Consider the following 63,088-nt stretch of genomic DNA (forward strand, 5'->3'; position numbering starts at 1 on the left):
GGAACATTGCATTATATTGCAGCTTTTGTCCTGCTTAGTTGCATTCTCCCTGATTCCTACTCCCACCATTGATTCCAATGGTTCAATTGTTTTCTAGCCAGTCATCACTTGGGGCAATTTCCCCTCAAAGTTAAATTTTCCTTCAGAATTGTAACACTGACTCAGGGAATGTGACATTGGAATTGTGAGACAATGGGTCACTCCTACAGTTATAACTCTGCCAAAATGTTAAAATTAAAAATGTCCTTCTGAGGTGTAAAAGTTTACTCATCAGACAAATGCACACAAAAACAGTGGCAGCTTATTTCTCCCAAAAGAATTAGGTTCCTGCACCCCCAATAGATGACTTCAGTATGTTTCAGCAATTTTTTCATTCAAAACTAACAATATGCACACATGAAAAGAAACAAACCGTTAGGTAAGCCTTGCATAAGTAAAGAAAAACATGTTGAATCTTCTAGAGACCACTTAACAGCTCTTTCTAAAATGCATCAGGGGTGAGTTTTTCTTTCACTAGCTTCCAACTTTCTTAGAATATCACTTTCAGTGGTTAGGCTTACATATCTATGCTGTTTGGAACATGCTGGAGAAGGAGATAGTTGTTGAGGCAGGCTTACTGGTTCTTCTCTATTCTCCCTGTTTTAATGTTCATATGTACCCCGTAAGGGGTTCGGGAAACAGCTCCTGTTTACCTTCCCTGTTGGATTTTGGCATATACTGCTATAGTAGGGCCATCTAGAGTAGATCTTTCCCAGATCAAGCTTTGTTTATTTCATTGTTTACTGTAGGCATGCTGTTCTAACCCAACACTGAAAATATGTGTTTCTCCAGCCCACCATCACTATCCTCCCTTCCAGATTTATAGAGGATGAGGAGGAAAGAGGCCTGGGCAGGCATACAGAGCGTTTGTACAAAGGCTCCACTTGTCAGAGGCATTGTTAACTGAGATGTGCCTATACTTCATAACATTTTTGGATGTGTCACATGATGAGCAGTATGATAGGTATGATGACAAAATCATAGTTTCTTTTCCTTATGTCACAGACACCATTTAATCATTCCTTTAAACAGGTGCACATTCATAGCTTGACTGGCACACAACACAGCTGTGCAAATATTAAAGGGACTTATACTGGGAGTGCTATTCTCCCCCCCCCCCCCCGCCAGCCTGAACCTCAGAACCTTTTTCCTCTGCTTGCATATTCTACATGCAGAAAATCACATTTTTCATCACCACTGTATAGTCTGAGTCCTAGAGAAATGTGATTTTTCTATACTGAGGGTTCAAACATGAGGGGAAGATGTATGGATGCTAAATGTAAAGGAGAGATGCCTGCAAGAACTGGGCAGAGCTGTGTCAATGACAATCAACTGGAAAGGGCCTTGCTTTATTTCCTCAGTTTCCTAGGGAGGATAGATACACAGTTTGCCATTGCCCATCAGACTCAAAACATGGCAAAATACAGAAGGATGGGAAAGGTGCCAAGACTGCATTCAGCCTGCATTTGGTTGGAACAAAGCTGTCCAATGCAGATGTGTATCAGGACATAAAGGGTCTAGTGATGATTCCACAGAATTAATTTTCTCCAAATGAAAACGGCAACCGAGGAGAAAAGACAAGGCAAATTATCAACGCTAATCACAGTCTCTTGCTTTTGCTTTCTTCCCCTTTCTCTTGTATGATAATTATGATAATTAACAAGCTAACAAGCTCCTAGTAAAAACAGTTCCTGGTTCTCAATGTATAATTAATATTTACATTCATAACAAGCTTCCATTTATAGTATACTTTGGAGAGAAATCCCCTCAGAGATTGCAAATGCTGCTCACATTCCTGATACATTTACTATTTTAGAAAGAAAAAAGCTTGTTTGATCTGCCAGTTTCCCACATGTCAAGGAAACACATACGGACTCTTTATACTAATAGTTTTGTGTCTTTTCTGTTAACTAATGCATGAAAGTGTAGTAGACCAACTTTAAAATCAATAATTATTTTCCTTTACCATTATGGATTGACAAAGTTATAGCTCTTGAAATTGTTTGTGTTTGTGGTAACTATTTTTCAAAGATTCTCAGAATCAAAAATGGTTAGTAAAAAAATTCATTGTCTTTCAAAAAATCATGATCACAACAGTTTAATTTTCCAGGATGTGGATGCATAAAAGTACTTGTATTTTGATGCAGTCAATTACTAGAAATCCAGTGCACTGTAGCACTTAAGAGTCTCTGAGCACAATCCTATATTTGTGTTATTCTGTCTGAAGGGCTGCACCCTGCCCTACTGCTACCAACAGTGGTAATTTCCTCAGCGATATGTCTCTCAGCAATCAAATTTGTAAATTAAGCCCTTATTTACTTTCTAATAACTAATCAGAAAATAATACATGTAAAAGGAAAGATGGGGGGATAAAGAAAATCATATGCTATGCCAAATAGATATATTTCAACACATGAGGAAACAATTCTTCTAAAAACATGCTAAACATCACAGGAAAGATAAAACAAAAAAGAAAGAATTAGTCTGACTCTTAGTGAAGTACCTATATAGGTTATGGACTGACTCCATCCAACTAGGTTGACTGCTGATCTTTCTGTGTTTGAGCAACCAATGTATTCCTCACAGTGAGGTAGACTTGACTTGATTGACTCAGGCCTGAAACAGATAGTCCAAAAGGTGCAGTTTCCGGCTGCTTTGGGGGCATGGCGTGCAAATGAAGTATGCCCCCCAATCATCTAGAAGCTGTTTTGAGACTGCCTAAGGCAGCTTGAAGCCACCGGAAAAAGGAGCAGTGAAAGGCCACTCCTTCCTGGTGGCCCATTGGGACTTTGGCAGCAGCCCACTTTAAAAGCAGGCCATATGGTCACTGTGGTCCCAGGCTGCTTGGGGCAGGGTGGGTCCTGGCTGCTCCAAGCCACCAGTTTGCTTTCCCCTTGGACTCGTCAGACTTAGGTTGCTTCACTGACTCAATCTAGTTACTGAAATCTCCCACACACCACTTCCAGCACCTTCATTTTTTCTGTTAAAGCTGACTCCAAGACTTGAGATTCAACTTGAGACTTGACTTGAAAGTATCTTGCAAGGTCTTGAGACTTAACTTGAGACCTGAAGGTAGAGACTTGGACTTGACACTTGGAGTAAAAGACTTGAATACATCACTGATTCCTGAACTCTAGAGTGTTTCAGGATATTTGGTTGTCCTTAAGGCATGATTTCTGGCTTACACCTTGGCTCTGAATCCTAATTTGGGTTTAACTTGCTCTACACGGTGATTACCAGCTTGTCCCATGGCTCTAAATGCTCACTTCTTGCCTCATCAATCAGGTGTCATCAAATATCAAACAGGCCAGCACTAACAGTCTGTGAAGCAGTTCTACTGAGAATATGCTGGTGGAATAGCTAAAACCTGATGGGGTCATGGGTGCCAAAAGTGATGAGCATAACTATGTTATATCTGTCAGCTGATGTTATACACTGGGTAAAATGGGAAATGAAGATTAAGGAAAGAAGCCATGTATGATATACTTAGGAAATAAGCTTCAAGGAAGAGAGAGAGGTAGTCCCAGTATGTAGAAAGAAATCAATTCTGAGGAGACAGCTAAGGAGAATGAATGGGCTTAATGGCTAGATTAGATGAAGTTCAGTCAGTTTTGGACATTGGCAGAGTACAAAAACAAACTATAAGTAGGGCAAGGATATTGTTGAGAGTTTTCAAGGCAAGGAGAAGGCTTTTGTGCTGGATATGGAAGGGAGTGAGAAGCCCGGAAACGTAACTGAAGCAGGTGTGGATGAATGGATGATGAGAAGAGTTGGATGATTTTTGCACCAATTTTCTCAGGATCAATGAGAATAATGATGTGAAAGGGGAAGTCAAAAGAGAAGAAGGAGCAGCCATCAAGACAAAAGATTCTCGAAGTATGAACCAGAGTTGATAGAGAAGAATGGTGGTTTCTGCAACATTGTATAGGAAGTAAAAGGCATGATTTGACTCCAGACTGGATGGTAAAGTCCACTTGCAAAAAGCTAGCTAGTGAAAAGACATAAAATATATTTCTGTATTAAATGATGATATAAATATCAAGTTTAAACCCACTGAAAAGCTAGCAAAGCTAAACACTATATATAAATGGAGTTTCATTGGATTTTCTAGTTGCACCAGCATTAGTGTATGTACATGGTAGCAGAATGCATTGCACTAGAGGGTCATATAGAAATGCTATTCACTGCATCAACTCCAGCTCGAAAAGGAGTCCTAAACTGGACTCAGTTCCCTACTTACACATAATCTGAAACGGGATTTCTGATGCTGCAAAACTACTCATGCTGACAGAAAGTAACTGTTGAATATTGGCCTCACTCATGTCAAGAAGTATCAGCTATTTCTTGTCTCAATCAAAAATATCTTCCGCCAATAATACAAAATATGGATTATATTTTGTATATATATTATAATCCATAAGGAAGAACCCATAACAGTAAGATATATTTATAAACTGAGATTTTTGTCCATTATAGAAAGATGGAATTAATGGTCTTTCTGAAGTAAAAGCATCACATTTACCTAAATGTCAGCATAACTTGCGGGGGGGGGGGGGGGGAGAGATATTAGGCAAACCTGACACCCATTGGACATATCCATATTTTCAGTTATTTGTTTTACTGAACATGTAATGCTTGCTTCAAAGATTGAGTTTCTTAAAAGAAAAGCTAGAACTCCTAAAGTTCAAATCAGTTTTGTGCAACTGATTAAAAGGATGTTTAGCTAAGGGCACCAGGTGAGAGGATGATAATGTCAAGAATTATAGTACTGTGCACACAGTGGCGTACCGTTCAAGACAGCTTGTCCAGCAGGCCTCTATGTACACAGCAGGCTAGAAAGGGAAACATTAACTAATTCACAAGAACTGGGTCATTTATCTTATCGGCAGATGGGGGAATAGGTTATCTTTCAAGCAGGCACACCTGCTCTCCTTTGTAAAACTGCTCATGCCATCACAGACTGTAATGTTGGTCCTTGTTTAAACATTCCAGAGGTGGAATGGGATATATGGTATCCTGTCAGGCACGTTTTGTGCTGGGGAGGGTGGGCGAGATATTCCATTGTTGAGGTTTAAGGTAAAGTAAGTGATACATTTTATGGATATAGTCTTTTGAAATGGACATTGTGCCATAGCCAAATAAAACGATTCTGAATCTCAGTCTGATAAAGGAAGTGGAATGAAGATACCAACCATTGTTGTCTTCTTCTTTGTTTTTTTTTTTTTTAAAAGGTGAATAATATTTTCACGGGACAAGAAAAGAGAAGGCAAATGGATTAAGCAAGTGAGCATTTGTGGGCCTAGTGGCAAGTGTGGGGCTTTGTGTTTAGCAAGAATGTATGAAGGCCACATTTTGCTGGAATGGAAAAGGACACGACTTTTATTGAATAACATCCAAACAATGATACATTTATGGAGCCAACCAAAATGCACAATTACATGTTGCAAGCTTTCAAAGGACCTTATCACACACAAGTCTTGGGGACGGAAGGAGGACGCTCGTGTGCGCGCACGTGCTGCAGAAAATGGAGTTTATCGCACATGAATACGTCCTCCAAGAGGCCCTGTTCTGTCCCCCAGCACGCACCTGTTCGCATCCAGTCCTGACGGGCGCCATTTTTTGTGGACGGAAGGTAATTGATCAGGCAAAAATCACGCCCGTCAGGCTTGGACGCGAATGGGTGCGTGCCGGGGGGGATGGAACAGAGCCTCTTGGAGGACATCTTCGTGTGCGATAAACTCCATTTTCTACCAGACACGTGCGCACATGAGCATCCTTCTTCATTCCCCAAAACGTTGAAAATTGTATGTGCGATAAGGTCCAAAGTCACACTGGCTTCTTCATCAGGCAAACAGGAGAAAAAAATTGAAGATGTTAGTCATAGGCCTGCATTTTTTGTATCTGGTCTTAGTTCAGATGGTAGAGATGGCTATCTGCAGGCTGGCACCTCCCCCTTTGGCCATACAGTCAGTGGGAGATTTTTAAAATCAAAGAAATTTAATTCAATTTGCAACTCAAAGAAGCTGTTTCCTTGGAATCCAGCATGTTGCCTTCCTTTGTGAAGCTACAGGCTCCAGTGTAGGTAGAGGACACTGAGTTTCTGAAGAAATCTTCATGTTTTGCATCAGGAAAACTTGAGGTGGTGCAGAGGTAAAGCATGCCAATCAGTCTCAATATTAGAAAAAAATGCTTTACCTTTGATGGAGCCTCAGGTAGCCAGGTCTCAGTGCATTAGCTCTTTCTTTAGGATTCCCCTGTGACAGCTAACATGTAGTATCTTGAAATCCAAAAAACATCTAGGGATGGCCATGTTGGCCATATAGCAACAACTTTTAGTGGTTAGTGCTTTATTAGCCCACAGTCTGGGTTCAAATGTAGGCATATGTTGTCCTGATGGTGTGATGGACAAAGCAGCTTATGTGGGCTAAGAGACAACCTGAGGCTAGAAGGCTCACTTGTTCCTAAGCCCCAACTCTCCCAACCAATTAGGTTGCATCAGATTAGCTGGCCTCCCCACTGTATACCAGATTCCATGAAAAATAGGTTTTTCTGCAGTGCAGAAATAATGCAGTTTACAGTACTTTAACTTTGTTTGTTGTTCTGTGCCGTCAATAAATAAATAAATAAATAAATAAATAAATAAATAAGGCATTTCCAATTTACAGTGACACTAACGCTAACCTATTATGGGGTTTTCTTTGCAAGATTTTGTTCAGAGGAGGTTTGCCATTGACTTCACCTCAGGCTGAGAGTATATGACTTGTCCAAGGTCATCCAGCGGTTTCATAGCTGAGCTGGGAATCCTGGTCCTTCAGAGTCATAGTTCAGCACTGAAACCACTATGCCACACTGGCTCTCCACTTTAACTGCCATGGTTCAATACAAAATTCTGGGATTTGTAGTTTTGTCAAAGAGCTCTGGTGCCACAATAAACTGCAAATCCCCGTATTCCATACGACAGTTAAAGCAGTGTCAAACTGTGTTATTTCTGCAGTGCAGATTAGTTCTGTGTGGCCTTCAGGGAAACAAAAACAGACCTGGGACATGTACCCATCCTCACTTTCCCTGTAGACACAATCCACAAATTGGTGCTTCCAGTGAGCTGGGAATGCATTTAACAGTGTTATTGGGGAGTGTAAGCCCCACTCAGGCTGTGCTCATATTACTGTTTTTGCCCTGGAGGGATTTTTTTTTGGTATGCATCAGTTTTAATTATTTAATAAACTTAGCTGCTGTCCTTCTGAGAAAATTATCAGAGTAATTTGCCACTGCAGTATGTGCTTATTCCTATATATTTTTTAAAAAATTAATTAAAAGACAATAAAAAGAACAAAAAAAGCATCATACAGACAGAACACCTTAAATGGTACTATTGCGTATCAACAACCAGAAAAAGCATGGGAGACTCACTGAAAGATAATATAAGCAAAGAACCTCGTAGAGTTCCAGAAGCAGGAAACCACCACAAAGAAGACTTTCCCCTTTTGTCATCTGTCTTATTCCATTAGAACATCCAGAGAAGAACCTTCAAATTAACTTGCAAAGTTTTTATGGCCACATTAGTACCTATGGGGAGGGGGGTCAAGCTGTCTAAAGGTAAGCACCAACATGTGAAATGTGATTGGAAATAGATTGGGAGAGAAGCCCGTTATTCTTTGTCTGACTTAGGAGTTTATCACACGGAGGCAGAAACTAGAATTAAAGTGAAAACTGCATGCTTTTGCAGGTTGTTTTCCACATGACATTTGGGGTTAACCTGAACAGAAAGTAGAAAAAACCCACAAATGCTGGTTGTTTTTCAGATGACATTTGGGTAAAAGAGAAATAACGTGACATTAACCCTAATGGAAAGTTGCCAAAACCCACTCCTTTTTACTTTTGGGAACTTTGGTGGAAAGATAAAGGTAGTCCCTTGACATGAATGTATAGTTGTAACCAACTGTAGGGGGCAGTGCTCATCTCTGTTTCTAAACTGAAGAGCCATCATTGTCCGAAGACAACTCTGGTGGTCATGTGGCCGGCATGACTGCATCAAAAGCTGTTATCTTCCCACCAAAGTGGTACCTGTTTATCTACTTGCATTTGGATGCTTTTGAACTGCTAGATTGGCAGACGCTGGGACTAGACGCTGTGATCAAATTTGGAATTTGGAATAGCGGTATATAAATAAATTTTATTATTATTATTATTAGTGAAAGGCACTCCTTCCATCACTCGGCCCTTGAAAGCCAAATAATAGATTATGAAAAATATTTTAAAAATGAATATGAGCTATGCCAAAAGTAACAATTTTACATGTGTGCCAGAAATATAATAAATTAATAGTGCAAAAGATTGCATTTCTGTGAAAAACAAATTATATTATACACACAAATGTTTGGGGACTCCAATATGCATTCCCTCTCTCCTTTGTTCTTGTCCAAAGTAGCATGGCTCCCTAGCATGCTAAGGGAAACTTTCTTAAGAAGCATGTAATCTACCTTTCTCCCTCATCTTCTTTACAACATGAAGCTAGACTTGTGTATTTCTTCGTACACATGATTTTGTAAGTAAACTTATTTTCACTCAGACTAAGAGACTTTGTCTTATTTTGGGGACATGTGGGCTGGGAGATAAAGTGTACATAATTTTCCTGCTCACCTATATTCTGCTGTGTTTGCTCTGCTACTGAGATTAAACACTCTCTCCTACTTCCTGAGTTTTCTAACGAATCTCAAGAAAGAAAAAATCCAACACAACATAATGAGTCAGTCTTTAGTCTCCTCCCTAGGTTTCTCTTTATCAAGGAGACCCTCATTAGTCTGAGTACAAATTAACCTCAGATGGCAAGAGGGTCTGCTGGGTAAACCTCTTCAGTGTCCCACCAGTGAGGTCAATACATTGTGTTAGGATGTAGGAGGTCTTCCTAGCTGTGGCACCTCAATTATGGAATGCCCTCCCTTTGGAGGCCCAATTGGCACCAACCCATATCCATATATGTAGATGCCAAATAAAGATACGGTGGTCTACCCAGTCTTTCCTAGGCCTAAATCATTTACCTCAAAATGTTTATACACATGGTTTTAAACTGTTTTAACCTGCTTTTAACATGTCAGCGTGCTTAATAGACTTTTAATCTATTAAAATTATTTTTGCTGTTTTAAATTGTTTATATCAATGCTATTTGTACTCTGCCCAGAGATGTCATGCTATACAGTGGGATATAAATATTTTAATAACAGAAATTAAAATGAAGAAAATAAAGAATTCTGTGCAAGCACCTCACTAAATCCTGGATTTGGAAAGGCAGGTGCTGCTGAGCCACATCTGCACATAGTAACCATTACTTATTCCCCTACACACGCCATTATACATCACTCGAAAAATACCCTATCCATTTTTACAGCATGTGACTCCAGAGACCCCAGACATGCCATCAATTTAATGGCTATCACTTCTGTAATTGTCCCTCAGCTGCTTCCCCTGGGACAGGTTTATCATTGGATTCATTTTTTAAAGACAAATAAATTGTCTAGTCTCCAACATTTGTTCACCCTTTGTGACATGCCAAAGCGGCATTACAGTAGCATGACACAATACACCCCATGTGGTACCATGGATTGGCAATTCCAAGGATATTTATTGTTCCCCTTCATTTGCTTGCAACCCTCTGAGGGGCACATATACATTTAAAGTGCATTGATGGCATGTTTTTACTACTACTCTAAAACCAATAGGAAGAGGGTGAGGATGGACAGAATGGAAGCAGATCAGGGAACAGATAAAGTCACTGGTAAACACTGAACATTCAGAGTGTAACAGCTTGGTGTCATACAATCCAGAGCAGGGGTAGGCAACCCTTTTGAGCTGGGGGCCGGGTTGCTGTCCCTCAGACAACTGGGGGGCCGAAGCCAAAAAATAAATAATTAAATAATTTTTAAAAATTAAATAAATAAATAAAGCGGGACAAATGTAAGACAAACTTTTCAAATGGAGGGCACTTTTTAAATAAAAAATGGAGGACACGCGAAAAAATTTGCTGATTTTTAAAAAAATGTTAAGATAAATGCATGTTTCTGAGGCTTCTATAGACAATTGCCCCACCGTGCCCCTCACGCGAGATGCCAAAGGCCCCGGCGGCAATCGGCAGCAGGACCAGGCTGGGGCCGGTCCCAAGGCCTCGCTGGGCCGCATCCGGCCCGCGGGCCGCAGGTTGCCTACCCCTGATCCAGAGGAATTTAAATCCCACCAAATGCCTTAATAACATGTAGGGTGCTTCTGGATGCGGTAGTGGCCAGGGGGACAGTGAATTCACTTTAGGTTTCAATTCATGTTTTTAAGGAGGTCTCCATGGTGCTGAACACTATTCCTAGGTAGTATGTAAAGGGTATGAGACTAACTGAAAGAAAGAAGCTGGTAGCATGAGATCATGCAGACTTAAGCCTACTTCCTCAGATGCATGGGGGGGGCAGTTTAGAAAGTAGAGAAAACTCATACTACCAGCTTCTTTCAGTTATTCTCAAAGGGGCTACTATAGATGGTTATGTCTTTGAATTTGATTCCTAGGTATGTTCACCACCTTCAATAGCACCTTTAAATCTAGCCACATCATGGGAATGGATTAACTGCCTCACTGACATTTCAGCCAGCAGTTGGCACCGTCCTCATTAAGACCTTATCATGCCTCAACTGTGGAAGATGACTAGGAGTTTGGAAACAGAAATGCTTTTAGCTGTGGCTGGTGGCTCCCATATCACTAGAGCAGTTGCTCTCATCTATATTTTAAAGGAAGTATTCAAAGTGCTGCACCCATTTCACAGCCAAGAGTGCAGCACCTAGGATAACCTCTTTAACCCTCTAATTGATTCACTGTCCCAATATGGAAGCCACCAGCCACCACCAAATACTTCTCACCTCAAAGGACCTGTTGCCCGATTCAATGGCTGCTGCTGCTTTAGGTACTTTCAGATGGAGGGCTCCTAGCACTTCCGACAAAAAGACACCATGGCACTATTTAGTCTTTCCCTCATTAACATCGTTTCTTTGGTCAGGGATGAAGAGGGAAGGGATTATGATAAAACACAGGATGGGTGCAACTAAAAGATGCCATCATCTGATGGTGGTGTTTTTTGCTGTCGACTCCATGTTGACCATATGAATGAGAAACCTCCAAGAGGTCTCTTGTCATCAGCGTATGGAAGGGCCACCGCCGTTTAGTGAGTGACCAGCACGCACTAGGGTTAGGGCGGTGCGGAAGCACCACCCTTTTGTAACCCTAGTGCGTGCTCGTCACGCACTAAAGTGCCGGTGTGTAACCGGCCAATAAATTCTTTCCAAATCCCCTCAAAGTCATTTCTTTTCCATAGTCCTTTTTTTTACTTTCAGTTTACATGTCAACTTATCATTAATCGCTAATTTCCATACCTCTTTGTACCAATCCTCCACTTCTACATCTATTTTTGTTTTCCAACACCTTGCTATTATTAATCTTGCTGCTGTAAGCTAATTTGTTACCAAATCTTTTTTTTCCCATTTCTCTAAGTTATATAACAATAGCAAAACAATACTTGGTTTTCTATCTATTTTTATATTCATATCTTCTATTTCTAATAGCACTTTTCCCAAAAAAATTTGTACATATTTACATTGCCACCATATATGCATATATGACCCTACTTCTTGACAGCCTCTCCAACAATTTTTGAGTTATTTTTATTAATATGATGTAATCTCACTGGAGTCAGGTACCATTTCCAAATCAACTTTCTCTTTTCTTACTGCCTTTTGTTGGTGTGTGCTTTCAAGTAATTTTCAACATATGATAACCCTAAAGCAAACATATTACAGGGTTTTTGGAGGGATGCTTTGCCTTCCTCTCAGGCTGTGTTTGACTTGTCCAAGGCCACCCAGTGGGTTTCCAGGACTGAGTGGGGGTTCAAATCCTGATCTCGAGTCATGGTCCAATAACCAAACCACTATACTATGCTGCCTTTTACTTTTTAATTATTCTTTTCCGGTGAACCATATCACCTCATGATATTTGTAAATTATGATAGCTTCAGCTTAGTTATTTTGGCTAAAATGATTAATTGCTCTAGTATTTGCTCTAGGACCTATTTGGATCTTTTCCTAAAATTCAGTCAAGGAGGCAGGCTGAGTGAATGAGAAAAGCCTCATCTGGAAGGATCTGTCATTTTTTCCATTTTAATAGCCTTCAAACATTTGATTCAAATGCAGGAGCATGCACATCACACACTTACTGTGTAAAACAAGTCTCATTAAGACACACAACCTGCATGTACTCATCCACTTTTTAAATGTTCAGTTAGTTGCTAGTTTGCATTTCAGTTGATCTTATGTGTGGCCTTGCATTGCATTGGTATCATAAGTCCCTGAAGAGCAGTATAATAAAAGCTGAATGTGTGGTTTCAAAATGTATGTCCTGTACACAGTAATAAATAATCACTGCATATTTGGAGGGCTGCAAAGAGGATGGAGTTAATGTTTTACTGATCTTTGGAGGGGAAAATGTGAGGGTCAAACACTACTTTCTCATGTAAAAACATTTCCCCATCAAAAAACAGTTGTTAACTGGTTCTTCTGTCACCATTTTACTATAGCAAAATAGAATAAAAATAACAAAATGGTAATATTAGTAGTACTGATATGCCACCACCTCTGTTGAAAAAGCAGATGCTTTGCCATACAGCAGTAGTCATTCTCTCATTCTGCAAAGCTGAGGGAGAATTTCACCACCTCAGTTGGAAGGCCAGTTGCCTTTCATCCACTTTCACCCAGCACATAATGGCACTCATTCCACAAACTCCAATTTTAAGATGCCTGCGCATTTTTTCCCCTGCTCCTTCTCCTCCATCTTTTTCCTTGAACATCATGGGGGTGTTCCCACTTGGCAGATAAAATGGATTATATTGGCGCGATTCTGATTTGGATTATGTTCTGGGAATAATTCGAATTTTTTCCATCGTTTCCATTACGAAAAGGGGCAAATTACATCGATTCATTTAGACCCTGTTTTTGTTCCCATTTATTTTAAAATGCTTTATTTTAAAGCGGATTAACTTGCTCCCTGTTCCCATTTGTGTCCGCAAGCTGTCAATCAAGCACCTAGGCTTCAGACATCACAAGTCTTGGGGGTTTTCTTTTCTTGGGCAGCCAATGAAAATCGGCTCCATCTGAGGCTCTTCTGTTGTGTCTCCCCAGACTAGAAGGAGCCTTATTCGTCCTCTTCTGTGTCTCCCCATATTAATTGCCATAACTCAGTGCTAGGGAATCCTGGGAATTATTTTGGCACCAGCACTCTCTGGCAGAGGAGGATAAATGTCTCACAAACACAACAGTTCCCATAATTCCTTAGTACTGAGCCGGGGAAGGTTAAGGGGTCTCAAACTGTATTATTTCTACAGAGGGTTTTTTTCGTAAATAAAAAAGTTACTTTATAATTTAGTTTAGAAATATATATATATATATATCTATACACACACACACACAAATATACATTCATATGTGTATATATGTGCGTTCACACACACAAATATGTATGTGTATATACCTATATGTTTGTGTTTTATGCATGTGTGTGTGAGTATTCATATATAAACATGTGTGTATAAAGAATATATATATATATATATATATATATATATATATATATCTTTTTATCTATCTATCTATCTATCTATCTATCTATCTATCTATCTATCTATCTAGTGTGTGCACGTGTGTGTTTGCCAAATCGGATCAAGGAGGAGAAGGCAGCAGGCTTCAGTGGGGAGAGACTCTTTGGAGAAGAGAGAAGAGAAAGCTTGATCCCCCCCTCAGATCCCTGGGCGTCCAGGCATCCAGGCTCTCCTGTGTCTTCCCATAGTTCCTCTGGAAGGAGCCTCCATTTCCCCAAATCGCTTTGCCTCCCCCATTGCTCACTGGGCTGTCTGTGGGGCGATCAAGCAGGCATGTCCTGCAAAGCCCATCTGCTGTTCAGGCACTCAGGCAGAGGCAAAAAAAGAAAAAATAATAGTTAAAAATGGTGTTCAATGGCTCTCCTCACACATCGGTCTATGAATGAGGAGCAGAGGGGAGGTTGCAATCCACTGGGGGAAAGTCTATGCGAATTGAAGAAAATGGTGCTGGCGATGCAGAAAGAGAACAAAGAGGGTGACACCCCAAGGCCAGCCCCTTGAGCACTGCTCCTCCCATCTCCAGGTTCCCGAATCAGACACCCTTTCGTTCCCATTCGGATACCGCGAATCGGACCCCAGGAGCAAAAATAATTCACTTTAAAACCTACTATTTTTTAAAACTGGTTTATAGGCATATAATTTGAATTATTCAAGATAATCCGATTCATATTCGAATCTCTGTGGGAACGATTCAGGGGCAATGCAGGTCGAATTGGGGCTTGAGTGGAAACAATACCCCCTAAATTCGCATCATGATCCGCTTTATAAGCGAATGGGAACACCCCCCATGTCTCTTAGACTGTAGCAGTGTGCAGACTGTGCTTTACTACCGATATTGCAAGCTACCCTGGGAACCTTTAGAACTAAAGAATAGGGTAAAAATACTTCTAATTATCTTAACTGTGCAAGCTGGGAGTGGCAATGGAGATACTAGTGTGTGGGAACAGGAGCTCTTAAGATAGCCAGGATTTCTCTTCCTGCATCCAAAGTGCCTTTAACTGTGCTCTTGGATAATAGGTTTGTGCATTAGTAGAACTGAAACAGCAATCCTGTATGCTTACCTGCGAGTAATGGCCCACTAAAGAACTGAGGAAATGTGCAAAGATTAACAATAGAAAGGCCTTTTGAACTGCATTCCCCTGCCCTTCTACATTCCTTGTGCATCCTTGACGTGCAACTAGTATTTAATATTTATTCTTCACTTTTAAGAAAAGCCAGTATAGCTATCATAGATCACAGTACTGTGTTGTTGCTGTGTGCCTTCCAGTCATTTCCAACTTGTGGTGACCCTAAGGCAAACCTATCACAGGAATTTCTTGGAAAGATTTGTTCAGAGAGGGTTTGCCTTTGCTTTCCTCTCAGACTGAGAGTGTGACTTGCCCAGGGGCATCCAGCAAGGATAAAACTTGTCTTCAGTTCTATAGTGCAGTGCTCAAAATATTACACTAGACTAGCTCCTAAACAGTAGTGTGATCTTATTAAATAATAACTCCAAAGACTACTGCTAAAAAAATTCAGGACACAGGAAAGTCAGCCAATCTTCAATTCATTTATTATGGGAAATAGTCAGGATAGTAAAATCAATGCTTTGTATGAAAATATTATTTGGACAAATGGGGGGGGGGGAATCAAAATGAAAGGGGCAGGAATGTAGAGAAAAGGGGCTGCTTCATATTATTCTGTTATGGGAATAATATATGCAACTCTAAGCCTTACAGATCTTCCATCCAAAGCAGGAAGCCAATGACCATACTGGGAGAGATGACAGGAGTTGCAGTTCAGCACATTTGGAGTTCATCATGTAGGGAAGGTTTAATAAAATGCAGGTACAAATGCCAATAGGCTCTCAAGCTTATATTAATTATTTTAAAAAACAAACAAACAAAGTTGACAACTTTACTTATTAACCTTTCATAAGGCCTTTTCAGTAAAACAATGCTTAAGGTAGTTAAACCAAAATACAAATTTATTAATAAAGCATTAATATAATAATTTAAAAATATATCGATTTTAGCATCAAACAGCTAAAATCTACTTCAAAACGAAGTCAGCTGAAAAGCCCACAGCCTATCCAAATAAAAAAAGTATTTCCCTGCTGGCAAGAAGAGAAGAAGCTTGCCTGGGCCTGGAAGCAGCCATCAAGAAGGCCCTCTCTCATATTCCCAACTAACGTGTCATTAATGGTAGCAGAAGAGAAAGTAATGCACCTCTGACATCTCTAAGTAAAATTCAGTACAACAGTCATCCTTGATTTGTTATTTACCATCATGGAATTTGCTTGGAAAAGATTCTTCACTGTAGTTTCAACATCAAACAGGTGAATTTATTTGCTTTCTTTCTGCAATAGCACATAATTTCTCAAATTGGAGGGGGAAGGATAAACTGCTGAGAATACAGGCCAAAAATAAGGAAGAATAATTTCATATACTTTCAGTACTGCTACATTCCATTTTAAAATTAAAACTAAACAAGAGCCTCCAGCCTGAAAGGATATCAAATTGCAAGAATGTAATGGTAAAGGGTATACAGTCACCACTGTACTAGTAAAGAACCAAGTATAAAGTAGTTATATGTTATGGAACATTGCCCCCTTCTGTTTATTTTTTGAACTGCAGCTTATAAATTTGGATAGCTCAATTTAAAAAACAAACAAACCAAAAACAGAATTTGTTGTGCTAGTTGTCAATTAATGTCCTGGAAGAGTTCAGCTTTCCTTTGGCTGATTATGAATTAACCTGCCAATTAATTCTAAACTTTTAACACAAAATTTGTTGGTTGTTTTTATTCATTTATTAAATTAAGCAAAGAGAGAAGGAGAGACAATCATTTAGGAGGGAAAAAACTAAACCTACCATTGGGCAACATGTTTATCAGTTCCATATTCACTTACTATCAGAGCTTAAAAAGTTACTTTTGGGACTAGAACGCCCAGAAACATCCAGCCCACATAGCCAGTAGGGATTCTGGAAAGATTCTGGTAGAGCAGAGGAGTAATTTTTCCAGCTCTATTGATTAGGAATTAAATCCATCTGGAATCAGAGGAATGTATTTCCATATAAAGAATTTTAATACAGTTGACCTTTATTATACGCTGGGGTTTGGTTCCATGATTCCCCATGTATAACAAAATCTGTGGATGCTCAAGTCCTATTAAATATAATGACATAGCAAAATGGCATCCCTTATTTAAAAAAAAAAAAGGAAAATCAAGGTTTGATATGTGAAATTTATACTTTTTTTGAACATTTTCAAACCATGGATGCTTGAATCTGTGTAAAAAAATACGTGTATAAGAAGGTTCGACTGTACCAGGTTGTGAAAATCTATACTGGACCATGAGAAGAATTTACTGCCTGGAGATTTTAAGTAGTGTCTCTACCCCAGTTGTCAAATGTCCTCTCCCATTGGTAAATCTTGACTAAGAATAAATAAAAAAATACAAAAAAATATCAGAAAGTTGAGAAATAAAATGTATATCAAATGAAAAACAGCATCCACTGTCTTTGCTACACATTCTATTCTTTATTTACCTGGGAAAGGTTATTTATTCATCCTCACAGAGAAAATATAGAGTACAGTACATTTTGCCATTACTTACTTACACACTTACACACACACTCTTATGTTCTGGCCAGTAAACACTTGAATGCAGCTATGACAATTCCACTTAAACCTATTAAGTCTTGGTGAGGACTATATTTTTATTTTGCTAACTGCACAAGCGCTAGCTGCTTCCCTAAGAAAGTTCTGATTTTCAGCATAGCTTTTTCAGTCAAGGTTACAGTTTCCTCCCATTTATTCTTTTCCGGCTTTGTGTAGGTCACCAAATTCTCAGTGTACTGCAAAATAAACTTTAGAAACCTACAAGGAGGAGGAAGAGAAAAACAGTGATAAGACCAACTTCTGACTTTAAACAAGCATTTCCAAAACCAAATGGTAACAGTTTGCTAAGAGATAGCTTTCTCTGTTTTTTCATATCCCTGATGGGCAATTATACAGCTGATGAAAAAGCACTTAGAACAATGCAATCCTAGGCATGTCTGCTCAGAAGTGAATCCCACTATGTTCAGTGGGGCTTACTCACTAGCCAGTGCATTAGGAGTGCAAATTTAGACAATGATGGTCAAACATAAAAGATAAGTTGGCTGATTAAATTTAGCTTTTCTGGTTTTATTTCTTTAGATACGCCAGCCACCAAATCAACAGACATCTGGATCAGGACTGTAGATTGCAGAGAGGGGTCTGAGCCATCCTCATTGTTGCCCCAATCACCCCATGTCCCCATTGCTGCTTTCTCCAGCAATGAGAAAGAACAAGACGAACAACAACTTGGATAGGTGTGGTTTTCATTAGAACTAGAAAACAGAGATAAAGGCATTCAGTGGTCCCACTCCCAAACCACTGCAAAGAGTTGATATTTTTAAAAGAAAACACAATCTAATAAATGTCATAAGTAATTATGTTATAATGAACATTTTCAACAAGTCCAAGAACCTTTTTGGGAGTTTCAAATTACATCTAAGGGGATGATTAGGAGGATGCTAAAGACTGTCTTCAGCTCATGCATGATCATGTGGCAGATAAGGGAATGAATAAGAAATCACCCAGGAAGATCAACTGATTGGGAAAAGGTTGATTTTCCATATGTTACTTATAGATAGATTGCACTCACTTTAGATATTGCTGATAATCTGAAGCATTCTTTTCACAAACAGTATGGATGCTCATTAGCTCCAGAGTAATCAAGATTAAAATGAGTTGCAAGACAGGAGACAGAAATATAATACTAGTAGAGGAAAGAAAAACAACAGCCATGTTAGAGACAATTATCGTCATAATTAAGAAAAATTAACAAAACAGCTCTAAATTAAGTTAGTCTTTTCAGAAGAGTCAGAAGGGAATAAGAAACAATCTTGGCATGGTTGGGAGAGACATTTAAAGAGTTTCATCTCTGCACTGAGATATATGGGGAGGGGTTTGAGTGTGTGTGTGTGTGTGTGTGTGTGTGTATGAGCAAGCATAAGAATGCATGAGTACATAGAGAAGAAAAATAAGCTCATGATGTATCTCAGTACATTAATGTGTTCAGATGTGCTATGCATCTGCACTCATTCTCCAATGTGGATGTTGAGAGGGATTGCCTTTTCTTGAACTAACAAACCATGTTACTCTGTAAATACCATGTTTTCAGTCCTGATACAGCTAACTCTACAATACAGGGTTTGTGGTTTGCATGTGATGCAAAGAGGGTGACCTGCAAGTCTCTGAAATGTGTCCGTAGTTGTTGAAAGACAGTTATGTCCAGGCTCTATTTCTTAAGATGCAGAGTATGGTGACTTAAAAGTCCACTTCCTGATCAGAGAGTCCTGAATGTGTTATGCTGATGGAGAGGACATTCTCTTCTGCCCAGGAGAATCATAGAGTTGGAAGAGATCTCCAAGGCCATCCAGTCCAACCCCCTGCCATGCAGGAACTCACAATCAAAGCATCCTCGACAGATGGCCATCCAGACTCTGTTTAAAGACCTCCAAAGAAGGAGACTCCACTACTCTCCAAGGGAGTGTGTTCCACTGTCGAACAGCTCATACTGTCAGGAAATTCCTCCTAATGTTTAAGTGGAATCTCTTTTCCTGTAGCTTGCATTCCGTGTCTTGTTCTCTGGAGCAGCAGAAAACAAGCTTGCTCCATCCTCAAAATAGTTGATGGGCTTCCTTATGTAGGAAGAGTGAGAACCTTCTTGCCTAGTCAGATATAATTCTGCAATTTCGTTGTCTGTTCAAACTAGAACATGTCATCTTCTCAGGTCTTTTTGAAAGTGAAGGAGTCACAACCTTGATTTGGCATGAAGTTCCAGCCACTGATATTGTGAGCCTGTTCTGCTGGAATCTAGGTCCCCTGAATTGAGGCTGGCATTTCTGATGAGAACTACTCTTGGAGAGTCTTATAAGGGAACTCTTAGGCGTGTTTGTTCATCACAAATGAGAAAATCTAACTTTCTGGGTTAAACGAATCCTAATTTTGGATATAGGTGTTGGAAAAGGTCAGAAGAGCCATTGTAGGGAAGACCTCTGACTAAATGAGGATCTCATGATGCATAATAAATGAGTCAGTGACATTAGGTCTGTTGTTTTTGCTCCTGTGAAGAGAGGGCATCTTTTTCTTAATTTTTGTTATTCTCTCCAGAGCGGGGGCAATGCAACCCTTTCTGGTGTCTACTAAGGCACCTAGATGAACTAGCCCCCAAATTAGGGAGAAGTGATTTTTGTTTGTTGGCCATGAAGCCGTGGTTCTGAAGAACAGACAGGGTGGTCACTAGAACTTGATGGACTCCTAGGATTGATTGAGATTTCAAAAGGATATAATCTAGATACAGGAAGACATAGATACCTAAAGGAGGTTCCCTGTGTAAAGGGATTATGGCTAGGTTGGATCTGGACTGCATGTCTGCCTTCCATTGTTTTAGCCAAATGGATTTTCTGGCTAGTGGAAGCAGCAATGGAGCAGGCTGAATAAGTCATTGAATCTCTGATGGCATCAGCCACAAATGCTAAAGATTTACAGATTTTAAGAAAGGCTTTGCATAGGGACTTTGCATCTAGGCCCTGGTTATCAAAAGTTATCTTGGATGCAGAGCATGGCTACCCTATAAATAAGGGATGCTATGGAACAAACAGTTAGAGCAGAGGCCTCATGGAAGTGTTTAAAGTATAAGCCTGATCTTATTTTGTTAGAGTCTTTAAAGGCGGAATTGTCTTCTTTGGATACTAAGGCATTCATTAAAAGTGCTGAAATTAGATCATTTACAAGAGTTTGAGAAGATTTCATAACATTTGGAGGATGTGTATACTGCTTTTGTCCATCAACTAGAGAAGACAGTGAATCAACAGCTGAATGACAAGTGAAAATGTATATAAATCATATTAATTCCATGGGTCTTCTTTAGTTGGCATGAGCAAATAGATTTAGACTCAAGTGTCCATGTGTATGTGCCTAACAGATCACCTGTTTACTTATGGCAAGCCCATGAATTTCACAGGATTTTCCTAGAGAAGAAGTATTTTGAGCTGGTTTGCCATTGCCTTCCTCTGAAATACACACTACAGCACCTGGTATTCCCTGTCAATCCCCATCCCAAGTACTAACCAGGTCTGACTTTGCTTAGCTTCTAAGATCAGACAGGATCTGGTGCCTTCTGGATATTTAGACCCATGTTAGACTAAAGACACTGTTTAATATAAAATCAAAACTAAGTGGAACAAACTTAGTCTGGCCCTAATCCATCATACCAACATAGTGTTGTAGAACACTTGAGATGTATTTACACCAGGGGATGGTTCCTTTTTTGATAAGAAAGTACAATACTTACACTGACCCATAGATAAGTCAACCCAGGTTTTTTGGGTACATTTTTTGACTAAAATTTCTAGACTTATACATGAGTATATACAGTAATAAGTTGTTAATTAAAAACATTTTCAATGAAAATTAATATTTGCTTTATTAAAAATAAAACAGTACCTACCTCCTTCTCATACGCAGATAGTTGTTCCTCTGGCGTGATCGCAGTGACTTATTTACCCACTGCTTATATCTGGTTTCACATGTAGAAATGACTTGACTTGATACCTGGTGGGACTGAGTAGTTATTTGACGAAGGACTACAATGATTTCCAGAACTGTCCGTGGGCAGAAGAGAACACAGACATGCTTGCTGCAGAGTTCAGTCAGTAACCTAAAGGAAACAAACATCTCTTTTTAAATCAGCATTCTTTAAACTGCAGTAAAATGTAACTACGCAATCTGGTCATCTGAGAATTAGCTTGTCTTTAAGTGGCTATTATCGAAAACTAGAAATATGCAATGTTAGGTTCAAATAAGGATATGGAAATACAGACAATAGACAGTTTTAGCCAAGAATACTATCTGGCACAAAATACCCCTAAAAGCAGTGTTTTAAGAGTAATGAGCAAATGTTCTCTAGTAAATAAATATGCATATACATAAAGGATTTTTTAAAAAAAAAAATTGCTATAGACTTCACTGGATGGTTTATTACGTGTATCTGTTTTGATGTATTTTAAGTGATGTTTTAATGCTATTATTTTGTTTTACTTAGATTTTATGTCATAGGCAGGTTTTTATTCATTATATTTTGTTTATTTAGCATGTACAGCACTGTGTAAACTTATAGCACTTTATAAATAAACTTTAATAATAATAGTAACATATTACTTCCAAGCTTACATCAGAATCCAGACAAAACTGTTGAATCTCAACTATGATTAGTGAAAATGAGACAACTTCAAACCCACAACTGATGAACTGGGCTTGTATTCATTAGCTCTTTAGGATTAGACACAGGCCGCATCCACACTGCAGAAACACTCCAGTTTGACACCACTTTAACTGTCATGACTTCATGCTATGGATCTGAGAATTGTAGTTTTGTGAGACTAAGAGCTCTGCTGTCACAACAAACTGCAATTCCCAGAATTCCACAGCACTGAGTCTTGGCAGCTAAAGTGATGTCAAACTGGATTATTTCTGCAGTGCAGATTCAGTCACAATTTAGATCATCAACAATACATCAAATTGTGATTATTCTGAACCAGAAGTGGAAACTTCTCATGACCTTGTGGCCACAATGAAAGGCATAGGACTGCATAAACTTGGAGGGAACTAAGGCTCATTTTCAAGATGTTAAACCATACAGCCTCTAACTAAATTCAGGTATCATATACATAATTTTCTGAAATCATCACTTACCCTTCTGATTTGAAAGGACTGATCAATCTGTTTGCTAGTTCAGATGTCATGGCAAGCTCTTGTGTGACAATACAAGATGTAAAAGTGAGCATGTATGGAGAAGGGGGGGGCTAAGGAAATGTGTGTGTGGATGGTGGATTCAGCATTTCCTACATCACCTTTTGGAAGACTGCAGAACATTATATTTGAATACAATAGATACAACTATGGATACAACACTCATATTTTCACTTATATATTCATGAATCATTTCCAAGTTCTTAACAGAAATAGCTCTGCAGCACATCGCAAAAGATGACAGAACATGTACTGTACTTTCAGATTTGACAAATGTTAGAGGAAATGTTATAAAACTTACTTCTCTGTTAGCAAGCTGTTCACAGGATCACCTGAAATTCTGATAGCCTGTGGTAAGTAGGGTTGTAGTTGAGAGAAAATATCAGCAGTCACAAAAATACAAGGAAAATCAACATCCTTTCCCAACCTTCCAAAATAAACAAAAAACAAAACAAAACCAAGATAAAGTGATTTCAGAATTTCATTCCAGATTTGTAAAATTATGTTTTATCTATACATCAAAATAATAGAGACATTATACAAAATAATTTTACAATATAAATTTATAGCACTTAATTCTTCTAAATCTTAGATACAGCCCACAGATCCTTGGCTGTGACATATTTAACAGCCATCTCTCCAGGTTTCCTATGTTGAAATCCTAGAACATGATGTTTTGTTTTTTAAAGAATACACAGGCATGCTTTCACTCCCTCAAAATTTGTCTGCCATGGTCAGTGACTGATATTTCTTACAAAATGGCATGATTTCTTGAATAGATTGGCTAGTTTACTACAGTATCAGTCAAAATGGATCATTATACATAATAAACTCTTTGCTATGACATTACCCTTTTTGTGGTCCATCATAATGCTAGAAGTCCAATATGGTCTAGTAGTGTTCTATCAGATAACTTCAAGAAAAGTTTTAGAATCATAGAATCATAGAGTTGGAAGAGGGCCATCCAATCTTCCATCCAATCGAACCCCCCACCATGCAGGAAATCTAAATCAAAGCATCCCCAACAGATGGCCATCCAACCTCTGTTTAAAGACCTCTAAGGAAGGAGACTCCACTACACTCAAGGGAGTTTGTTCCACTGTCGAACAGCCCTTGCTGTCAGGAAGTTCCTCCTAATGTTGAGGTGGAATCTCTTTTCCTGGAGCTTGCATCCATTGCTCCAGGTCCTAGTCTCTGGAGCAGCTGAAAACAAGTTAGCTCCCTCCTCCATACGACATCCCTTCAAGTATTTAAACAGGGCTATCATATCACCCCTTAACCCTCTCTTCTCCAGGCTAAACATCCCCAGCTCCCTAAGTCATTTAAAAACATACTATTGTAATGTTGTCAATCCTTTGTTTAAAATTTTGATAAAACATGAATTAAATTTCTTTAAAGTTGCCTCAGTGTTCTTTCCTCCATGAAAGGCTTAAGAATTTTAAACAAGTATTTGGTTTTTGGTTTTTTTGGACTGGCATCTTTACTACTTTACAACTCAAAGGTTCTAAAAGTTGGGATAAACTATTTGCTTTTAAGATTACAAGATTATGCTTCCACTATGACCTCTTTTGACTCTTCAGGAAAGGATGAGACAGATAGGCAATCTAAACACAAACATACATGCACAAAGCAGAGACAGGCAAGTCAGTCTTCATGGTGGCCTAAAACCTCATCAGTATAGTCTGCTTGTCCCCTGCTTTTCTGCATTTTTGGCACATACAGCTGGTGGGAGTTATCCACATACAGTACAAGGCATTCTGCATAAAAATATCTCCTTCTAATCTGACTCCGAGTAGAAGCAGCTAATGCTTCTGAAAAACAAGGCACATAGCAATGATTCCCCCTCATTCACTACACTTTCTAGCACAACTAGGCTTCTTTACAGTCTGATTGTGCTGGAAAGTGTACCTGTGAGAATAATGTCTGGATAATTTTGCTTCCCACAAAAGTCAGAAGAAAAGTCATGGTCTTAGCGAGGAGGGAAAAGCATTTAAACTTCCATCCCTGCAAAATGGATCAGGATGGTGTGTGTATGCATGCATGTGTGTGTACAAGGAAAAGAGTATGCGTGTTGTGGGGGAGATTTAGTATCCTACATCCCCCATGTGCCCCATGGAGGGCAAAAGGTTGAAACCTGCCCCCTTGATTTAATAGTCTTGCTCCCCAAACACAGAACATCTGTCAAATCTCTCACAGATAACTGTATAATATGATCATGGGTTAAATTCTAGATACCCCTTTCCACTGGTGGGTAATGTTGTGTGATACAGTCCAACACATCTAGAGACTGGAAATTGCAAATAGGTTTATCAAAATCTGCATCCACTTCTCCAACCCCAAACTGGAAGACGGAAAAACAAAGTTACCTTGCAATTTCCTGAACTTGCTCTTCAGGCAATATAGGAAGATCAGACCATACAGTGATACTTCTTATGCATTTCAGTACCTAGAAGTTGAAAAATAAGCTTACATCAAATTTTGAACAAACACTTTACTAGAACAACCTTGAAGACATTTCAGCTCATTCTAAAAAGGGGTACAATACCTACTGACATCCAACCCTTATCCAAATTGGGATTGGATCTCCAAGTGATGCTGGGAGCTGCAGTAAGTAGTAATGGGGAAGACTAATCTGTGAGCTTTGTTCCACTTGATTTCTGGGATCTAAATCAGTATTTTATATTGCTAATGACTTGCTGGCAACTTCTACTAGGGCTAAGGTCATAATTCACATAGATCCATTCTTGATTATTTTTCTCAGTCTATAAAATTTTATGGAACTTTTCAGATGTTATCAGACATTCATTTATTATTTAAAAGTTCTGTAAATTACTTTTATGAAAATATTTTAAAAACAGACAGAAACAACAACACAAACAATAAGCTGCATATATAAAACTGACTCTCCTATTGAAGGACAATTTCAACAGGATTTTAAACTGTATAACTGTGGTTGTTTCAAAGCCCAAGAATTTAAAAGTTCTGTAAAATAAACTCGTTACTGAACAACAATGAAAAAAAGTTGCATACCTGTTTTTTGAGTATGGCTGCTGGATGAAACTTGGAACAATAGTAATTTCCACAGCTCATGAGTGGTTCTAGCAATGTGTGGCTCTGGTTTAAAGAAGAGATACAGTAGATGATAAAATATCAATATTTAAATCACTCTTTTGCAAAGGCTTATACACAGAACCATAGTGAAATTAATAGTACTGCATGGTTTTGTGGAACCTGAACTTTACATAAAAATATGTTAAAAATAAATGTTTAAGGTATAACATCCCATCTTGGACTCTGATGCAACTTAATCTTTCAGATAAAGAATCTGAAAAATGGGAATCCTCCATACTATGGATTTATGTTCAAATACCCTGAAGGCACTAGATTATGTCTGAGCAGGATCAGACCTGGCTAATACTTGAAGGGAGACCAGAAGGGAACCCGAAACACTGTACACTGTATTGAAAGGAAGCCAAAGGCAAACATCTCAATAAATCTTGCCAAGAAAAACCTATGATAGGACCAATGTAAGTTGGAGTTATCTTGAAGGCATATAACAACTATATTGTATAGAGCCAGCATGATATAGTGAAGTAAGTGTTGGATTGGAACTCTGGGAGTTCCCCTCACACAAAACCAGGAACCCCAATGGGTGACCTTGGGGAAGTCATACTCTCTAACCGCTTTATCACATTAGGGGGCAAACAGGATTTAAATGAGATGCTAAACAAGAGAAACTCAGGAAATGGCATGTGATAAACATCAGGCATTTCCTGGTTTATTCTAGTTTAACTCTCATTTAAATCCTGTTTGCCCCCTAGTGTGATAAAGCTTATAGGAAGGTGATATGACAGATCGATGACTGATTTTCCAGGTTATTATTGTTGTTGCAATTTCGAATATGTGTTGGAAGTAGGCATGTGCAAATCAATCATGCTAGGGAAGAAAAGTGTTTAACCCTTTCCTTATGCTTTTTTTTCTAATCTAAAATCATCCTGTATTTTTTTCCTAGGGAAATTAACAGCAGTTTCAAGGTGGGACTGGCACTGAAAGCAGAAATTTGAAAGACAACAGTTAAGCAATTCTTCTGTAACTATGGATCATGGGTGTGTTTTTGTGCTGGGAGAACCAGTAAACTCTAACCAACATATGAAGAGCTAACTCAGAAAACCACAAAGTAATTAGAATAAGTCAACAAGAAAATTAAGAAACTAGCATAAAATGGTGTCTTTCTCGCAAAACATTAAGTATACAACATCATGTAAGTCATTTAGAGACTGGACCAATACTCTCATTGGCCATGAGCTAAGCAAAGTACACAAAATGCATGTACCAAATATAGGACCTTATCACACAGGAGGCAAAGTGCCCAAATCCTGTAGATAAAGTGGATTTAAATCTTGGAAAAATCCCTCAAAAGTAGAATTGTTTTCAGACACATTGAGCTAATGGAGCATTAATGCAAGATGAAGCCATGCAGAAAGTGGGCAAAATCGGTTGCTTTTTAATTTCAGGATTTTTCAAAAAGTAAAAAGCAGCTGATTTTGCCCATTTTCTGCATGGGTTAATGACAGGTTAATGCTCAATGTGCGCTTTTGCAGGATTTCCCCAGATTTAAACCCCATTTCTGCACAGGATTTGGCTGCTTCCTCCCATGTGATAAAACTTCTTCTTACCAAAAAAGCAGCTGTCATATTTACCTCCTCGCTGTACAAATGCTATGCAGAGCAGGGAGATGACAACTCCAGAAACTCTGTCACATAGTTAAACAGAGGTAGCCTTACCAATCCCCTGACCTCCAGAAGTGATTTTTAGGGAGTTGTAATAGAGATATTAGGGAGATGTGGTGGCAATGGTGATCTGAACATGAAAAAGTATCTATGGTCTAAAACACACTGCAGAAATAATCCAGTTTGAGACCACTTTAATTGCTCTGGCTCAATGCCAGGGAATTCTGGGAACTGCAGTTTGTGAGACATTTAGTCATCACTGTCAGAGAGCTCTGGTGCCACAATAAAGTACAGGTCTCAGGACTCCCTAGCACTGAACTAGGGTAGTCTCAAACTGGAATGTTTCTGTGGTGTGTTTTGGACTTACAACATATTGGATTAGTGTTGTTATTGTTGTTATTATTATTATGCTTTATTTATATAGTGCTGTAAATTTGCACAGCGCTGTACATACAAACAATAAACTAGGTAAGAGTAAACCTGCCCATGGCGTACAATCTAAGAAATAATAGCATAATACATATAAATAATACATAACATACATAGTGTTATAAAAGTATGTCCATTAAATATATTGATACATGATAGAAAGAGAATAACAGATGTCCACAATACAGAAAGATCTAGATTTAAGAGCTGAAGAGGGATACTTTTAAAATAGTGTCGCTAAAAACAGGAACATACCTTACCTTGATGGCACCAACATCATCCGTAGAAAATCTGTACAAAAGTGTAATAGAAAATGCAAGAATAGAATTTGCTACTTCTCTTGGAAAGTTCTTTAAATTGCTCTCTCCATGGCTCAGATGATCTCTAACACGTGGGCCTTCTTGATGGTTCAAGAAATCCCATAGAAATTCCTGCAAAAATGTGCACACAATACAAGGGAGAAAGGTTGGATATAAATCCAATAAATAAATACGTTCCCATATCAATTATGAAAATTTTTGATAGTCAAGCTTCTTAGATGTATGTTGGGAGAGAAATCTACTTTGGAGTTTGGCTTGCTATTTTTTACTGCAGCAGAAGAGATTGGAATTTCTTCCAGATGAGGCATTTATCATGCAACCACCCTGCCTCTTTGAAGAAATTTTATGGGGGTTAGGGGTTGAGATGAAGTTGCCTTGTATTTATAATCCTCCAATTATCCAAATATTTTTTCACCTTTTTTTCTTACTGCACTAAATCTGTTAAGGAGAGAAATACAGGATGTTCCATAAAGTCTTTTGATTGCTAGCACCAGGAAGTTTACAGTTTGAACAACCTAAATTATACCTAAACCTAAACATCCCTTTGTTTCTTTGCCCCCCCCCCCCAAAAAAATAAAAATAAAATAAAAAAGGCTGTGGTAAGATCAGCAAGCAATACTCTGATGGTGAGTGGCATCTGTTTTCAGGAATCTGTCCTTGATGTTAGACAACCCCTACCAACATACTTATGGGATACTCCATTGCCCTGTTATTTCCATGTTTGAGTGGTCACTGCTATCTTTATTTTCTTAGCAGTGGTCAGTATTTATAAGACAATAATGATCTAAAATTTTATAAATCAGAAGTAGAAGGGAAAACATCAGCACTGATCTACAAATATTTGTGCAAAAACCCATGCTGTAGTATAACATCATGCTTCTGTTTGCACACACTTATCTATGGAATAATCTCATAGTTCTCTATTCACTGTGCACTAAAATAGCTCACTTGTGAGTAGAACATGCCTTCTGAATTCAGAAGGAGCACCTCTAGATCCAATCCAAACTAAAAAAAATCCTAAAAACTAAATCCCATTGTTAGTCCAAAACAGAGTAGACCCAATGAATGAATAAAACTTATACAGTTATTAATTTAAGTTCCCACTGAGTCAATGGGTTTACTCTAATTGAGAAAATGTGTATTTGCTGCATCTCTGTAAGATTAAATTTCATAAACTTTTTCGGTAAGAACAGACCCCGCCCCCAAACTCAAACCTGGTGGCGCAGGGGTTAAATACCTGTATTGCAGCCACTCACTGACAAACCATAAGGTTGCAAGTTAGGGGCTCAGGCGTGACTCAAGCTTGCATCCTTCGGAGGTTGCTAAAATGAGTACCCAGCTTGTAAACCACTCAGAAACTGCTTAGGCAGTATGAAGCGGTATAATAAATGAAGCTGCTATTGCTATCTAATCTTTTTGTCATTAGATGATCCTACAAACTTTGCTCCACAACTGGCAATTTGAGAATGCATTACTTCTGAATGTTCAAGAGCTGCCATCTCTTGCAGAGTGATTCTCATCTGCTTATGACAACATGTGTACCCAAAAATGATCTGTTCAAAAGATTTTTAAAAAATGGAATTATGTAATCACTTGAATGGTTTTAAAACAATTAAAGGTGGCATCTTTATCAGAACTGTTATCAATATGAGCAGAAAACAACTGCTTACTTCAAAGAGGATACAAGTTATACAAGTTCTATGGTTCTAAGTTATTTTAAGTACATATCAATAAACTATTTAGTAGTGGAGATTATAGTACTAATACCGTACAATACTGTACTACAGGTTAATGCAGACATAATACTACTCTATGCTAAAATATTAGTGCAGATTTTAAAAGTCTGGACTAAGAAATTGATCTTCAGTAAGGAGCTAAGCATTATTATTATAATTTGTCTGTAAAATCCTATTCAGCTATATTCAAAAAGTAAGTCCTACTGGGACTTGCTTTAAGGTAAGTGTGTATGAGGTTGCAACACTGTAATAGTATACCATTCTCAGCTTGATCTGCAGTTCAAAGAACCAAAATCCATTCCCATACCATTGCTGATTCACCAAGTAGTAAAGGAAGCTGATTGATTTCTTCATTGTTCAATTGTTTTGCCAGAATCTACAAAAAAACAAACAAAAAAAACAAGAGTTGTAAATGCTAAATAACCCCAATAATGAAGGATTCCAGAGTTAAAGTGGCCTACACACTTGCAAAACTCTTTCATGTCCTTTTTCTCATTAGCAAGAAGAAGTACAGCCTTGTTCTAGAGAGTATACTCCCATCTAATTGTTCTTGTACATTTGATATGAGATTGGCTTTTCCCATGTCCTATGAGGAACGACTTTAAGGAGCTGGGGATGTTTAGCCTGGAGAAGAGAAGGCTAAGAGGTGATATGATAGCCCTGTTTAAATACTTGAAGGGATGTCATACTGAGGAGGGAGCTGACTTGTTTTCAGCTGCTCCAGAGACTAGGACCCGGAGCAAGCTACAGGAAAAGAGATTCCACCTGAATATTAGAAAGAATTTCCTGCAAAGACATCATGGTTTGTTGGACAGTGGAACAATCTCCCTCTGAGTGTAGTGGAGTCTCCTTCCTTGGAGGTCTTTAAGCAGAGGCTGGATGGCCATCTGTCGGGGATGCTTTGATTGCGAGTTCCTGCATGGCAGAGGGCTGGACTGCATGGCCCTTGCAGTCTCTTCCAACTCTATGATTCTATGATTCCTGGTAACCACTATTGGCTTGGTTTATATTAACCTTTGATCACAGTCAAGAAACATGATGGAACCTTACAAAACCCCACATGCCAGACACCAATTGGTAGACCAGGAGTTCTCTAATACCAGCTTTTGAGACTTGCTATCCAGACTAGTAAGAAGCATAATGATAGCTCATAGTCCCATCCTTGCAAAGACATCATGGTTTGTACTATCAAAAGCTGATGAGAAATTCTGAAGAATGACCAGAGCACACTTCTCTGTTCATCATTTGACACAGGCCATCCAGGGGGTAACAAAAACAATTTCAACCTTAAAACCAATTCAGAAGCTAGAGTAAAAGGATTCTGATAACTAGTTTTATTTTGAATTACCTGGGTCTGGCCCACCACTACCCACTCAAGGACCTTTAAGAAGTAGGTGTTGGAAACTAGCCATAGAGTCATGGAATCATAGAGTTGGAAGAGACCACAAAGGGCATCAAGTACAAACCCATGCCATGCAAGGATACACAATCAAAGCACCCCTGACAGATGGCTATCCAGTCTCTTAGAAACCGCCGAAGCCAGTAGTTGTTCATATGATCAGAAGAGAAAACGAGTTAACAGTGGGCCCACTATGGGCTTTTTCAAGAACAGAAAAATAGATTTGTGTTCTGTTACATCCTTAATAGTCCCTGCTATGCATTACACACAATCCAGCTCATGTAGCAAGCCTTGATGGGCAAGGATTTACAAAGTAGATTTTGGGACTATAAGTAGTATATTGTCTAATCCAATTATTCAGACTCAATTGAACATCATTATCTAGAAAATAATTCAGAGCCAATAAGAAGTTTATGATTTTGATATTAGGATTCTTTCCTGCTAAAATGATTTTCCAGTTTGGCCCAACATGATTCCCAAATAATAAAGTTTTATAACAGAAACATGCTTATATTTTCAAAGGAAAACAATCTCCATTTGTTTTTATTTGCATTTCAATTTTATAAACGACAAGTCAAAATTAAAAAAAAACAACAGCTGACCAATTACTGTATTTTATCAAGTATTGTGATGAACCACACGATTAACTTACCTCATCAAAGGTAGTGTATAGAGAAGATGACTAGAAAGAAACAAAAAAAATACAGGCATTAGTGGTGTAACTCTTTATTTTCAGAGGAAATTCATACTGAAATTATGTTGACTAATGAATTGTGAAGTCATCATGCACTTAAACCTAGCATTTTGATTTTAACTACAAAAAACTGCATAAATACTAGTTTTTACTGCAGTGAAGTAGCAATGCTACACCCTATGTTTTAAATCCTCAGCATTTCTTGGGGGCAGCACAACTGGTTCCATCAATTGAATGGTTATTAATTTTCCCCTTAGAAAGAACTGGTTAAGGAGGGCTTCAAATCTTGTTTCTAATTATTCATGTTTTAACTGGTTTTAATTTTATGATGGTTTAATTGAGATTTAACTTTTGCATGCTGCATATTTTTAACTACATTTACTTTTAACTGCTGTAAACTACCTTCACCATTCAACTGTCGAATCCTAAAAAGAAAATAGCTTGGCTATAAATGAATATCATCATCAGTTGCTTAGCCAATATCCTACCCTGACATGTCTCTGCTACAGTTCCCAGAATCCCCAGCCAGTATAGCTAGTGGCCAAGGTGGTTGAGGAGTCTGGGAGTTGTAGTCCAATAAAATAAATTTTTGAGCTCTGGTCCAAGAAACATTGGTTTTCAGAGAAGTACCTGAGAGACAAAATGGAGTGGGTAGATGACGTTTTTGCTAAGAGGTTTTACTGGTCTTCTTGCTAAGAAATCATATTCAAATAATTATATTTGATTTAACTAGGATGTTTTAAGCTGCAGTCAGTTTGAACTTTATGTAATTAAATGCCAATACAATTCAAAATAATGAAGGAAGATGGATTTCATGGATTTTTTTTATCCACAATTCAAGCATCCATGGCTTTAAAGTATTTTAAAAATACATAAATTCCAAAAAGCAAACCTTGATTTTGCCATTTGCTATAAGGGGCAGCATTTTATTATGCCATTATATGTAATGGGACTAAGCATCCATGGATTTTGGTTCCCACAGAGGGTGCTGAAACCAAACCTCAGTGGATACAGAAGATGCACTTTATGTAAGACTGTTGTATAAAATCATCAGTCACAAAAGGGCAAAGCATTTTATTTTTGAATGTTGAAATCAAAGCTAAGTTTTTAAAGATAGGCCCGTTACAGACGGGCTCTTGAGGCGCCCCCATCACGTGCTAGGGGTTGGCCGGGGACCTAGCGTCCACACTGGCCTCACCCCTACCACGTGACGGGGGCATAATAATGGTGGCGCCCTATACACACAGGCGCCGCCATTATTACGTGCCGGATGCATAGCGTCTGCACGTCGCACGGCACTTATGACGTTGCGAGTGCGCCATTGGCACCTCGTGGTGTCATAACTGTGCCGCGGGAAGAAGCGCCATTTTGGGGCTTCTTTTTTGCTCTGTGCAGGAGCCGCACGGTTTGGCTGCTGCGGCTCCCTCGTGGAGCAACCAGCAGCGCTGGCAGACTGCCGCTTTTAGGCGGTCTGTAACGCGCCATAGTTTGTTACATAGTTTTGAGTTTCTTTCAATTTATATATTCAAAAATTGTTTTGCTTTTATTTATCCTTATAACATATTAATAATTTTACTTCTGTATAAGATACAGGATATAATAATAATAATGGATTAGGTCAGGCCATCTTTTAATTATTTTTTTAGTAGTGCACCCCCTTTTTATTGCATTATGGAATGATTAATGATGGCCTTTGGCTAAACAATAAAGATTGACTGACAAATTCTCCATGCTGACTCCAAGAATTTACAGTTTTCTGAGATTATCAACTGAAATAAAATTGTCCATTACCATGATAAACTATTTGTCCCACAGGAAAATCATGCTGGTATGCATATATCAGTATGGTCTGGCTTTCATGGGAAAACATATGAGTAAACCACAAATTGTGATTTAATATCCTGATTAGTAAACACATATTAAACCAAAGTCTCATGTTTGGAGTTAACAGGAGATTGCACTTTTAGTTAACAAGGAACAGCATTGGGGAGGGGGAGGCAGGCATAATTCTGCCAATCACTTCTGGATGGTAAATTATTGTTTACCAAGCCAGACAATAAACATCTGAACTTGGCTGTTATTTTAATATTAGCTAATAACAAAGCAGAAGTTGTCAAAAGAAGTCAATGATCAACAGCAAAATACCTCAGCTGTCATTAATCTGCTTGGACATTTATTAACTCTTGTGAAAAGCAATCTAAGTCCACTTTCCAACTGAGGAAGTAACAATATAACACAGTCTGCAAACCTGAAAGAAATACAGAAGTTAGATTGAGTTCTTCTACACTTATTTCTTCCTTCACACAAAAATAGTTTGCTTTTCCCGAACATATTACATCAATGCATTTTCCTAACTGAGACTTAACCTCATCTCTGCTGGGTGCTGTGGGGTTATATTTTAAAAAAAGATGCCAGTAACAATATGCAGTGGGATTATGCATTTCCACCCCTTTGTTGAAAAGCATTATTTCCACACATACACAAATTCTTTTCTGTGTTTTCTAAAGACTGCCTAGTTTTAAAATCAATAGTGGAATTTAAATGTTCAAGTAAAAGCCCAGTTATGACAACATATGCAGACATCTGGTAAGCCACTACTTATAAAAATCCCACTGATCTGATTTACTCTAGTTGGGACTAGCAATTTGATTTCAGATAAGCAGAAAGAAAAAGAAGGCATACATATACACATTACAAAAGACATTATATTCCTTGAGAAAGGAGTAGGAAATAACAGGCAGATAAGCCGCAATACAGCTTGAGTCTCCCTAATCAAAAATGTGTTCAACTGGAAGTGTTTCAGATTTTGGATATTTTTGGATTTTGGAATCTTTGCCAGCCACCTGCTTCTGCCTTGCAAATAAACAACCAGGAGCACCATCTCCTTAAAGGTGGAACAGGTGGCTAGAGGGCTTCCTGGAGATCTCCTCAACAATAATGACATCTGTTATATAAAATAAAATGGTGAGGTATTTGTGGACTGCAGAGAAACATGAAAGATGCAACACTGCAGAGAGACATGGCTGGAGAGAAAGAGATGAGATTTCAAAAACATTACAGCACGCTCGCGCCATACGCGGCTTGAGCATACACGCTCAAGCCGCAGGGCGCACGTGGGGCGGAAGGGGCGGCATGTCCCATTCAATTGAATGGGCGCGCACGCCCGTTGCGCCCCGCGCGCACGAGCCCCATTGGAAACAATGGGGCTTGAGCATAGGCGGAATTCGCCTTACGCGGCGGGATCCGAAACAGATCCCCGCGTGAGGGCCCACTGTATTTTTAAAAAATGAATGAAAAATAAGAGTGAACTTTCTGATGACTGGGCTGATGGCAGTAGCAAAGGAAGGAAGTGGGCCCCGCCTGATCATCGTAAAGAAGATCTTCTGAGTGCTCTCCAGTCACCTGCTTCTGCTCTCAAGGCAGCAACAGAGGTGCTCCTGGCCAATCGTTCACAAGGCAGAAGCAGGCAGCTGCCAAATATTCCAAAATCAGGTCCCTTATATAAAATGGTGCAGCATTTGTGGTCTGCAGAGGGACACAGTTGGAGAGAACAACTTGGATTTTGGGTTGCCCATCAGTGCACAGGCTGCTCTTCCTGGGTCTTTAGCACTCACCAGCTTTTGGTGCTGCTTGACTCCTCCCAGCCTGCCTCCCACTGCTTTCCCTTGCTACTGCTGTCACCCCAATCATCGGAAAGTTCACTCAATTTTTCATGCTTTTTTTTAAAAAAGTGTGTCCATTCCAAGGACTTTCAAATCATAATGGATACTTTGTCTTTTGAATTATTTATATATTTGCTGGAAAAGTGAGATATTTCTCTAGTTCCTTTCATGATAAAATTGTCTCAGATATGACTGCCAGCTATGGCACTTTATGACAAGTAGACAAATGGAGTCTGTAAATAACAGATTCTAACCAGACCCTAATAGTTACAAAAATGTGATATCTGCTTTAAAAAAATAAGACTGGAGAAAATGTTATCACTGTTACCTAGATTGTCTAAATGATGTCACTGCAGTAATCCAAAAGGGCACCATGTTTTTTAATACAATATTTGATTTCATAACTAATTCTTCAGCCAATGACAACAGTTCTTGATTAAGATCTAGAAAACAGAAGAAAGGAATGTACACTGATGTGAAAACCTTCCAGAGGTTAGAAGCAATGTGTAAAAAATGACCCATCCCATGGGTTTGGTTTTTTTTGGGTGCCTTCAAGTTGTTTCCAACTTACAGCAAGCCTAAGGTAGCCCTATCATGGCATTTTCTTGGTAAGTTTCTTCAGAGTGGGTTTGCCATTGCCATCCTCTGAGACTGAGAAAGTGTGACTTGTCCAAGATCACCTAGTGGGTTTCCATGGCTGACTGGGGATTCAAATCCTGCTCTCCAGGGTCACAGTACAACACTCAAACCACTACACCACACTGACTATAACCCTAACTCTTCCCATAACACCTTAGTTTTAGGGGTAATTATGGCATAACATAAATTTAATAAATAAAATAAATCAGAAAGGTTGGCACTACACTTATTTTAGGCATTCAAATGAGATGTTTAAGGTGTACACATTAAAATGGTAGGTGTAGATGAGTCAAATGCATTTGAGATTTTTATGGCTGGTGTTTTTTGCTGAACATATACTTGGGGCAAATTGAGGTCTGTGCATGTACGATGTATAAAAACAGCTACAGATGGCTCCTCAGTTTAAATGTTTATAAGACCTCTTAAAAATAAAGCTATTCTCTGTTCTTAAACTGACCTAATTACCAAAACCTGTATTACATATGGACTGCAATAACAGATGCATGCTATCTCTTTCCTTACAGCTGATTTCTGCATACCTACTAAACATGATTTATGTACAGAAATATTTTGCAAAAATATTGCAGTCTCCAGACTTGTGCAAACTTTTAAAAGAGAAACAGAAAATCTTTAAGAAACAATGTATGTTATTTCAAATTATCAAAATGTGCCCGATATAATATCCTTACCTGGAAAAATATGTAGCTCTTCCAAGATATTGAAGGGTACATAAGATCGATGAACTAAAGAAGTCTGAGTTTCTAGGAGATAATTCTTTAACAATTGCCCCAATCCTGCTGTTAAAAAAAGCAGCATAGAGAAATATCTAGGAGAGAAATAAGACATACAATAAAGTTACATGACATACAACAAGGTATGAGAAACAAGGTTATTATTAAGACAAGCGCGGGCACAAGCATTATGATAACTTAGCCACTGTAGTCCATCCACTGATAACTTCCTGGTTACACTACTGCAATGCTATCTACATGAGGCTGCCCTTGAGGCAGATTCAGAAACTGCAGTTAGTATAACATTCACAAGCTAGACTGCTGAAACAACATTCAGAAACTCACATAACATTGGTTTTAAATGAATTGTGATCATTGTCAGAATGTTTCTGGTCTGAATTCAAGATGCTGGAGATAACATCAATTGATGGAATGCCTCCCTCTATATGTGCCTGCTAGAGAACTGAGCTCTACTGAAAGTGCCCTCCTCTGTATCCCATTTTGTGGGAGGAAAGAGGAGGCTTTCTCTACTGTAGCACCCTACTTGTGGAACACCCTCCCCTTTGAGGTTCGAATGGTGCCAGCACTGGCATCATTTTGACAACAAGTCAAAAAACATGACTTTTTATTAAAGCTTTTGGGTGTTACTGTTTTCATCCAGTTTATACATATGACATAGTTGGCACTATTTTAAATTGTTTTAAATAATTTTAAATTGTTCGATTTTTAACTGACAAATGGTTTAATATATTTTTAGTTTTTTAAAATTATATAAAATTAATATTTATTGTTTTAAATTGATTTTACTGTAAACTACTCTGTGATCTTCTGATACATGGTGCAATACAAATATTTAAATAAATAAATAAATGATATTGTTAAAATGCTGTTATTGAAAGCCTAGTTGGGGTTACTATACAAGAAAAAACAAGCATTGGAAAGGTTGTCTCCATGCTAGACCATTTATGCCCTTTTGCCCATTTTCCTTTCGCCCCTCACCCTTTGTTTCTGTTTATTATGTCAGTTTCAATATCTTCTTTTTCTAAAGAAAAAAGGCTAAAGGTTTCCCATCACAGCACATTCCTAGTGCCCCTTAGTTTACATGAAGCAATTACTGAGAACACTCAAGAGCAATTGGCTTACTTACACTGGATCCCATTGCTTCTGCAGCCCACCATACCTTACAAACTTGCTCTGGAGTATCACAAAAACCTCCAGAACATGATTTCAGGATATAGAGGGATGCAATGAGTGGTGAAGGGAAATAAAAGCCCAATTTCACTACTGTTGGATATCCAAGTATGCAGTTGGACTTGGCCAGTATGTCTGCAGCTATTTGTTTTTTCACAAACGATAATCAAAAATAGTGAGATATTTAGCCACAGTTGCACTTCAACAGACACTGATGTTCCTTAGCAGTGCTTTCTTTTCCTGATTAATTCACAAGAAAAACAGTTCCTTAAATCACATTCAAAATGTTTCATAATGTTCTGACTCCCGAGACTCAACTACCGGCCTCCTCTCCTTCACTATCAACGTTTTGCATAAATTCACTTAATCACTGGCACTACTTAATTGATTTTATTATCCATTATTGCTAATGTTGCTATTATTATCCCACATTTCTCCCCCAAATCTGGGAGTCAAGACACATTACACAAATGAAACAGATCCAGTTAAAAATCCACACAGGACACTAGCAGAAAAGGGAAACAAATAAACAAACAAGATCCCAAAGTCAAATTAATTTAGTATGTAGAGAGATCTTGTAGCACCTTTGAGACTAATTGAAAGAAATAAGTTGTCAGCATGAGCTTTCGTAGACTTGAGTCTACTTCCTCAGATGCATTTGGAGAAGCAGACTTAAGTCTACAAAAGCTCATGTTGCCAACTGGTTTCTTTCAGTCTCAAAGGTGCTACAAGATATCTCTACTTTCTGATTCCGCAGACTAACACTATCTTTGAATTCTAATTAATGTAGTTTGCAACCTTACTTCACAGGAATTTCTTGAGGTGATGCAAACCCGTGCCACAAAATATTACGGAGATTTAGACCATCTGGAGATCCAATAAACACTCTCAGAACATCCATCTAATAGGGATAAAGGACAATTATGTCAGAAAACATTTAGACATTGACATGACATCGGTGTCATGGACTGGAGGAAAGAGACTGTTAAGAATATAAACCACTTACATCCATTATTTTGAAAAACCTCTCCTTTAGGCATGAGGTATAAAAGCCAAGTCTCATTGGCTTCCAAGGCCAATCAAAAATGCAGTCCACTGTCCACATAATCATTACCTGACCTCTAAGGATACTGCAAATTTGGTACAGCATCAGTGTCACAGGCTAGAGACATGGATAGCTTCAAACACAGGCAGAAATACGAAGACACAAACGGTGCCTACAGCTCCTAAACAATGCACCAAAGATGAGCAACAGGTAGTTTGTGGACTATATGTGGCTGTCCTGTCTGTTTCTGCACTTCTTGTCATTCAATTTATTCTAAAAAATAAATAAATTGATGAAAATTAAATGCTTGTATTTATAAAAGCCATATGAAAACCCACTCACCACTGACTGTCCAAAGACTTTAGCAAGTTCCTGAGATGCAAGCAAATCTCTCAGAAGAAAAGGACATTCTTTACCTATTAATAAGAGTACCTAGGAATCAAAATGGTATATTTTATTTTATTTTCAATACAAAAATGTTTTAAACAGTTCAGTTTATTTTGCTGAAAAACATTTCTTGTTGATTTAGAAGTATAATTTGAAATAAAGGCAGCAAAGGAAACCAATCCAGAATCTGCTAGCTAGTGGGAGCACTTGTGTGACACCCAGCTTAACACTGCAACTCCTCCTCCTTCTCCAAGCAGTAAAACTGCACGGGACCCACCCTGGAGGAACTTGCTCCTGAAAGGCACAGTGAAAGCTACATGCCCTAGTGGGAGTAGAACAGGGCCTCAATTCATTGACCCACAAACTGTTATGCATGTGGACCTGGAGCCAGGAGCCCTGGTGGCACAGTGGTTAAATGTCAGCACTGCAGCCACAAGATTGTGAGTTTGATCCCAGGGCTCCAAGGTTGACTCAGCTTTCCATCCTTTCATAGGCTGGTAAAATGAGTACCCAGCTTGTTGGAGGCAACTGGCTTACAGGTTGTAAACCGCTTGGAGAGTCTGAGTTCACTATTAAGCAATATAGAAATGTAAATGCTATTGCTATGTTGGGTGCCTCTTTGCACATGGATGGCAAATTGCAGCCTTGCATTCTTCTATGTTCACTGTTATAATGAACATTTGTGAGGTAACTCCTCACAATGTCCAAATGGGGAAACCAGCTGGTAATTATACTCAACCTGCAACCTTCTGATGGTTAAATGAGAAAGTGAAAGACTAGTTTCTGTATCACAGAAAGACCTTATTACCTTAAAGCTTGGCAGTGTTTAAAATTTTGGCACTTACATCACCCAAGGCACGCTCCAAGCATGATGTAAGCTTCATTAAGCTCAGGGCAATTGTTGTAACATCTGGATCCTTTACGGTACGAAGCATTTCAAGAAATATCTGCAGTTTGGAACATCAAGAACATATCATTTCTTGTAGACCATTTGGAGCAAAAAAGCAGAACAATCAAACCTCAAATATAATAGGTTGGGGGGGGATCACAAATACTGTCTCAATTATAATTTTATTTACTTTGAAAGAAGAGAACTTTTCCCTTCAATGAAGAAACATTTCAGGTAATTGTTTTATTTGTACAAGTCTCCAACAAGATTATCAGGTTGCAACCTGTAAAATCCACATTTCCCTTTAAAACTGGGAAATCAACTGAAAACAATGCAATGGCTGCTTTTCTTGCCTGTATTAACTCTCTCCCTTGCCCACATTATCCATGCATTGGTACATGCAAGGCTCTTATCACTTTGTTTACAATGAAATACTGGCAAGCTGCAAAAATGTTTGGAACACAGCTTTATTAGAACTTCCACATTTGCTGCCTTACAAAGCAATAAACCACAAAGGTGGAATGGATCAAGAGGCCATGTAGTCCAACACTCTCTCGCTAAATACAACTGTTTCCTCAAGGGATCTTTGACAAACAAGCTATGCAATTCAGACTAAAATGTACCATCAGCAGAGACCAGGTATGTTGAGAAAGAAAGTACGTCAGGCAACTCAAGTCAAACTACACATTCCAAGAGCATTTCCCAAACTCTGCATAAATAAAGAAGACAGATAACCATGGATACATCTGCACAGCAGAAATAATACAGTTTGATACTGCTTTAATTGCCATGGCCCCATCCTATGGAATCCTGGGATTTGTAGCTTTGTGGGATATTTAGCTTTCTCCATCAGAGAGCTCTGGTGCCACAACAAATTCCAGGATTCCAAAGCATTGAGCCAGGGCAGTTAAAGCATGGAGCCAGGGCATTATTTTTGCAGTTCAGATGAAGCCTATAGCTATATAATCTGTTGGGGTGGAGGCAGCATATGTTTTGGCATATGGTATTATGATATCATATGATTATGCAACAGAACAATTGTGCAGTTCTGTTCAGATTAAACTTCTTTTCTTACCTCTGAGCAGTTTGTCCACTGAAACCACAACAGAAACTGGTCTTCAAATTGTTCCATGGTGAGGGATTGAAAATGCAAGTGAACAGATTCACATACAGGACCTAAAGACCTCACACTTTTTATGTACTCCAAGGATTGACCTAAAAAACAAGATGACAGTGTGCAGCCAAACAGGCCATAAATTATTTTATATTCTACAAAGCAGACATGGGCCAGATTCAGATCAAAATACTTTTTTCAGGTTTAATGCTCCCACAATTCCATTTGCAACATAACAATCTTTGGCTCTGTCTTCACTTGCCAGAATACTTTGGGGTGTCCCCAGAATATTCTGGCCCTGAATTGCCCCCTCCTGCTTTCTTTGGCTGCACTGCAGGTTTTCAAATCTTGCAGCAAAGGACAGGTGGCTGTCTTCCCACACAGTCCCTATTCATCACCCAGCACTGATGATGAGGTTATACCAAGGTGCCCAGCCATATTATTGATGGTGGCTGCTTCATTCTGACCTCAGAGTGACTTGTGCCCACAGAGGTGGCACTAGACAGCTCACAGCAGACCGTAGGTGAAGGTAGCAGCTGCCATCATTGTGATGAGAGCTGAAAACCTGCAGCAAAATGTGGGTTATTAAAATGTGGGTTAGGGTGAGAAACCCCTGAATTGCCTGAGGGTGTTGTAGACTATCTGCACCTGATTCAGGGGTTTGGTGCTGTGTCATGTAAACAGGACAGAGTGAGCCCCGGGGGTGGGGTGAATTCAAAGTAATTTGTCCATGTAGAGAAACCCTTTGAAACTATGGGGAAAGCTCCAGGGCCAAATGGTTTACCCATAGATTCAAAGGCTATGCAAATTATAAACTAAACTCAATTAAATGTTAATGTTAAATACTGGTTGAGAAACTAGCTAATAGGCTTCAAAAATAAGAACATAATTAATTAACCTGGCCCAGGTAAGTTTTGTTCATCATAAACAGGGAGCTGGTAATTTAAGAAAGTTACAAGTGCTTTAAAGACATGGCTTTGCTGCCGTTATTTCACTTGATGCAGAAAAAGTGTTTGACAAAACCTTCTGGCCTTCTTTGTATGCAGCTATGAAGGAATTTGGGTTTCCATCAGAATTTCTGAAACATACTCAGATCTTTTACCTCTATCCTATGTCAAGAGTCATTACAAATAGGATACTTTTTATTTATTTTTTTCACCTAAGCACCTAAGGGTCTAGAATTTCCCCTGATATGTGACTTATATCTGGAATTGTTCACATGATTTCTGGATTTATATAGGAATAATAGGAATATAAGACAGTTTTACAAGCTGATGATCGTCTGTTTATTTTTGTGTCAGAATTTCTCAGACTAGATAAAATTAATTGCTTCAGCATCCTTTCTGGCCATTATTAGATTATAAGCCTGAGGGCAAGGAACCTTCTGAATCACTATCTGTAAGCCGCTCTGAGAGCTTTTAGGACTGAAAAAAGGGGTATAACTACCGTAATTAAATAATAAATACTGTTAATTATTCTAAATCCATGGCCCTGCTAGGTGGGGTTAATATTCCTTTTGGGCAGGGGTCAGCAACCTATGGCCCGCGGGCCGCATGCAGCCCACTGAGGCCTAGGAACCGGCCCCACCCCGGCCCTGCCGCAGATTGCCGCCGGGGCCTCTGGTGCAGGCGCGTGGGGCCTTTGTGCACGGGGCAAGCGGTGGGCAAGGGGGGCAAGGGGGGGCAAGGAGGAGCAAGTGGGGGCAAGTGAGGGCAAGGGGGAACAAGGGGGAGCAAGGGGGGCAAAGGGGAGCAAGGGGGGCAATTGTCTATAGAAGCCTCAGAAACATGCATTTACATTAACATTTTTTAAAAAATCAGCAATTTTTTTGCGTGTCCTCCATTCTTTTATTTTAAAAGTGCCCTCCATTTTAAATTTTTGTCCTACATTTGTCCCGGTTTATTTATTTATTTAATTTTTTAAAAAAATATTTAATTATTATTATTATTTTTTGCTTCGGCCCCCCGAGTTGTCTGAGGAACAGCAACCCGGCCCCCGGGTCAAAAAGGTTGCCTACCTCTGCTTTTGGTTTTCACTAGTGTCTAGGACTCTAGGAGCTAAAAGGTATGTGGGTATACTGGATCCTCAGAAGAACATTCAAATGATTATTCTGAAGCAAGCTATGGTTAGGATGTGAGCCTAAAATGGCTGAGTAACCCTTTTATCTTTCTTCCACTCGCTTTTGTGTGTGTTTCTCTTTCTCCTTCTTTTTTCTTGTCCAGAATGCTGTCAGCGACAGTGTTGCCAATTTCTGGGGGATTCCCCAGAATCTGGGGGATTTAATCGCTTTCTGTTTAATGTCCGTGTTTGCAAAATATCTGGGGAATTTCCAGAGAATTAAACCTTCCCACCCAAACAGTGGCCATTCTCTCTACCTGCAACCAATAGAAAGTGATCAGGAAGTCCGGATAAAAGAACTACATTCCCCATCCCGGAAGTCCCGCTCCCTTTAGGCCTTCCCATACTGCCTTGCAATCCCCCATCATAGAAGTCCCATCCCCTTCCGGGTAATTTGGGGGAATTCCGGGGAACCAAACCAAGGAATTCTTCAAGGCTTGTTGGCAGCACTGGTCAGGGAAGGGGCAAATTACTCTTACCACAGGTCTGGACTGACCACTTGGAGAAGTCTTTTGAAATTAGGATGGGGTCTACAAGCAACCCTACAGCCACAAGTGGTCCACCCTTCTGATAACTATCATGTTCCAAAACAAGTGCTTCCAATAAAAACAATCACAGACTTCCATGGGAGGCTAGGCTGGCCCCCTCCCTGCTTTCCTTTCGCTGGAAGCAAAAAATGGTTTTATTCAGGCAGGCTTTTAATATATAGTCATGTGATGGCTTTTATATGGCATGTTTGTTATATTGGGGGTGTACTGTAGTTTTTAACATGTGTAATTTTATATTGTTTTTCTCTGATGTTTTTAATTGTTTTAAAAACTTTTATTGTAAGGTCTTTTAAAATGTTTTTACTTGTGAGCCACCTTGGTCCACATTCTGGGAGAAAGGCGCATAAAAATGAAAATAAATAAATAGACTGAACACAACTCTTTTTGTTCAGCAATGTCTGTGTAAAAGCATAACACATACTTTTTGTGCATCAGGCTTATATTAATTCTACTAAATGTGACAAAAACAGCAAGCCAAAACAGATGCAGTTCATATTTTTTACTCATTTACTCTTACTATCATTTACTATATTCTGCTCAGAAAACCCACTGTTGAAATATGTGCCATTTACAACACACACACACACACACACACCTGATTCTCCATAATGTATGCGTTCTGTAATTGCGCTCCAAAATATCTCACCACTGTCGGATACAAAATTATTAATTGCATGCTTTTCCTTTATTTCAAATCCAGCTTCGCAAACCATATAGTGAACAGGAGTGGAAAGGCAAGTAGAAACTGGTTCATTGAGCTGAATGACCTGAAACAAATTGGAAAAACAGCCATTAAAATACAGAAAAATGCAGTCTGGAAAAGAGGTAACTACTGTATGTCTGGAGCCCTGGTACCACAACAAACTGCCATTCCCAGAATTCCATAGCAATTGAGCTATGGCAGTTAAAGCAGGGTCAAAACAGATTGTTTCTGCAGAGCAGATGTAGGCCAGGTGTATTTGCTTTTGTGGCATAAATATTTTTATGGTACCCCCATAAGAAGCTGAGAAAGGTGTATACATTTTTTGGGAGGTCACACCACATTTGTGTGTGTGTGTGTATACACACTCACACATACAATTCACAAAGAACACACACACACACATGTAGAGACTATATAAGATCAGTGTGGCGTAGTGGTTTTGAGTGTTGGACTAGGACACTGGGAGACCAGCGTTCGAATCCCGGCTCAGCCATGGAAACCAGCTGGGTGACCTTGGACAAGTCACACTCTCTCAGCCTCAGAGGATGGCAATGGCAAAGCCCCTCTGAACAAATCTTGCCAAGAAAACCCCATGATTAGGTTTGCCATAGCTTGGAAACGACTTGAAGGCACACAACACACACAGACATGACCGAGTTACTTGAGGGAATGCCTCTCCCTACACAATCCGCCCCGCACGGCGAGGACAACAGGAAAGAATCTGTTAGACTAACCAAAGGTCAGACTAACAGTTACTTCCAAAAGAGCATATACAGCTATGGCCCCCAGGTTATGGAACAATCTGCCGGAGGAGATCCGTCTCATCACAACCCTAAATGCCTTTAAGAAAGCACTAAAGATGGATCTCTTCCAGCGGGCATACCAACCTGACCTTCTATAAAGAACTTTAGGAAACCCCACTTTTGGTCATAACAGCATAACTGCCCGCTGCCCTGCAATTACTGTAATTGAAATTTTTATATTTTGTGATGTTTTTATGATATGTATTTTGGACATGATTGCCTGTATGGAGATTTTTGGTTGTAATCCCGCTTCGATCTGTTGGGAGAAGCGGGAAAATACAAATAAACTTAGTATTATTGTTTAATAAATATATACAATACATAGTACACATATATTATACTCATTATATATAGTAAATGTTCACTATATATATTGATATATTTAAATATATATTATATTCTTCATGTGTTTATTTTTATATATATATATATATATATATATATAAAACACACATGAAGAATATATTTTTGTGAATATATGTGTGCATGTGTATGTGTGTGTGTATATATATATATATATATATATAAACATAAAGACCATATTTATGTGAATATATACACACACATACATACAGATATATGTTCACATAAATGTTCTTTGTGTGTGTGTTTTTTTTTATATATATATATATATATATATATATATATTTGATTTGGATTTCCTGCATGGCAGGGGGTTGGACTGGATGGCCCTTGCGGTCTCTTCCAACTTTATGATTCTATGATATATATATATATATATATATACACACACACAAAGAACATTTGTGGGAATGTGTATATACATATATATATATAAACACACCAAGAGCATATTTATGTGAATAAATGTGTATTCAAGTGTTACACACACACATGAAGAACATATTTCTGTGAATATGTGTGTGTGTTTATATATATATATATATACACACACACAAACATTTGTGAACAGTGTGTGTGTGTGTGTGTATACTGTATACATAAACACACATAAAGAACTTATTTGTGTCAATAAATATATTCTGTATGTGTGTTAGTGGGTATACACACACATATGTGACCCCCCAAAATGTACACACCTTCCACAGCTTCTTATGGAGCTACCATAAGAAATATCAAACTACATAGATATATAGGAACGAACTGAAGGTGCCCACTTTCCTTCCCTTCAAACAAACCTTTGCCTCCATTTTCTCCCCCTTGGTGACGTCGTGCGTGGTGACGTCACTGAGCGGGGGCGGGGCGTCCTGGAGCGCTCGGGCAACGGCTCGCGGCGACGAAGCCATTAGCCTGAGCGGAGCTTGAGCGCGAGAGCCCTTTCCCGCCAGTCCAGGCCCCATTCCCTCGCCCAAGACAGAGCCAGATGGATAAGCTCAAGAAAGCCGCCGGCGCTGCCCCCGCCTCCCCTCATCCTTTGGCCGCGGCGAGGAAATACAGCGTCTACGACAAAGACCGGGTTGGTGCCGATGCCGGTGGTCGTGTGCGCATGCGCCTACGGGAGCCTTTATGCGCTGCGATGACACGAGCAACCGGCAGTGGGCGCTGTTGTGCAATGAGAGCTGCGCCGCGTACCGTCCGCAGGCGTTACGGTCCCAAGAGATCCTAGCTCTATCTAGAGCTGCAGCCACACTGGAGAAATAACCCAGTTTGGCAGCGCTTTAACTCTTTGTCCGCTCTGGGCTCCATAACAAACTCCAACTCCCAGAATTCCATAGCAAAAACCAGACAAAGTTAAAGCGCTGCCAAACCGGGTTATTTCTCCAGTATAGATGGCTGCATCCGTACAGCAGAAATAATCCAGTTTAACACCCCTTTAACTGCCCAGGCTCAGTGCTAGGGAACCCTGGGAATTGTAGTTTGTTGTGGCACCAGAGCTCTCTAACACAGAAAGCTGAACGTTTCACAAAACGACAATTGCCAGGACTCCCCAGCATTGAGGCAGGACAGTCAAAGCGATCTCAAACTGGATTATTTCTCCATGGCTCGCATCCCTACTACTGCTGTGACTACATCTATTTATCCTCTTGCCCTTTTCCCAGCCCAGGACCCATGATAGCTTGAACACTTTAAAACACATGCAGTGATAAAATATTGTACATATAAACTAAATTAACAACAGAATTAAAAGTAGTTTAAAGCCGTGACATTAGAAAGAAGACAGATGAACAGTACAGCACATTCTGCAAGGTCCTTTTCCAATTAGCAATCGGCTTATAAAGGCCTGTTGAAACAAAGATCTTCATCTGCCTATGGAAGGAGAGCAAAGAGTTAGCCTCTCTAGGGTCCAAAACACACTGCAGAAACAATCCAGTTTGAGACTGCTTTAACTGCCCTGGCTCAATACTAGGGAATTCTGGGAACTAGTTTTGTGAGACATTGAGCTATCTATGTCAGAGAGCTCTAGTGCCACAATATACTATATAGTTTCCAAGATTCTCTGACACTGAGACAGGGCAGTTAAAGTGGCCTCAAGCTGGATGATTTCTGGGTGCGTTTTGGACCTAGGAAGGGAGCTCCAGAGTTGTGGAGTAGCTGCTGAGAAAGCCCTGTCTTGTGCTTCCACCTGATGCACTTGTGAGGGCGGTTGGACAGAGAAGGGCGTCTCCAGAAAATCTCAAAATGTGGGCAGCTAGGATTGGAGGAAGGAACATCAATGATGTAAGATATGCAGATGGCACCATATTGCAGCAGAAAATAGCAGACTTGGAATAACTGAAGAAACTCAGGGAAGAAAGTGGAAAGGGAAGATTAGGGTTGAACAAAAAACCCCACAGATATTTACATAAGGATACAGTAGAAGATGAAGACATTGAAACAGTTTAAGATTTTCCATACCTCTGCACAATTATTAACTAGAATAGAGACTGCAGCCAAGAAGTGGACTAGGACTGGGAAGGACAGTTGTGAAGGAACTATACAAGATCCTGATCCTGAAGTGTAAAAATATTTCATTGAATACTAAAGTTAGAATTGCCCATGCCATTTGTAATGATTGGGCCACTGGGATCATCACACCATTGTATTAACTATATTTTATTTATTTATTTATTTAGGTATTTATATCCCACCCTTCAGCCCTAATGGCTCTCAGGGCGGCTTACAATTATTATTTTTAATCAGACAGTTCCCTGCCCTCAGGCTTACAATCAAAAAGACACGAAACAAAAGGAGAAGGGAATGGTGGAGGGAAAGGGGATGAGGTCCAGTGGTTCTTCTCTCCTATCTGTGTGTGGTTGTCAAAGCTGGACAGTGAAGAAAGCTGATAGGAAGAAAACCAACTCATTTGAAATGTGGTGCTGGAGAAGAGTTCTACAGATACCTTGGACTGCTAAAAAGACCAGTACAGTGGTCCCTCCACATTCACTGGGGTTAGGGGGGAAGAACCCCCATGAATGTGGAAAAATGCAAATAAAAAACCACTATTATTTTTACCTGAGAGAACACCTCTTTAGGAATTTCCAAGTCCTCTAGTGTAACTCTGTGGTGAATGTCTACCAAAAGCTGATCATAAAATCATGCTGGACGACCTACAAATGCCTAGAGAAGTGTTTTTTTCCTAGGAACTTCTAGGCAATCTAGCACAATTCTATGGTCAACTTCTGGCAGAATTGCACTGGAGGACCTAGAGATTCTTACAAAGAAAATATTAATTAAAACCACAGATAATCAAATCCGCAAAAGTCAAAGCCGCAAATGTGGAGGGCCACCTGTACATGGGTTTTAGACCATCTGAAGCCTTAACTCTTTCTAGAAGTCAAGATCACTAATCTAAGGCCCGTTACAAACAGGCATAAAAGTACGGACTGGGTCCGTACTAGGGTTAGGGAGGGGTGTCACTTCTTGACGCCCCTAACCCTAGTATGGACCGAGCCCGTACAAAATGGTGGCGCCCTATGCACACGGGCGCCGCCACGACTGCGCCGCCTCTAAACGGGGGCGGCGCAGTTGTGACGTAGTGGGGCCGCGCGAGGGTGCCCTTTCTGTGGCCCTGGAAGGAGCTCCGTTTCGGAACTTCTTCCAGCTTTGCGTCGCTGGGCGCAGCCTTTACGTGGCTGCACCAGCGACGCAGAGGAGAAAGGGGCCAGGCGGCCCATTTTTCCTCCTCCCCACCGCCACTGGGTGTCCTTGGGGCTTCAAGCCTCAAGGATACCCCTTTCCAGGCCGTGGGGAAGCGGAGGCTGCTGATGTGGCAGCTGAGGCCCTGATCTGGCGGGGAAAGGGCCGGATACAGGCCGCCCCAAACGGGCGGTCTGTAATGCGCCTAAGACAGTTATACTTTGGACACATCATGAGAAGACATGACTCTGTAGAAAAGACAATACACTCATCCCTCCACATTTGAGTTTTTCAGATTTGATTATTCACAGATTTTATTAATATGTTCTCTCTAGCAATCTCTAGGTCCTCCAGGGCAACTCTATGGTCAATCTTAACTAAAAGTCTAATTGAAGGACCTAGAGATTCCTATGGAGAACACTCCACTGGGCATTTGTAGCTCCTCCAGCGCAATTCTATGGTCAATATCTGGCAGATGTTGACCACAGAGTTGCATTGGAGGACCTAGAGATTCCTAGAGAGCTGTTCTCTCTCAGGTAAAAACAGTGTTTTTGTGATCAGTGATTTTTTCCAGATTCACAGGAGTCCTGTGCCCCTAACTCCAGCAAATGTGGAGGGACAAGTGTAAATTATTTGGTAAGGTGGAAGACATAGGAAAAAAGGAAGACGGTGTTCTAGATGGATAGACTCAATCAAGGAAGCATTGGTTCTGAGTCTGTGAGAGCTGATCAGGCTGTTCATAGTTTCATCATAGGTTGAATCTGACAGCAGCTAAGAACAAAAATATATTACAGAGAAGGGAAAAATGCAGCCCTGGGCTGCTTGTGGTTTCTGGACCCCTGTATTGCAGCATCTAAAATTCCTTGATCCTAACCCCCACAATTTATTTATTTTTTCTAGTCTATTACTCCTAAAAATCCTCAAAAGCACCACAAAAATGTGGTGATCTTTAGGTTCTGCTATACTGCCAAGCCCTGGAAAAATCATAACCCTTTGGTTGAAAAGGGTTATGATTTTTCCAGGGATTGGCAGTATAGCAGAACATAAAGATCACCAAACACCAAAACTGGAAGTGATGTTATGTCAGTTCTGGTTGTGATGGGAGTACCATAGCAATCCACTGGAGAGGAGGGTTATGGGGGAGATGCTCCCTGTCCCTTCACATTTGCTGTATGTAATCTCCAGTTCAAAAGTAGTATACAGTTAATTAGCACTTGATAGCGACCATGGGTAGGAAAGAAATGTATCTGGCTTGTGCATTGTGCATCATTGGCCTTTTGTCTGGTCATGTATGTTCCCTCTTAAGTGATTGTAATTCATGGCTTCTGAATAGGGTTGCCATAATGTCTACTAAAGGTCTTCCATTTTTCTTAAATGCCCTACATTTTGGGCTGAGTTTTGTCCTGCAGTTGTCCCACAGTTTGGTCTAGATTTTGTCCTACATTTTGTCCCGGGTTTTAGTGGACAATTATGGCAACCCTACTTCTGAAAGTGTTAAGAGAGTTGAAGGCCATATAATTCAGCCATTGTTACCAGTAAGGTACACATGTACCACTTTATTTATACCATACCTTTTTCAAAAAAATGGGACACTTATTTTGTCACACAGCTTTCCGTGTTCAAAGAAGCTTTAGGATTTTTGAAGTCCTACAAGAAACCTTAAAAAACCTCCTTAATGGGATATGTGTATACGTACCACTAGCAATGGTGTCTCCATTAGATCACCTGCATCTCTCTTAACTGATTCCAGTTGGAATCAGATTGTAGTAAATTCCAACATTTCAGAGCAAAAGTTATTTGTTTTCATGTTTATTCCACCTTTCTTCTAAGGGCTTCATGTTTCTTTTACCCTTCCTCTAAAGATTCTCATTTTATCCCCCGTTTTGTCCCCACAGTAGCTGTGAGACTGGCCCAAGATAATCCAACAAACATGGTATAGAAGTGGGAATTGTGTTCCCATGCAAATGAATTCTTCTGACGTTAATAGTAGAAACCATGGTTAAGGAATCTGGATGTAATTTGCCAACAATTTAGAATGGTTAGCAAGATTGCTAAAACAGAAAATTTAATGTTGCATTGTTATTTGGAAATGTATTCGCATTGTAAAAATATGTGTATGTTAAATGTGATAAAGGATTCCAAAAACTATATATGTTGGACTTCGCAGATGGCAAAACATAGAGCTTCAAGCCATGATGTTTCAGGAAGTGAGCCAGATGATGACTCTCTGACAGATTTTACAAAAACTGACCTCTTAGCATTCAAGAGTACTTTTGCAAAACCAAAATATGCCAACACATACAGAATGGAACCTTACAGGAAATTTGAGCCTCATGTAGTAAAGAAGAAGGTGGAAGAAATACTGAAGGTAAACAATGGTTATGCTGCTTCTAACCTTTATTTATTGCATAATATCATTATGACTAATTACTAGCAGTTGCAGAATAGACTCAAATATGACTGATTAATCTGAACTCTAGTTTGTGATAGTTGATTGTTATAGTAAAGGGAGCCTGTTTATCATTCTCATTTCTCATGATGTATCAAATTGAGATGTAAAAACTATTTTTAACTGTAGTTAAATTGCCTTGATTTAACCCACTGCCCTCATACTAAGTGCTTGTATCTGGATGCAACAAAAAGCCAGCATTTTAAAGACTTTTGATCAGTGGGAGTGCATATCAAAATGGAAAGCATATTGATGCTACAGTTTGCATTACTACTACTACTACTAATAAAATTTATTTGTATCCCGCCCCTCTGAGAACAATCGGGGTGGCTAACAAGTTAAAAATGTAAAACATATCAAATCCCTAGTACCCTCCCCCCCTTAAAAAGGTATTAAATCTAATAGATAATTAAAACCATACAAGTTAAAACTGACCCAAAGGTCAAACAACATAATAATCAATATAACAATAATAAATGGGAGTGGCGGTATCTATTTATAGGAGTTTCCTGAGACTGGGTTCTCTATTCTGGAAAGGCCTGCCGGAAGAGATTTGTCTTCACAGCCTTTTTAAAGCTGTCTAAGGATGTAAGCAGACGGATCTCATCCGGCAGGCCGTTCCACAGACTGGGGGCGACGATGGAAAATGCCCTCTGGGAGGTAGCCGAAAGCCTAGATGTTTGTGGCTGAAGTAGGCCTCTCCCTGAGGACCGGAGTGCACAGGGAGTATTTAGGGCTTTAAAGGTAATAACCAACACCTTGTACTGGGCCCAGAAACTAATAGGCAGCCAGTAGAGGGACTTTAGAACCGGAGTAATATGGTCTCTCCTAGTTGTTCCGGAAATTACTCTGGCTGCCATATTCTGTACTAGTTGCAGTTTCCGGACCAAGTACGAGGGTAGCCCCATGTAGAGCGCATTACAGAAATCTAGACGTGAGGTTACCAGCGCATGGACAATAGTCTCAAGATCCCTTACTTCCAGGAAAGGGCGCAGCTGGCATATCAGCCGAAGTTGATAACAAGCGCTCTTGACTGTTGCATTTACCTGATTCGACATCAGGTGTGATGAATCAAGGAGCACCCCCAGACTGCGAACGCAGTCCTTGACGGAGAGTGTGATCCCATCTAGGACCGGAGGTTGCAACCCGATTCTTGGTTTCGGGGCCGCTACTGTGAGCACCTCCGTTTTGTCTGGATTCAGTCTCAGTCTGTTTTTCCTCATCCAGCCCATTACTGCCTGAAGACATTCATTGAGAGAGGAGATGCCATCAGAATTCGAGGCCGACGAACGAGATATGAAGAAATAGATTTTGGTGTCATCAGCATATTGATAACACCCAGCCCCACGACTCTGAATGATCTCACCCAGCGGCTTCGTATAGATGTTGAACAACATCGGGGACAGGATAGCACCCTGTGGGACTCCACAGGTGAGCTCCCTTTTACTGGAGCAACTGTCCCCAAGCATCACCCTCTGGGATCTGCCCGAGAGGAAGGAATGGAGCCACTGCAATTACTGATAAACCTATGAATGTTCACTCCAAAATAACTATCACTTACCTAAATCCAGTTCTGATACCATTTACAGTTGATCCAATGAACCAATGACTGTACAGTAAAGAAATGCTGGTATAAAATTTTTAATTAAATGCACGTACTCTAGTTAGGCCTAGTAATTGGATTAAGACATTTTGTATAATGGAGATCACTTTTGGGAAAGTGTGTATAAGATTTCAGCCACTATTCAGATTTCAGAGTTAATAGACGTTTAATGGAATCCATAAAAAGCTACCTAAGTACCTATGGACTTCTTCCACTGTTAACCTGGTAGCCTTCTGAAACAGTGTTGACTGGTGGCTTCTCATAAAATCACAACTCCTCTCCAGGTTTTAATCTGAATTTTAAAGGAATAGTTAAGGTTCAGAGTAAATCTGAAACAGATTCTCTCCCGATTAATTACTACTGATTACAGAATCAGTAATGCTGGTAGCTAGGGAAGAGTCATACGTTACTGGCAAGAGTCAGTTTTTCCTGAAAAGAGTTTTGCCTGCAAAAAATCCAGATTCGGTTCTGGGTTTTTCTAGGCAGCCTTGGGAGAACTTTGTCTGAAAACCTGGAGAACTGTGGATCAGTGTAGCCCAAGCTAGATGGATGAGGCAGTTTCCTGTATTCTTATGAAACCATGCAACTTGATCGTATATTGTAGCCTTTTCTGTAGGTTATTAAGAAAATGTACCAATAATTTTAAAGGAATATATAGAAATGTTAGATAGATTTCCTGCTGGTACTTATTTAGGATTATGTGAACTTTGATCTAGACTATTAACAATTGTACTTTATAAAAAGGCAGTTGATGATTTATTGTATTAGAGAAGCATTGAGAGTTTTTCATTTTATTTTAGAGTAATGTAGGTTTATAGCCACTGTGGAGAAGACTGGAAACCACTTTTATCTTTTTTCTTTCTTGATGTGTCTATTTTTCTCCTTTTCCTTCTTTTTATATTGCTTTTTTGATTCTTTGTAGTGTTCTGTTCTTAGTGTTGTGTGTGTGTGTGTGTGTGTGTGTATATATATATATATATATATATGGAAAACTTAATAAAATGTATTAAAATGATTGTAGCCATATCATGTATAGTAATAGTGAACTCTAGTTATATATGTGCTTGTCCTTTATATAGTTCATATCATTCATGCACAAAAATGGGATATTTAGGAAAGTGGGGCTGATTGTTTAGCATAGTAAACAGGAGAACTTTTACATGTTATGGCAGGCCTTGTTGGCCTGAACAGCACTTCTTCGTCACAGGGAATGTTGGGAATTATAGGAATTATAGTTATGTATCAGACAGCCGGAGGTCCATAAACAGAATTCTGAATGCCTTCCATGGGCTATAATTGTCAGGATTCTTTGGATAACATCATCTGTTACACTAAAGTGGAATAAACCCCCCCCTCTCTCTCTCTCTCTGTGTGTGTGTGTGTGTGTGTGTGTGTGTAATCTATGTCTTGAACCCCCCCCCCCAGCCCCCCACCCCCATTTTACTTACTAAGGACATTTTCACTGCAATAAGCATTACCCTTTAGAATAAACCTAATATCTAAAAATATCACAGTATTTTCTAGACAAAACCTGTTCCTTGAAGACGTTTACTGAAGACATAGAATCTAAGAGCTGAAAAGGTTGCAAGGGTCATCCAGTCCAACCCCCTGGCATGCAGGAATAGTTACAGCACTCGTGAAAAACGAGTGCTGTAACCTCTAAAGACCTCCAAAGAAGGTTCTAGACCAGGGTGCAAAAATACAAATTTTCTTATGTACTAAGCCCTAAACTGAGAAATATCTTGTTGTTTAGAAGGGTGGGGAAAGTATTATTCTATGTTTAGTTATAAATATTATGTTGTTTAAAAGGACTTAGAATTTGTTATAAAACCATTTTAAACTATTAAAATGAATATGATACATCTTCAGATAGGGATTTTGTATGAATACTGGCAACTCTGTTTAATTCTTAATAGAATAAACTTCAAGATTTCAAATATAGTGGTCCCATTGCTGCCTCCACATGTACAGACCTCACTGACACTATATTACAAGTTGTAACAGAGCTGGGCTTTGATCGTTACAAATATGTAGTCCAAGTATTTCTTGTGGAAAAGACTGGTCAGTCAATACATGTGAGTAAACACACTGGCTTACTTTGCTTTCAGAAAACTGCTGAAGGGTGTAACTCTGTATGCATTTTTCCCCATTAGTAAATCCTGTGGCACTCGCACTGCATCCACACTGCAGAAATAATCTAGTTTGACCCCACTTTAACTGTCATGACTCAGTGCTATGGAATGCTGGGAATTGTAGTTTTGTGTGACATTTCACCTCTGTCACAGAGCTCTGGTGCCCAAACAAACCCCAGGATTCCATAGCATGGAGCCCTGGCAGTTAAAGCGCTGTCAAACTGCATTATTTCTGCAGTGCGAATGAAGCCTCAGTGGGATTCTAAGTAAATGGGTAAAGGATTACACTATAACGTACACTTCATTCTCTTCCATTGCAGTTGTATAGAAACAGTGCTTTCAAAATGGGTGCTTGCTAGACTGACACAAGGAAAAGATTACTCAGTAGTAAGAATGGGTAGCAAATTCTTTATATGTAGTAGCAGTGTGCTATGCTGCATTACAAAAATACTCCTTTGTAGGAACATTTGCTAGCTCCATATTCCTGTGAAAAGGTAACACAGAAATTTGCAGTATATAAAGTGAAGTTATCCCTCCTCAAGTTCAGTTTGTAATGTGACTCAGTTATGCCCTCTTTGGAAAATGAACTGAGTAGTTTCTTATTGTTGTTAGGTACTTCCAAGCTCTGGAGTACAAACCTTGTACAAAGCCAAAATATATAAATTCTCACATATATTCATTGTACTTTATTCATTTTGGTTCTTGTGAAGCCAGTCAGTGTACTTGCATCAGGTATTTTGTTATTCAGTTGAACTGCTATTCTAAACTAATCCCCTCCCCAGTTCAGATTCAACAAAATACTTTTAGATAATGGTTCAGATTCTATTCTGGGTCAGAAAAAAGTATTCTGGCTTTTGACTAATTTGATATAATTCCACCTCTGGACGATTGTTCTTAGCATCTGCTAAAGGTATATTGCCTTCATATATGGGGGTTCTATCTATTGAGCAATCAGTTGGCTATTTAAGATGGCCTAGGGATCAGCTTTGCTCCAACACCCCCCACCCTCCACCAAGCAGGCCTCATGCATTTGAAAATAGTCTGCCTCATGGTCCAAAATCAAACTGGATATTTTTGGCCACTGACCTGTGCCTCTTCCAGATGTCTCCAGGAGTGGCAGTTTGTTGTTACTAACACACTTTTGTCCCACTTTTTCCAGCAGGTGGGGTGGTCTCATGGCTGCAGAAGGCCCCTGGGGGTTGTTTCCCTACTGCCATAAATAAATAAATTACATTGTGGATGTAATTCAGTGCCCCCTCAGCATGGCATAAATATCCATATGTGGAGATATGTTGCACCAGCACTACGCAACCCCTGTGCAGAATAACAATATTATGTAACACATCAGTGACTGTGCACTGCAAAACCACAATGTGCAATGTGTAGTCACAGTGCGTAATGTTGTAAGCATAATTCTGCTTCTGCCATTGCCAGCATCATATGGTGAATCATTCACTCTACATGCATGGCACTAACAGAATGCTATCCAGAGTGGGGTGTGTGCTCTCTCTCCCCCATGTCTATTTGTAAACCTCTTTTCTGCGCCCCCCCCTTGCATTTTTTTTACCCAACAAAACCCAAATGTTTGCCAAAGAAGTGATTCCCTAGTTTGGATCCCCAGATATTGCTGGACTGCAAACCCCAGAATCCTTAACTACTGTCTAGTCACTGGGACATCTGAGAGCTATAGTCAAATGCCTTCTGGTGGCCCTGGTTTGGGAACTATCTAAATCAGAGATAGGTGACTGTGGAAGGGTAGAGGCCAGTGTTAGCCCCCTAGGAAGCCTTGGATGGCTGCACCTGCCCCTCCCCCCAAGTCAAACATATAGGAGGTATGGAGGCATTTTCACCATCTTTTGGATTTCAGAAATGGCCTTTTCTGGGCCTAAACTGGCCCAGCAAAATGTGGTGGAAATGCACCCCATGCCCCTGAATGAACATTTTGAGGCAATTGTTGAGGGGTCTCCAGATGTGGTGGAAATGTAATCCACACACCCTAGGGTATTTGGGGGAGCATTCTCAGGTACTTAAAAATACCTGACCCTAAGGGTCCCTGGAAGTCACAAAAATGGCTCTGGCGGGCTGAATGCAGTTCACAGGCTGCACTTTGCCTACTCCTGCTCAAAAGGGAGGATGGTTGATCATATCTGCCTTCCCATAGCTATCAATAACATTTTAGATTCATTCCTGAATTTGAATGTACAGTCCATTGCAGTAAATAATGTTTATGGAAAAACAAGTACACAGCTTTTGTCCCATGTTACAAAATGCAATACGTCTGTGATCCTTTGTGATTATAATTTGATAGTTATTTTGGACTGCTAAAGCTACTTGGCTTGATCAACAGGCAAAATGCATGCTCATTCAGATGGGATTATGCCAGATACTTTTCATTGTCCTGAAATGCTAACTGATTGATAGAAGAGCCTGTAAAAAAGTCTAAGAGTTGGTCTTGGGAGTCTTTTGTAAAATCTCTGGCAGAATAATAATAATAATAATAATAATAATAATTATTATTATTATTATTATTTCTATTTCCCGCCTCTCCCTACGGATTGAGGCGGGATTACAGCAGTCAGTATACTACATCAGTAAAAACATAACAAATACAAAACATAAAATCTACATACTATCTATACAATACAATTTATTGACTCTTCATAAGAACATACCATACTAACAGAGGGGAGATGTTTTACAGTAGATTTGTTGGGTAGGCTCGCCGGAAGAAATCCGTCTTCAGCACTTTCTTGAAAGCATTGAGAATGGTAATGAGATGGATCTCCTCCGGCAATTCATTCCACAACTTGGGGGCCATGGCAGAAAATGCTCTGTGGGAAGTAGTCACTAGCCTGGTTTTTATGTAGTCTAGCGACTTCCTCTCAGATGTTCTGAGAGTGCGGGGCGGATTGTGTAGGGAGAGGCGTTCCCTCAAGTAACTCTGGCCCAAGCCATTTAGGGCTTTAAAGGTAATAACCAACACTTTGTATTGGGCCTGGAATGAAATGTGGGATGTGATTATGAAATTTGTTTTTGTTTGTTTGTTAGTTTTAGTTTTCATTTCAGATTTTAGTTTTCAATTTGCTGATATGTATATGTTTTTCACTTCTCCAGATTGCCAGCAGATGGGTCTGGGATGTTGCAAGGGACAATTGGATTCAAGGTCAACAAGAAACTGAGAACTATGTTGTAGTGGCTCTGATAATTGCTTGTTATTATGAGTAACTCCTAAAAAACAGTGATTATTGTGGTAATCTATTATGGTATCCTATGTTTGATCAAATAAATGTCCCCACCATTATTATTTTTCCAGCTGTGCTGTCTGTGTGTATACAAAGAGGCCTCTTCAGACAAACTAAGCGCTAAATGTAAATATTAGCTACTTGCTGAGCTTTTTCAGAGAGGGCCAACAATACTTAATGTATCCACATTAATCTCTATACTATGGTATTTCTCTTCTGTGTTGTTTGTAGGCACATTTCAGTTTTAAACTATTCAAGTTCTTCCACACTTGCTCAAATCTGTACCTTATTACTGCATGCCCTTTATCATATTTACTAGAAAATGTACATGTATAAATCAATCAGCATGGGAAATTTAAGATTCTGGGCCTAGACTCACAGATTAGCGTGGGAAGATTCCATTTTAGGTTTACTGTTGAGAGGAAATTAAGGAGTGAATACAGTCCAATGGTTATGTAGGTAAGAGCCAACATTGTATGGGATATAGGCCACAAACTGCCATGACAAAGAGGTGTCAGCTTGGATTATTTCTGCAGTGTGGATGCAGCCTTATTAGACATGTTAACGTTTGTAGTACAAAGCATTTTTCTTACCATAGAATAGGCAAAGACAGATAAGTACAAATATGTTAGAACCGCTAGACATTATTTTAGAATGAGGTCTTCCCACAATATATAAAATCCGTATTCTTGGAAGACAGTAATCCACATGTTGTTCCTATTTAGAGGTCACAATATTAGACTTGGATGCTCTTTCTTTGGCATAAATAGTTTGCAAGCATTTCCACCCAGCCCTCTCTTACTACAGTTTTTGTAGATAATCAGATTAGAAGATTGATTTAGATATGGAAAACACAACAGCTGGGCTGTTTCTTATTAGATGCACATTACTTCACGTCCAATCCTGTGTAACCAATTACTAAAGGCACGTAAGTGAAATTGAAATCAATAGGTCTTATGTTCTAATATTAAAAGTAGTTGCCCCACTGATATGATCCATTGATGAAAAAAAGAACTTCTCATGTTTGAGTACTTATCACCAGTACAGACACTGAGTACCCAACTGCTTATTTGTTGTGAGGAGGGCAAAATTTCCAATAATAATATAATAAAATTTTTATTTCTATTTCCCGCCTCTCCCTAAGGATCGAGGCGGGATCACATCAATATCAACAATACAAATTACAAGGTGCACAACAGATTAAAAACATTATGCAACAATACTATACAATACAATACTAATCAGCCAGCAGTATTGCGGTAGGGGAATTAAAGCATCTAAATCGTCGTCTGTTTCCATATTATCAAATCGGAGTGGGAATATTCAGTTATAGCAGGTCAGGTGGATATGACCGCCGGAAAAGATCCGTCTTTAATGCCTTCTTAAAGGCTTCTAGTGTGGCAATAAGACGGATCTCTTCCGGTAAGTTGTTCCATAATTTTGGGGCCGCAGCTGTAAATGCTTTATGGGAAGTAGTAACCAATCTAGTTTTTGCATATTCCAGCAGGTTCTTCCCTTAAGTTCTAAGAGTGCGGGGTGGATTGTGTAGGGAGATGCGTTCCCTTAAGTAACTCGAGCCCGAGCCATGTAGGACTTTAAAGGTAATGACCAACACTTTGTATTGCACCCAAAAGCTAATCGCAGCCAGTGTAAAGGTTTTAATATTGGTGTAATATGGTCCGATCTTGATGTTCCCGTGACCAATCTGGCTGCAGCATTTTGGATTAACTGAAGCTTCCAAACTTGGTACAAAGGTAGCCCCGTGTAGAGAGCGTTACAGAAATCTAAATGAGAGCTTACCAGTGCGAGTACCACTGCTTCAAGGCCCTTTTGGTCTAGGAAGGGACGCAGTTGGCGTATCAACCGAAGTTGGTACCAAGCACTCCTGGCCACCACCTCCACATGATATGTCAACTGTAGAGACGAGTCCAGGAGCACTCCCAAACTGCAAACCTCATCCTTTAGGGGAAGTGTGACCCCGTCCAGGACTGGCTGACAACCTCCCCACCCGGGCCAGGGCTTCCTATCGCAAGTACCTCCGTTTTCTCTGGATTCAACTTGAGCTTGTTTTCCTTCATCCAGCCCATTACCGACTCAAGACAAATTTAGAGGAGATATGCCATCCTTGGTCACTGCAGCAGTCAGGGACATGGAGAGATGGAGTTGGGTGTCATCAGCGTACTGATAACACCATGCCCCATGTCTCCAGATTATCTCTCCCAGCAACTTCATGTAAATATTAAACAGCATGGGAGACAGGATGGCACCTTGAGGGACACCTGATGTCAGCTCCCGTTTATGAGAGCAACTGTCTCCCAGCATCACCATCTGGAATCTGCCCGAGAGGTAGGATCTGAACCACTGCAACGCAGTGCCCCCGATACCTAAATCCCTCGGGCGTTCCAGAAGGATACCATGGTCTATGGTATCGAAAGCCGCTGAGATGTCCAAAAGCACCAACAGGGTCACACTTCCCCCTTCGATGTCCAGACGGAGATCATCGACCAAGGCGACCACGGCAGTCTCAACTCCGTAACCTGCCCTGAAGCCAGTTTGAAATGTGTCTAGATAATCGGCTTCATCCAAGACAGCCTGGAGTCGGAAGGCAACCGCCCTCTCAATCACCTTGCCCAAAAATGGTAACAAAGAGATCAGCCTGTAGTTTCAAATCAGGGGATCAAGGGAGGGTTTTTTCAAGAGTAGTTTGACCACTACTTGTTTAAGTTTAGATGGAAATACCCCCTCCCTGAGAGATGCATTGATAATGTTTTGAAGTAAGGTTAATATCGCATCCCCTCCCTGGGTGGTCAGCCAAGATGGGCAATGTTCCCAAAACACACAGATAGCCTAGCTCAGTGGGTCTTAACCTATTTTGAGTTCCATCAGTAACTCTACCAAAGAACCTTGACCCATGATGCTTGTTCATCCATGTCATCCAGACAATGGATTTCCTATTTGATGCTCCACAGTGATATCTGCTATTCTTGGATGCAACTATTGTGTATAATTGAATTGTTCAATAAAAGAACAAGGAGTTCATTTTTTCTGGGAAGGACATATGTATGTTTACAAACATGCTGTATATATATCTTTTTCAGGAAGATTAACTACATAAAAATTGCAGTAGCATTTTTGGTAATAAACAAACAGAAATATATTTCCATTAGCAGTGGAACATTGTAAAACTGCTATTGAGCATAAATTGTATTGCCATGGTAATTATAAAACACAAATATAGGTTTTTTTAAAAAAAATAATGCTATTATTGGTAATGCACATTATTGCTGAGACTGAAAACAAAAGGTGTTAATACAATTCTTCATCCCACCTAGACGATTTCTTAGTGGAACTGGCAGTATAGCCACCACTGATTGAGAACCACTGACATACTGGTATTACCAGCTGTACTCTCCAGACACATAGATGTACTCATCCATGCACTCAGAATACAGTACACACATACAAGGAAGCTAAGAACTTCAGCAATAGTGTGTATAGTTTGGGCTTGGCACCTGCAGAAGATTTGAGGACCAACTTACTGTCCCTAGGGCCACATGGACTGTCCAAAATGCCCCTCCAAATCATGAAAGACCAATCTGGCAGTGGCCAGAAGTCCACTTCTGGTGTGAAGAACAATTTTAAACATTAAAATTAAATATCTAAGAAGCAGAGCCCTCCCCCCAGTTCATCTGGTGCCATCCAGCCATGGAGTGAGCAGGCCCAGCTCCATTGGGCTTGGCCTGAGCTAAGAAGAGGAGCCCTCCCTGCAGTCCATCTGCCTTGGTCCAGGCCTCAGAGGGAGAAAAGAATGGCTGGACTTTCCCCCTTCCCCACCACCATTCCCTTCTCCTTTTGTGTCCTGTCTTTTTAGATTGTAAGCCTGAGGGCAAGGAACCTTCTAATTAAAAATAATAATAATTGTAACCGCTCTGAGAGCCTTTATGGCTG

General features: G+C 39.6%; 2 protein-coding genes across 3 annotated transcripts; one reads left to right on the plus strand and one right to left on the minus strand.

Moving 5' to 3' along the window:
- Window positions 1-17,217: 17,217 nt before the first annotated feature.
- Window positions 17,218-47,084, minus strand: ERMARD (ER membrane associated RNA degradation). 2 transcript variants are annotated; one of them, XM_089529974.1, is made up of 19 exons: window positions 46,837-47,084; window positions 45,897-45,932; window positions 44,766-44,937; window positions 41,466-41,605; window positions 40,347-40,448; window positions 39,457-39,546; window positions 38,873-38,970; window positions 36,837-36,973; window positions 35,837-35,951; window positions 33,992-34,094; window positions 31,805-31,834; window positions 30,061-30,129; window positions 27,958-28,128; window positions 25,569-25,652; window positions 24,905-24,984; window positions 22,840-22,965; window positions 21,238-21,447; window positions 18,388-18,501; window positions 17,218-17,576 (listed from the first exon to the last, which is right to left on the minus strand). In XM_089529974.1, exons 1-19 carry the CDS (start codon window positions 46,996-46,998, stop codon window positions 17,417-17,419), a joined length of 2,199 nt encoding a protein of 732 aa, XP_089386100.1. In that variant the 5' UTR covers window positions 46,999-47,084; the 3' UTR covers window positions 17,218-17,416. The 2 variants fall into 2 exon arrangements, with proteins under 2 accessions (XP_089386100.1, XP_089386101.1); XM_089529975.1 differs by lacking the exon at window positions 18,388-18,501.
- DYNLT2 (dynein light chain Tctex-type 2) lies at window positions 46,879-59,202 on the plus strand. Its single transcript, XM_089529976.1, has 4 exons — window positions 46,879-47,114; window positions 51,882-52,082; window positions 55,683-55,841; window positions 59,013-59,202. Exons 1-4 carry the CDS (start codon window positions 47,022-47,024, stop codon window positions 59,121-59,123), a joined length of 564 nt encoding a protein of 187 aa, XP_089386102.1. The 5' UTR covers window positions 46,879-47,021; the 3' UTR covers window positions 59,124-59,202.
- Window positions 59,203-63,088: the final 3,886 nt, after the last annotated feature.

Source organism: Sceloporus occidentalis, unplaced genomic scaffold (assembly GCF_023333645.1).
Source record: "Sceloporus occidentalis isolate IW3139 unplaced genomic scaffold, rSceOcc1.0.p SCAF_6, whole genome shotgun sequence".
In the NCBI taxonomy this organism is placed as follows: domain Eukaryota; kingdom Metazoa; phylum Chordata; class Lepidosauria; order Squamata; family Phrynosomatidae; genus Sceloporus; species Sceloporus occidentalis.

Bases quoted from the DNA above. Each gene is read 5' to 3' on its own strand.
- ERMARD (XM_089529974.1), bottom strand. From the start codon at position 46,998: ATGGGGCCTGGACTGGCGGGAAAGGGCTCTCGCGCTCAAGCTCCGCTC. The intron at 39,547-40,346 runs GTAAGTGCCAAA...TTTGATTCCTAG, and splicing joins TGGAGCGTGCCTTGGGTGAT to GTACTCTTATTAATAGGTAA. The intron at 34,095-35,836 runs GTAACAGTGATA...TATTTCTTTCAG, and splicing joins ACATCATTTAGACAATCTAG to GTTTGCAGACTGTGTTATAT.
- DYNLT2 (XM_089529976.1), top strand. From the start codon at position 47,022: ATGGATAAGCTCAAGAAAGCCGCCGGCGCTGCCCCCGCCTCCCCTCAT. The intron at 52,083-55,682 runs GTAAACAATGGT...AATTCTTAATAG, and splicing joins AGGTGGAAGAAATACTGAAG to AATAAACTTCAAGATTTCAA. The intron at 55,842-59,012 runs GTGAGTAAACAC...TCACTTCTCCAG, and splicing joins AGACTGGTCAGTCAATACAT to ATTGCCAGCAGATGGGTCTG.